At 43.9% G+C, this 69,732-nt stretch overlaps 2 protein-coding genes across 36 annotated transcripts in view; both read right to left on the bottom strand.

Moving 5' to 3' along the window:
• Positions 1-26,192: 26,192 nt before the first annotated feature.
• On the bottom strand, positions 26,193-59,384 carry TFCP2L1 (transcription factor CP2 like 1). Its single transcript, XM_015868828.2, has 15 exons — positions 59,187-59,384; positions 56,462-56,613; positions 44,318-44,394; positions 42,643-42,748; positions 42,266-42,372; positions 41,518-41,670; positions 40,282-40,392; positions 38,468-38,559; positions 36,799-36,847; positions 36,609-36,702; positions 35,449-35,539; positions 34,661-34,761; positions 34,022-34,164; positions 32,095-32,146; positions 26,193-31,651 (listed from the first exon to the last, which is right to left on the bottom strand). Exons 1-15 carry the CDS (start codon positions 59,246-59,248, stop codon positions 31,614-31,616), a joined length of 1,428 nt encoding a protein of 475 aa, XP_015724314.1. The 5' UTR covers positions 59,249-59,384; the 3' UTR covers positions 26,193-31,613.
• A 9,823-nt stretch (positions 59,385-69,207) lies between these two features.
• The window catches only part of CLASP1 (cytoplasmic linker associated protein 1), a 132,460-nt gene continuing 131,935 nt past the window's right edge, over positions 69,208-69,732 (bottom strand). For all 35 annotated transcript variants that reach the window (XM_015868740.2, XM_015868742.2, XM_015868751.2 and 32 more), the window contains one exon: positions 69,208-69,732. This exon is cut by the window's right edge and continues 2,808 nt beyond it. The gene's annotated coding sequence lies outside the window, so the exon portion shown is untranslated.

The following is a 69,732-nucleotide window of genomic DNA, read 5'->3' as shown; positions in this document are numbered from 1 at the left end:
TACAAAAAAAAAAAAAAAAAAAAAAAAAGCATGTTTAGGTTAAATATAATGGTGTTTAAAAAAACACGTGGTAATTAACATTGAGCAGAGCTCCACCCAGCAGGTGTGTGCACAGGATTAGTTCTGCACAGCACTGGAGAAAAGAGGTACTGCAATGTGCACAGATGGCAGCAATTGCAGCCTCTGTCAGCCATCCCTCCAGATCCAGCCACTGGCTGGGACAGTGGTACTGGCCATATGAAAATCCTAGCTACCGTGAGGCTTTGTGGATTTACCCCTAAAAAGGAAGGAGAAATGGAACCTGCAAATGGGTTCACTCAGCCTGCCCTCCATTCCCCCTACCATCACATATTAAATATTGTGTTGACCGTAGAGCTTCTGAGAACAATCCTAATACAAAACAGATGTGAAGAAAATCTTTTCTGGTTCAGGTTTCAAGACTTCACCAGAAGGGAGCAGGAGAGACTTGCAGAAGAGCTCCATTTAACATATGCACTGTGGACAGTGCTGTCCTGCATGGAGCCTGATCACAGTCAGGCTCCCAAGAGTTACAACTGCAAGAATAAGAAATCTCATCCACAAGACCTGGGAAATTGTACCTTTGCGTGTGTCACAGGATGTATTATACTGATGACAGTATTGATGTATTATACTGATCATGGCAGAAGAGTTCAATCCTATGAAAAAGGAAGAAAAATTAAGTCCAGTTTCACATACTTCTATAAAAATATAATTTTATCTATGCTAACTGCTAGGACAGATCAGGACCAATCTCACCTTTCCTACTGGCATGGTTATATTGCTCCTCATGTCCACAGACTAAGAAATCAAGTCTTAATTTATCACTGTGAAAAGAACAGTAAGAAGGAATCTAGTTTTAATCACACCTAGATAGGAAAAACATTTCAGGACTTATTCAACAAAGAAAACAAAACACAAAACTGTCAGTGCTGTACATGTGGCCTTGAGAAGAGATGACGGGCAGAAAGGTCTGTGATTTCACATCTGGACAAAACTGAGGGTCAAAGGCTTTGGGAAGGCTTAGGACTAGGCCCCTGTCCCAGAATTTTCATATTGCCTATGCTTACAACTAGTGGATATAATAGCTGAGAAACATTGGACACCTATCCTGATGCATTCGGTTGTACATGGTCTACCTGCACCTGAAAACAGCCTGACATAATGGATGTGAAGGGCATGTTGAGCCTATCTTCCTCCTGCGTGAAGATTTAGATTTACAAGCTATCCTGAATGGCATGACTCAAGGACATTTGCAGGACATTTGCTCATTTGCAAGCTGATTAGAGTTAAGCAGAAGAAATGCATGCAAGTTCCTTCTCAAGTCCAAGAACAACTGTTCTTGCTGGGTCTAGCAGTGATGGCCTTGGACATTTACTGCCTGCCTTTCACTCCCTGCCTCAGTATTGGTGCTGCCAGAATTCATCTGACAGACGTTGCCTTCAGAGGGGAGCAGCTGGCACTTTCAGGCACACACTGCTGTCCATCTGCCAGAGCTTGCTGTGAGCACTAACTTGGATTAAATAGTTTGAGCGTTGGGTCTGAGTCCTCCCAGCTAATTTTGCTCTGTGTGAAGGAGGGAAGAATCACACCTGCTGCTAAGAAGGTGGAAGACAACAAGGACTCTACAGACAGTGGTAGGCGGGTGGTACCCAGACTGATGTTCATCCTCAGTCACGAGAGCTGACTTTGCCCCACAGTGGCTGAGGAATGCCCAGAAGGTCCAGGTTCTGTGTAGCAATGGAGCTCCCCAGCAAAGCTGCAGGAGAACACAGACATTGCCCAAAACTTATCCAAATATCTAGAAGAACATGGATTGGTGGGCTGAGGAACTGACACTGTTTGTCCCCTAAACAAAAAGCAGAATCAAAACTCATGAAGCTTTCCCAGCAGCTGGTTTATATACACAAAACATTGGGTGTTCATGTTTACAAGGCACAGAGCTCTTTTCTGTTCTTTTCTATGAGGAAAGAACAAATCATTTAGGTACTTGCTATCTAAAATAACATTGCTCTTGTCCTTTTGCCTCAGCCATCCAAGAATGAGGCTGTGTGTGACTGGAGAAGGGAAATGCTTAGAAATCCTTCTCTTTCGACTGCGGCTGTTCCTTGCTGACATTTAGCCCAGACAATGTGAGCACCACCCTCAGCTACACCCAGCTGGGCTCACTAACTTCACATGATGCAGCATAGCTATAACCAACAGCACAAACAGCCCAAATATTTCCGTGCAGAGCATGACACTGTTTGCTAGACTTAATTATTCTTTGCTCAGTATGGTTTGGGTGCTATGTAAGTTGTTTTAACCTTGCTGCACCGATTCTGCTCCTAGAGGTAACAGGACTGGATATAAGAAAGAAATGTTTTACAGTAACAGTAGCAAGGCACTGGCACAGCTTGCCTCAAAAAGTGGTGGATGCCTGGAGACATTCAAGGTCAGGCTGGATGCCTGATAGATAACACCTGATAGAGCTGTAGATATTCCTGATCATTGCAGGGGGTTGGACCAGGTGGCCTTTAAATATCCATTCCAACACAGGCAATTCTATGTCAGGACCGAAGAGTCAGGGACCTGGATTCCCCTCCTGGCCTTGCCCTGAGGACAGCTGTCACCTCTGCTCCTACCTTCTCCTTGGGGAGGAGACCGCACTGGTAAGCAGGGCTCTGTAGGTTGGAGATCAAAGTGTAAGCTGAAAAGCTGGCAGCTGTTGTAGTTGCTTTCACATGCAACTTTCATAATACCCACTGCAAAGGTCACTGAGGGGTGTTTATGGGGACATGTGAGGTCTGATGGAAGGAGCAAGGATTTGAATTGCTGCTCTGCTGATGAATCCAAACCTCAACCATTGCAGTGTGACAGATCTTGTCTCTGAAATTAATCAAGGTGGCTGAAATACTGAACCAAACCTAGAGTCATTAAGGTTGGAAAAGATCTCTAGTATCACCCAGTCCAACCATCAACCTATCTCCACCTTGCCTACTTGCCATGTCCCTTGGTGCCACATCTCCACAGTTCTTGAACACCTCCAGGGATGGTGACTCCACCAGTCAATAGAGCCAGAGCTCTATCAGAGGAACAGCCCGTTGCACTCGTTTGGTCACTGAATCCATGTTTTCTGTTCTGGGCAGACCTTGGCTTTGTGGATACAAGAAGATACGTGCTGCAAACAGAAGGCAAGGATCAGCCTGCAGTGCATGTCTGAGCACCAGATCTCTGCGTGCATCCCAACTGCCCCATCCACACCTCCCCTCCCATAACACAGAAATGAGTTTTTAAAACATCAGCAGCCAGAATGTCCCAGTTAATGATTAAGTGGTGACAGTTGCACAACTTCCCCAGGAACGTCTGTTCTGATGGCTGCGGTACATTGGTGGGCAGAAATGGTGAAAACAGGCAGATGGTGAAGAGAGAATGGGACTGGGTGTCACAGTGGCCACAGCAAAGCTTGCAGGACAGGCCAGTCCTTGCATGGCAGGGGAACAGTCACCACTAGCGTGGCTCAGCTCCCGGCTTTGGAAGAATGCTGGAGTCCCATTGGCTTGGTGAGCTCCATGCAGCTGGGTCACTTGCAGGCACAGATCAGTGCAAAGCCGATGCCTCAACATCCTTCTATATGTGTATAAAAACACGCAGTGAGCTCCTAAAAAGGCCAAGTCTTCAGGGCTAACTTACAAGTGCCAGACAAAAATCCATCAAGATTGATGAGTCCATTTTTATTTTTTTTTTTTTTTTATGGTGTTCGGCACATCCGACATTTTAGTGGGCTTTAAAAAGCACGGCAGGAACTGGGACCATTAAACATCTAAGATGAATACAGTCACACAGAAATTCAGGCGCCCAGCTGTTCATTTGCCTGGGCATGTCCTCTGCTTGCAAATATGGTAAGCTTTCAAGTGAAATTCCAGGACAGATCAGCCTAATGCACAGCACCCAGATCCCACAGATCATTAGAAGAGACTCTAACGCAATACCTTCTGAGCAGCCCACGCGAGCACCAGCAGGGCAGCTTCCTGCAGCAGCTGTTGGAGGCAAAATCTGTTCTGAGTATGATCCACTGGCACCCTTTTAAGCCTTCACATCAATTAGTCTCACAGCAACACTTATTCAGCTCTCCAGACATCCAGTAAAGGGCTTCAGACATCAGAGAAGCAACATTTTGGAAAACCCCATACTTGCAGATGCACCCGTTTTGCACGCAGTGCTTGCCTTCCTAACCCAGGAAAGAGCCACTTCTAATAGCAGCACTGATGTCCATGCTGCAACTTGCCCCTCATTGGGGGCAGAGTCGCTCTGACATCACAAGGGATGATAGGAGTTGGTGTCCACCACGAGATAGTAGTACGCTCTATGTATCCTAATGATAGCCTCAAGCACTTCCCATTTCCTCTTCATCTCCAGAATACCTGAGAACTACCAAAACTAGGATTTTGTTTCCATTCTTGGGAGTTCAGGGTTTACAGTGCATTAAAACAATGCAGTCTGACTCATCCAAGTGTTTAAAGAGTTCTTTTCACATCTGTGTTTCTTTCCCATGTTTTGAGTACCAAGCAAAAGGGTTTTCCCTGTCATTTTTTCCTACCAGCGCATTTGTGGATTTTCTTTTTTTCTTCCCTTTTTCTTTATTTTTAACCAAAAGGAGGAACACTTAGTATGTTTGCTAAGAGGCAATGTACAAAAGCTCTGCGTATCTGCAGCATTAATGCCCAAAGATTTCATTTTTGGGAAATATTCAGCCTAATATATGCAGCGGGCTGATGTCTCATAGAAAGCTCAGGAGGCAGATCTCCATCACACACCCCATCCTCACTGCAAGGCACACACCTCTCCAAAAGAGGGGAGAAAAAAGCAGAACACACCCATGCAGATCTCCCCGGAAAGGACCCAGGGACCACCCTCTGACAGAACAAAAAAGAACGGTCCACAATGAGCAAAGTGAAGTATAGCACAATATAACATAATACAATCTAATTACTAGAATTGCAGAGATTAATATCCCCACGTTTAGAAGAAGTGCCCTTTTTAATCTTTGAGAGCCATCGCTCAGCCCTTTAACAAGCACTTAACTTTATGGTAGTGCCACTATGTCTGTGCTACTGCATGTGCTTTAGTCTCTCATACAAGAGATTACGTTTTGGTTACATTTTAACTGAAGTAAGAATACCAGTCATGCAGCTGTTTCATATTCAATAGAGTCTCATTTGTGCAGTGTAATCAAAGTGCCCCCTGAGAGCTCACACATGTCTTAAAGATGTCTTTGGTGAGTTCTGTAGAAGTGGACCACTGGTAACAAAGCAGCTAATAAAACCATTGCAGAGGTCCATAACTGCATTAGATCACAGAATGCCAAGAACAATCATTTGTAGGTGATGGATAAATACATTTGGGATGACTGTTGGTTCTACCCTCAGAAATCTCTGTGAATTCCTGAAGTATCTCATCAAGTCTGTATTTCTGACTATTCTGGAAGAGATTCCACATCTAAACTTCATATAAGGAATATATAACTTCATATACCCTAAGGAGTACATAAAGGCATACTTCCAAATGGAATTAGGTTCAGCCACACAGTGTACAATCCCAAATGCGTTTCATTTTTTTCACGAGTGTGGCATAGGAACCAAATCAAGGCAAGTAGCAGATGGTCTGACTATATTATAAGGAAGGTTTCTCTGAAAGAACCTGCGGGAACATGCGTTATTCCAGAAACTCACTGCAGAAACTCCAGCTTTTGACCAGGTGTATCATCCCTAAGTGTAAAAACTGCTCCATGCATGCATCGTATTGATTCCAGAGTTGCTATCCATGGCTTCTCTGGACAATCTGTAGTCTCTTTAGCCACAACATGCGAAATTCTGTTCATGGATGCTTTAGAAGCTTAAAACTGGGACTGAGGAAATCTGTTCCAAAGAGGAAGTCCATGTTCTGATAGTGATTTCATATTGCTGAATACACTGATTTTCAAACGTAGGTGCTCTGAAATCTTTCAAGAACGAGTGCCAGCCCTTTGCACACTGCATAAAGTCACTGAAAGAATCCCAGGATTCTTTCTCAGTGAAAGGATCCCAGCAGTAAACCTCAGATGCCATATCTACATCAGAATAATTTCCAACTTGCCCCTGAAAGATCAAAAACTGATGCAACACCAATCAAACATTCAAAACATTAAAATGCAAAATCTCTATAGATAATCTTTTTGCTCTTGTCAAAGTGAATTAATATTATTAGTTATTAATATTATGCAGAGATCTGTGTAAATGAAAGCAATGTATGTGTGTATCTGCTTGATGTTCGTTATGCAGAGTTAGAATGTCTCCAGCCAAGCTGGTTTGAATGTACGCCCTTCCCATCTCACCACCTTTTCTAAAGAGCATTCTTTGGTTTCAAAACTGCAATATGTTTTATGGATAACTAGCTCCAACCAGTTCAAACTGGTAGAAAATTATGTTCTTTCTATCAGCAATCAGTCTCTTGCAAGGAAAGCTAAAGGGAAATGATCCTTGAAACATCACTGTGAGTGGCTATGGAAATCCTTTTAATTGCACACAACTGCCAGCAGTGACAATAAGTAGATATGACTTGCCACTGACATCGACTGCCATCAGTTTCAGCTGCTATACTTTCACACATATGAACTGCATCTCAGAAAGCCCATATACGAAAGTATGAGCGATAGTAAACATGTCCTCAGTTAACCTCAGCCACAAACACCTCCCACAGAGCTGGAAGCAGAGGCGGGCACTCATCGAAGTGGGATGGGCTGGAGAAATCATACTAGTGCTACCCGGACCAAAGGAGAATACCATTTGGCTGCATGCTTACAAGAACACTAATTAAAGTAAGAAATGAGAGACCCACTAGGTCAGCCAGTCCCACACCCACTATTCCCAGCAACTGCATGAGACAAAACTGAGGGGGCAGTCAGTCACATCCACTCCTGTCCTTTGCTAATTTAGTTGGCTTGCTTGTATATGATTGCTGTATTGAGCAAAGTTCTTTCACCTCTCCCATCAAAAACTGCCCTTTCTTATTTTGGTTCTCTGCGTCTCTGACTCTGTGCTGGTTTCAGTCTGTTTTCCCCGACTGGAAGTCACCACAGTTGCAAACCACAACTACAGAGAATGCCTCTGGAAGCTTTTCTATACACTGATCATAAATGAGATTAGAAATATCTGTTCTGTAACATCAAGCTTTTGTGAAGTCTTTTCCTATTCTTTCACTGCACCGAGGAACTGTCTCCTCTTTCATTATTAGTGCATTCATACCTACAATATTTCCAGATGCAATGTTGTATCCCCACTTATTTCAGCATGTAAGTGAAGCAAAACACATTGAGCAAGGTAGTGTCTTTTACTAAGCCAGAAAATGAAGTCCATATTCACTTCCCAAGAATTTCATTGCTCTTCTCTTGTGCGGCCAAAGTAGCTCCCACTATTTATCTTGCTTTTGCTTGCAAAATCCAACTTGGCTTGACTTTTGACAGTTCCCCCGTTATCCATTGGCCTTCTGACCTCTGCCATATGTCTTTCCCAATCCATCCTTCCAGTCCTTGCAGGCCTTCTATTTACTGACATGTAACTTGATTAGAATAACCAAGGTGACAAACAATAAACCCATATGTTTACTTTGACTTGTAGCTTGTATATCATTACATATTTTTTTCCTAGCATGGGTGCAAGAGCCAGCTCTTCTGAAGGAAAGATCAAGAGGTCAAGGCAAAGCAAAAAAAGAGGAAACAAATGACTAACAGATTCATGCTGAAAATCCAGTAAGTTCTGGTTCTCTAAGTGTCAGGTTTCACTAGACTGACAGAAAAGGTTGGATAGAGTCTAGAGGAAGCATTGCAGAGAATAACTAATTTTAACAGCTGACTACAGAAAAGAACCCAAAGCATTTTGTTCACAGAGCAGTATCTGAAAACATCCCTTTTAGGAATACCTTGACACTCCAACTCTACACACACAGTTCAGACCAGGTAACACTAGTCATATTTTCACTTCCCTCTTCACTGTTATTTATTTAAACCTCTCAACACACTGATGCCAAATGACAGGCACTATCAGAAGGGCTTCACTCCAGTGGAAGAACTTGATTCTATGTTTCAAATCAAAGATTCCTGCAATATATCTTTGATTTATAGCCTGTCAGATTAATTGAAGAGCAGAGAAAAATGTGATATATGTATATATTTTTCCCCCATGAAGCATGAAATGTCCTGCTCCCCTCTTCTTTCAAGCAGAGAGATTGCATCAAGGTATGACCATCACAAGCCACAGTACAGCTGTCAGCCCTAGTGTTCTATTGATTTAGAAACACAGAACTGTCTGAGTTGGAAAGGACTTTTAAAGCCAGTCTAGTCCAACCTCCCTGCAGTGATGAGGGACACATGCAGCTTGATCAGGTGCTCAGAGCTCAGTCCAGCCTGTCTTTGAATGTCTCCAGGGATGGGACATCTGCCCCCTTCCTGGGTTACCTGTCTTCCCATACCCTTCTCTTCTCCAGGCTGAACAGCCCTCAGCCTCTCCTCATAGGTGAGGTGTTCCATCCCTGGGATCATTTCTGTGGGCCCCCTCTGGATACATTCCAACAGGTCCATGCCCCTCCTGTACTGAGCACTCCACATCTAGAATGCAGTGCTCCAGAGTGAGCCCTCATAGCATAGAGCAGAGGGGCAGGATCCCCTCCCTCACTCACCCTGCTGGCCACCCTGCTTTGGATGCAGGGCAGGATACAGCTGGCTTTCTAGACTATGAGGGCACACTGCTGGCTCACATCCTGCTGCCGTCCAGCTGTACCCCCAAGTGTTTACTTATAAGATTCACAGAGGATGAAGCTTCAGAATACAGTAAGGATATAAGTAGGAATTAACAAAGACCTGTCCCTACAGTGGTGGCTGGTGACAGGGCTGTCATGCTGGGACAGCTCTGCTGAGCAAGAGACACCACAGCACAGGGGCACACTCTGTACCCATGTGTTAATCCTTGCCATAAACCATCTCTTCTCATCAGAGGTTTTACTGGAGAATGCTTCTGTTTATGAGGCAATAACCATCTTCAGGCCCAAGTAAATTTGATAGCCATAGGTGGAGGAGATTAATGGATAATGCTATTACTGAGCAAACAGAGAGAATGCCAGTCATTGTGGCTGGCACTAGATACTAAAAATATAATTTGTTCTGGCCTCAAAACACACATACATACAGGTCAAAGAAAAAAATCTACCCAAGAAACAAAAGAGGCAGTGACACCTTCAGGTACCTTGACGTGTTTTCTCTTCCCAAGCCCCAAGACATGCAGCACAAAGGCTTCTTCTGTTCGGAGCAGGCACTGCTCCAAGATCTGCCCCAACATTCTGCAGCCATCTCAGGTGTTTGCCAGCCTTTGCTCCCCAGCTGGTGCTGAGCATGGGCACAGCCCACTGATGTGTACCCATACATGCTGCAGGCGGCTGCTTGGCTTTTGATGGGTTTCACCAGAAGAGGGATATGGACAGCCATGGAAATAATAAATGATATAAGGAAATTGTATGTCCAGAGCAGGAGACTGAAATCTTCTTTGTAAGCATCAGGCAAAATGGAAAGGCAAATCTGGAAAAGCCAGAGAGCTGACCAAGCACCAGCCTTGCTATGTCATAGTATGCAAGGGCATGCAACCAAGACACACTGAAATGAAACAATAGTTCGGTCCTCTTGGAGCAGCAGCAAGAACAGAGGCAAGTGGTTTGTGTGCCCACACTAATAGAAACAGTGCCAATGCACTGAAATAAAGAAAGCAGCTTTGGTTTAAGGGTAGAAACTACTACATTCTCATGTAAGATATAATTTGCTATGAGGTATCTTGCCAAATATTGCCCCTCCTTCTGAACTGTGTGCTCTACAAATGTGGGAAAAGAGTGAGGGACAGAAGAATTTTTCTTAACTGCATTTATGCATTTAACAAAAATGTTGAGCAACAGAGGCCATAGTGATGGTTATGTCAACAAAAGACCTGTCTGATCTCAGAATAAATGGTGACTGCTATTGTCAGAGCTACTGCTGAGAATTAGACAGTAATTAAAACACAGTTGGGTCAGGACACCACATTCCCAACAGTTCAAGGTGGAGATCATAATTATATGCAGGATTTTGTTGAAAAGCACCAACAGTGCTCAATGGCACTTTACAGTAAAATAGTGGCTGACTAAGATAATTCAGTTTCCATCATTTGAAATTCTGACTACCTCCAAAATATCTTAAATTCTCCCTTAAGGAAGGATTCATTCTCAATGCTGATAGTCTCTGTCCGATAAATGTGTCATAGAATACAGTGAATAGTCTCATAAATATAACAGTTATGAACGTTTAACAAGTTTGGACCTTCAGAAGAACACCAATTTAAGTCAGCATGCTTAGTAACATTACTCTGTTACATCCAGGTAAATACTGGGATCCACAAAAAGCAACATCTATACCCCTGAGTCAAAGGACTGACAATTATTGCTTTCTGAAGGCTACTGTTTCACCCTTCCCAGCAGCCACAAATTGCTTCCCTTTTGTTAGAAGGCACCTTATTCCCTTTGCACATCAGGCTCTCTCTCCTACTTCCTCCTCTGGAAGGTTTAACTCCTTCTGCCCATTCCCTTCCTTAATTTCCATTGACAATAGCAGCACATAACTAGTTAATTTCATACTAGTTACTCAGAACCTGCTCATTGTTTTTGCCTACAGCATTGCTACAACATTGTCGGTCAGTCCTCAGGTCCTGCAATCAGTTTTGCTGTTGATAGATTTTCCTTCTCTTATTCTCTATGCCTTTGACCTCTTCTACTTCATCAGTCTCAGGAAGAAGAGAGGTTTCTGGCTTACAAATTTTCCACCCTTGGAACATCTCCAACTAATATTTTGCTAGTTCTTGTTGTGTCCTTGTGACTACGTTGAGCTGCCATTCCTAAAGCAATTTTACTGTATTTATTTCTTCCTCTCCCAGGATGAGAACACATAGTTCTTATTCACATTGTCTTGAATTCAGTCTTCACAGCACTACACACATTTTCAGCAGTTTCCTTCATTGTAGCTCACTTGAATTGTTTTGAGGATATATCCCAGAACACTACACATTTTCTCTTCCTTTGTTAGTGGCTGCAGTAAACCCATGAGACCAGAACTGGCATCCTAACTGTTGCTTGCCATACTCCATGCAAAAAGACAATTTATTACACTAATGGATTTAACATTCTGCGGCTGAAGATTTACATTCTCAGCCATGCCTGGCACGCAGGGTTGGCAGCTCTGATTACATACCAGATTAGCAGACCTAAATGGCACAGCACATTCTCAGATCTAAACAAAGACCTCTCTAAGCCCCCCAAAAGGAAGCTGTCAGAGGGAGTAAATTATCGTGGCTCGTGGAAGACAGTGGTACAGTTTCACCAGCCAGAGTTCAAGCTAACTTCATCAGTTCCTGAGGCAACCAATCCATGCAGTCATCTCTTTTTGAAGTATTTCTATCACTTGTTTTCTTATTTCTGTCTGCACTTCTGCTCCTAATGCTGATCTTCAAGCTGTCAGGTGAATGGTTCTCACTTCTTTCAATATCATTGACAATGATATGTCAGTATTTTTGGTAACAGTAATGATTTTTGTCTGCTGGTCTAGGTACTTGGCTTGTACCCTTTCACTATTACCAAATTTAGCTTTGCTGTTATGTTGCAATTGTTGTTTAATGCCATATGTTACCATTCCTTTCCAATTAGCTTCTCTTCTAAACACATGTGATGGAGAAACTTTTTATTTTCTAAGCACACACTGCCAGACAAAATTAACATACAGCAAGGCCTTTGTCTCTTAAGTGAGAGCAGCGTGTTTATGGCCAAAACACCAATAAAGTTATGACAACACAGCCCAGGAGAATACAACTCAAAGGCTGCCTGCTGATGCCACAGGTTGTATTTTCTTTAGCACAGAATTCCTCTTGCCCCTGACACCAGGAAAAACAAAAGGATAGAGGAAAACAAAGAGAAAGGCAAAGGCAATTGAAAAACAGATGAAGTAAGGGCACATGTTCTACAATCCAATACAGGTAGAGTCTCCGACTCTGCACATTCTCCTTCTTTGTTTAGTTAAAATGAGACTGAAGGTCAAGGAGCTCCTTCCCAACAATCAGACAACAAATGAGCCAGCATCAAATGCCTGTGCGAATCATAGAGAGGAGAACTCATATATTTTACTAAAACCCAGGTTACACCCAGCTCCTTGGCCTCATCTGACCCCAACACAGAGAAAGATAAGAAAAGTCACAGCATCATAAAGAAAACTTCCTTCTCCACCTGCTTTTCAGCTCTGGAGTCCTGTAAACTGACACTGTCCCTTTAAAATTAAGTCTTTTCTTAGAAATCTCAGGGTTTTCATATAACTAGAAAATGTTTGTTTTTGCAGAAATAATTTGTGCATCTTTGAACTGGAACCTCCTGTCCCAGAGTATAAGTTATGGCTGATCATAACTCTCTTCACAGGTAAAGTTTTGTAAAGGAGGAAACTGTTCAGAGGCCTTCGAGTAAACAAGTTTCAGTGCATCCATATACTTTGCACACGTATGTTTCCCCTGCAGAACTGCATATACAAGAGCAGGGCACCACTGTTACTATCTTTAATTAAATGTACTGTCAAAGTGCATTAGACTCAGTCTCAGCACATGCAGCAACCAGTGCACCTGTGAGGTACACTGCCCTTTTCTCCACCCAAACAGCATGAGGATGGAGAAAGACCCTGGAGCAATTGAGTACCCAGGTCAAAGAAGTCCTTCAAAGGGTGAGCATTTCTGGTGTCCTGAAAAAAGATTTCCACTGGAGCTTAGAGTATGAATAAACAATTACTAAAATAATACAAGGTTTTATGATTCTCGACCATGATAAACCTGACTTGCTAAGTCCCACCCAAACTACAATTGAGGCACTTTTTTGATTGCTTCTCTATGTCTCCTGCCCAATAACACAGTAACACTTTACAGAGATGAGAGCTGAGCCTTCAAATTGCAGAACTGGCTTCTAAGAGGAGCCATACATGCGACTCACAGGGCATCAGGTCAGTGCCCCTCCAGCTATTTTTTTTGTTTACTTAATGAAAGGTCATAACTAATTTAAGTCATCCAAGCCATCGTTTAGAGTAGCTGTTCATGACAATGAGAGTTTAAAATTCAACTTCGTAAAAAATTAGAGGAAAAGGATTTAGAGAATGAATAAAGTCCCCCTGCACTGCAGCTGAAGTGAATGAGACATCCTGATGCTTTGTTTACAGTCACCAAATGTCAGACAGCACTCAGTATGCACAAGCTGTAGTACACACAACAAGATCATGGTTTGCTGCAAGACCCTGTAGCTGTCAGTGAGGAGGAGGCTGCTGTCTTTCTCTCTGACTTTCAGAGCTCAGTTTCACACCAGTGATGAGTTCTGTTAGCTAAGGACTCCCAGAAAGCACGGAGGACTCAGCCTGGGTGGAGATGGACTTCAGCCATGAAATCTGGATGCAATCCCATGTTGTCAATGTCTCTCATGGATGTATGTCTTTTATTAGGAATCACATAAGGTGGCTAGACAAGAGTCTGATTCCCACCTTTTCCACGTCCCACAATAACTTCTTCAAGGCTATGTCACTGCTGCCTCTTGCACAACACATACTCCTCATGCTCCTCTCCAGTTGTATAGGGCCAGGCCATCCTTATGCAATGCTATTGGCATGGCCCCACTATCTGCTGCTGTCCCCTGTTCACAGACAATGTCTTATATATTTCAGTCCAAACTCTGACCCATAGCCAAGGAAGCCATGAACACTACTCTCTACCTATACCATAGCCAACAGAGCAGTCCAGGTCCACCTGTTGGCCCCAGCCCCCAGGCTGCTAATAAAGGGTGAAGCAGAGGCACAGAGGTTAAATAGCTATGGAGCAGAGCCTAGTTAGGCATCTTAGAGCTGGGATACAGTTAGACCAGAAAATTTCAAATAATCATTCCCACAAACTTCTTCTGTGGTGATATTTCTAAACAATACCAGGGAACATTCCTTCATAAATTGTGCTGTGTTCCAGTTTCCACATTATAGCTATGATGTAACTCAGTAACACTTTGTCCCATCAAGCCCAGCAACAATAGATTTTAATCAGGGCATTTGTCTCAGAGAGACAATGGGGAGTTTTGATTAATCTGGCAACATTGGCAGTTGCCTATGAGGGATTTTTAAAAATTAATTATTTATTTGTGTGCCCTTGACAGCTCTTCATTATGCCATACGCCAAAGCTGAGGGCTGCCAGGAGAGCTGCAAAATCATCCTATGCCATTTGACATGCAAAGAATATATTTCATTTCAAAAATACACGATTTCTGCAGAAGCACAAGGAAGAAGATGCTCTTCCCCAGATCTCCCATCAGCCAATCAAATGATCATCAAGGACATCACAGTCAACCATGAAGGCTGGTCAATCCTCTGAGACCTCACTGGTGAAAACCCCACTGCAGTGATTGAGCAACTGAGAGAGGGGAGTGGACAAGGGTAGCACTGCATCACTGCTCTTCAGTGGTCTGGTTGGTCCTTTTTGCACTTCCACAACTTTTCAAGCAACTTAGACCATGAAAATCATATAAGTTTCTGCAGAGAGTAGAGCCCCCTGCATACTGAGTAGGTGTGGTTGAGATTTCAGCTCAGAAGCCATAGCTTTTCCTGGGTATGGTGACTGACAACCATTAAAGACACAAGAGCACAAGCTACAGGCTGGTATGACTGCAAACAAAGAGAAGACCCAATTCTGTTTCCCCACGTATTTCTGTGAGGCTCAATGTTGTGACAGGAAAGAATAGCCAAGATGGTGAGTGGCCTTAATAACCTGCAATACTCTTGATATCTCTGTCAGCAAGAAGTGCCTAGAACTTCTGCCAGGCTTGCAGGGTGGGATGACGTATTTTTCTACTAAGACATATGGATAACTTGCATTGTACCCTCTCACAGTCCTCTCTGGTCACTGCTGAGCAGTCCTGCTCCCCAGCTTGCATGCCAACAGCCTCCCCATGTCACCTGTCCATCCATCGCATGCACTGTGTTCATCACCAGTCCTTCTTGCTACCCACGGCCAGGCTGGTTCCCTGCAGCCACCTACAGCCCTTGCAATGTAGTCTCAAAAAGCTTTTCTGTGACAGGCCAGGATACATAAAAACTAAGGCTCGGGCTTGTTCTTAAAGTGGGTTATTGCCAGACAGTAATGCTTAAACATTAATGCTCAAGAGCATCAACACTTGAGAGCTGAAAATTTAATGGGAGTTTCTTTTCAAATCAGCCTTTGGCATTTGCAGTCTAAGAATAATTGGCACAAGGTGGGGAGATGATGATAAAACAAACAAACACAAGCCCCAGTGAATAAAACAGAAGAAATATAGTAACCAAAGCACACAATCAAGTCCCAATGCAACTATTAGCCTCAACTCTCACTCCATCCACAAGACCCTTCCATCTTCTGCTGTCACTACTTTCATTGCAGGAGTTCAAACAAAAATGACTACTTCTGGTGTAGGGTTCAGAGAAAGATAGGGAGCTTCTCCAGTGGAGAGAAATGACAAGTAGCAGGAAATGCCATACTAATGTGTACAAATCATCCTTCTTAGGCCAAAGATTAACAGTTGTTTGTTTTGTTTTGTGTTTGTTTTTTTTTTTTTATAATAAAAAAGCAGCTTTCCCAATATTTTGATACCCATTAAAATTCCAGGTGTCCATGCTTTCCATCAACACTTTCTTCTGCTCTTATCCTTTCACTGTGCTTACAGTGTACAGTACACAAAGTACTTCTGCTCTTGCAAAAGATTTTCTACATGTTGATGCTGGAGATGGAGAAAATTCTCTGGATCAATGTAGTCAGCAGAGAAGGAGCTTGAAAGTTATTATCAGCATATTACTCATCTTGGTCAATCTCCACCTCCCATTCATTTCAATAAAGTTATGTTCATTTCATTATAAATCTTGGTTTGATTTGCCAGGAAGTGAAATGCCCACCCAAGCCAAGATAATATGGTACATTGTACATGTCACCACTACATCTTCAACTCCTTTAGAGTTAGAAGTTGTGAAAGAGAAAGGTCTTCTTATATTAACACTAGATTTTTATCAGATCAAGTCTTGCAGTAGAAAAAAAATCATGTATGAAAAAACATATTAAAAATGACTGAAAGTTAAAAAAAAGTCACTGCTTAGAGCATATAAGCCACCCCCTCGTTTATTATGTAATTTATCCAAAAACCCCTAGCCTTCTCATGACACCTTCTGCTCTATTTGTTTTGGTTTTTTAGGGCTTTAAGATAACAAGTAAAAACCTGCCTGGTTTCTTGAAAGCCTGGTTCATCTCCTACCTTGGAGATGTAGATATGCTTCTCTAAGCAGATACTGCTCCCAGAAGTGATTATATGGGCAACTGTACCCACAGTTACTCAGTGCTCATCTGATCAGAAACCAGATACAGAAAACAAGGGTCCACAGCCAGTGATCCCCAGGTGAGTTCATCATCAGAAAAAGTTATACATTCACCCTTCACTTTCTTTAATATAAGGCATTTGACACATATATCTGGATTTCTCCTTTGGATTTCACATTTCTTTTGGAGTCTAGTAGGTTTAATTACTTCCAGATTTTACAGTAAAAATTAGAATGCTGAAAGAAACTTAATGTATGATTTGAGGTTTTTGTTGTTTCTTTTTTCCTTAAAACATGATGAATAATCCATTACTATTATTTATGTCTTTGGACTGAGTCAAAGTAAGAAAACAACTGTGACATAAATGACATCTTGATATATTTTGGTATACCACTGACTTGCGTCAATGAAATGACTTTTAGCTGTTCAGCTTAGATTCCTGAGAAATCTTATCATGATTGTTGTGGAGCACAAGCCAAAGTTGATGTTGTTTGCTTTTTTAATTCTAAGTGGCAAATTAAGGGAAATGCAATGTGTTCAAGGTGACTCTGAAGGATAACTCAAACAATGGTTGACTTTGGGAAAGCAGCAATGGCTGTGATTATGTAGAGACACGGGCAATAAGGTAATCATCAGAGTAATCACCAGATATATAGGTGACTTGAGATATGTGACATTGAAGAGAATCATACAGCATGTATCTTTCATTCTTTCTTAGTAAGAAAGCAGTGAATTGACTTATCTTCATTTCAGCTTTGAGTTTGCCATCCTCTTACAGCAAAACCCACTTTTTTTTTTTTTCTTCTGCTGAAAAGCTTGATGATAGAGCACACTGCTAGTGAAAGCTGGTTCCTAATCAGTTCCCATAGAATCACAGAATTGCTCAGGTTGGAAAAAACCTTAAAGATCATCAAGTCCAAATGCAACCTAACCATACTACCCTAACTCTAACAACCCTCTACTAAATCATGTCCCTGAGCACCACATCCAAACAGTTTTTAAAGACATCCAAGGATGGTGACTCAACCACCTTGCTGGGGAGCCTGTTCCAGTGTTTAACTACCCTTTCTGTAAGGAAGTTTTTCCTGATACCCAACTTAAACCTCTTCATGCATAACTCCTCCAATAAACCATTTGTTACATTCTGTATACCATGCTTTTATGCTAGCAAGAAGATCAGGGTAAACTTTTCAGCTCTGAGAGGTAATTTCTCAGATCTAATCTGATTAGCAGTTTTCTCCTCTGAAAAATCCATGGTTTCTCCATCACTACCCTTATTTTGTTTCCCATTTAAGTGGATGAGCTTCCAGCTGCAATCAGCATTTGGGCTTTCAATGGCCTGTGAGTAGACTAGAGGAAGCTGGTTCATTCACTCATCAGAAATGGTCAGCACAGAAAGGACTACATCTACAAAGGAGATCTCGCACCGCACTGAGTTCAAAGCAGGTCTATCTTCTTACACATAATCTCTCTCTCAAGGAAAATGGGGACATTCCATTTTGCTGAACAAAAGAGGCATACAGGAATGCAGAAATAGTGTTCAAATAAAATTGACTATCCACACTGCCTTATAGAATGATAGGCACTCTGCATTGATTTGTTGTTTTTCTCCAGTTAAGGCCTCCCAAAGAAATACTACAGTGCAAGGATTTAGCACTAATTCTTTCATTTCTGCCAGGTCACGTCTCCCAGACCATGTCTATGTGCTGCCAGTGCCATGTGGGAGCAGTTTTGCCACAGCAGGGCTACCTGTGATGATTAACAAGCATGTGCACTGAGTCCCTTCTGTGGTCATGCTGCTTTGCTAGAACTTCACACTGTCATAAGTCATCCTGAAAGAGCAGCTCTGATTTGGACTTTGTGCAAGAAGTGCCACAAAAGAAATGAAGCAAAATTAGCAGTGCTGGTATCTGTGTATCACTGCAGGTAAACGATTTTACAACCAATCTACGCATTCCATGAACTTGACTAAAATGACTCATCTTGATTTCTTTGATGCAAAGTTGTGGTTGAAAGAAAAAGCCACATCAAGCTGTTTTCCATCTTTAATCTTAAAAACTAATGACACAATGTCTGTTGTTGCAGATAAAATAAATGAGAGCAGTGTGTGTGACGTTTCCTGGCTTGAGCAATCCTAACCCTCTACATGGTATGATAATTCCAAGGCTCTCACAAAGTAATTGAAAGATACCCAGGGCTTATTTTATTCCTGTGCACCCCCTGCAACCCCCATTTTCTCTTGAGGGAAAACAAGAGAAAAAGGAAAGCATAATTTTTGTTTTAAAGTAAGTGCAAGAGGTGTAGAGCTATAGAAAAATAGAAGAGTTAGGTTTAAGAAGGGAGCAGCAGCCAGCAAAAGTACTGGTGGCTTCATGCTCCTCAGACATAAAAACTGCGATAGCCCAATAGCATAGGAGAAGGACAAGAGGACTACCTCCACCCAACAGCTCTTCTGCTCAAGAAGTACCTCTGTCCTGTGATCCTCTAGACAGTCACCCTCAACACAGTTGGCCCCCATACTCAGCACCTATCCACCATGCTGGTGGCAGTGTATTATGGTACCTCAGATAGCTTACTTCTGGGACAAGCCCTTTTAGTATACTGCGTCCTGCAGTAGCAGGTATGTCACTTGATAAGCCAGGAACTTCCTATTTTTCAAACATCAGTTAGAGCAGATCCACTATTTTTCAGTTAGTGATCTCAATACACTTCATAAAGTAGCAAGAAACAGGTTTTCTCAGCTTTTCTTAGCAAGAACAGGGAAGTGGAAGGGTTTACTCAGATCTGTTAAGAGCACAGAGGAGGCCCATCATGATGTCTATGTGAAGATCTTGCCTCTTGTCAGCTCATAAATTTGCGGAGCCTCTGAAGACAGGGGAAGCCCAAGCTGGAAATGTTACCAACAGGTGCTCCAGTTGTCCACAGCTCCTGCCATACCCATGCTGTGGGATGAAAGGCTGCCCAGGGCAAGGAGTCCCAGCTCCAAGCCCTAAATCTCTGGTGACAGTGGGAACTGGTGTAGCCACAGCTCCCATCCCTTTGTCCCAGAGCTCTCTCTGGCTCCATTTTCCCATGTGGAGGGCCCACTCTGTATGGCACGATACACTACAGCTGCTTGGTGCACATCCAGAATTTGTACAGTTCTCTTGCAGGGCACTAACCTCTAGGCATGACCGCCATCCAGATACACTCTCTCTCCACCACACTTTTTATCTTTCCAGACAGTAATTGCACCTAAGGAGGCTCTCAGATAGAGATCAGTAGTAACACTTTCTCCCTCAATGCCATTGTTCTTCCACTGCTCAAACGGCTTCAAGTGACAGATTTGAAAAACAGCCAGGGCTTGTAAAAGTGTGGGAATGGAAAGTTTCTGAATGCTGGCAAGCGCTTATCAACCCCTGCATTGTAATATCGGCAACCAAGTGGCACTAGAGCTGCGCCAAATTAGGTGGAAAAGGAGTGCACACAAAGAAAGATTGATAGATTTCAAGGCAGAATTGCTACGAACGCAAATGCTCCTGGATAATTTCACCCACTATTTGCTGCAGCAGGAGCTCCTCCTCAGTAGCATCCCTAACAATTGCTCCCTTATGGAGGGAGACAGAAACATCGAAGCTTTCCTGCCACAGGGCAGTATCTGCTCTACCTAATTTTGCAGCTTTTAATCCTATACTCTCAATCATAGTTACCTGGGAGAAGTATTTCACTCATTTATGACCTGTGTATCAACTTAAGAACTGAGTGCTCAGGCTGACCTTCAAAGGGAAACATTACTAGGTATCAGTTGCTTCACAGTGCCACAGAAGATGTCCTTGCTCAAGAATATGCACTGAGGGTGTTGGTGCATGTGCACTCTGGTCAGTTCTGGCACAGATGGTGTAATCTCACTGATTTGCATTTGGTGCCCAGCTTACAGCACATGGGAACATCAAATACTTTGCAGTCATACAATGCACAGCTTTTCCCTGTGGTAAAGAGCATCCGGGCACAATTCACAATGAAGCTACTTTGATGTGACAGAATTTCCATAAGAAATTTTCCATGGAGAAAAACCAAAAACAAAAACCAAGAAACAACAACTCATTCAAAACATCGCAGAATGGCTTAGTTCAGAAGGGACCTTAAAAATCATCCAGTTTCAACCCCCTGCCACGTGCTGATTGCCACCCACCAGCTCAGGCTGCCCAGGGACCCATCCAGCCTGGCCTTGAACACCTCCAGGGATGGGGCACCCACAGCCTCTCTGGGCAGCCTGTGCCACGGCCTCACTATTCACTCACTTAAAAAATTTTCCCATGACAACCAATCTCCTCCCCTCCTATCAGCTTAAAACCATTTCCCCCTTGTCCTATCACTATCTACCTACACAAAAAGTTGGTTTCCCACCTGTTTATACAATAAATAAATAAATAAATAAATAAATAAAATTTAAAAAAAAAAAATCAAAGTTAAAGTTACTAATAGCCCTGCAAAGCTCACAAGCAATCTCAACTAAGATGTTCCCAAGGATGCTGGATGTCCCCACAGCCAGGGGACATTTAAACATATCTTCCTTGAGAAACAGGGAGTAATCACACTGTGGTCTGTTGGTAGAGCAGCTGAGGAGCTATTTCACCATGAAGGACATACGAAGAGCCAAGGGGCAGGAAAACCCAAAAAGAAAGCTTGCCCAAAGTTTATTTAGTACAGTGAGTGATGCTTGTTCTGCAGCCTTCCTTTGCTGAAGGCACAAGAGACGTAACATCCACTCACCCCATCTGAAAATACATCCTGCCCAGGCCAAGCCTTGTGGCACACACAGCTGCAACATGCCAAGAGATGCTTCAGCCAAGTCACCAGGTCAGGTGCCTTTTAAAAGACAGCCTGCATACTCCAGGCAGTGAGAACAAAGCATAGAGGCTAAATGACTTAATAAGAAAAAAGGTACCTTCAGCAACTGTGGTTCTACCCACCTCTGCTGCACTTCATTTGCTGAGGTGAACAATGAATTAAATTACACTTAGCCAAGGAGGTGGGGGTGGGGGAAGCCTGAGGAGTTATGTGAGAAAATCCAGTTTTGGAATTGAGGAGGGAGAGTTTCAAATAGCAACGCCTAAATTTACTGTTGATTGAGTCATAGTTTGGAAGTGGTGCTTTCACCCTAAGTGTAGATTACTCAAAGGGGTGGGAAGGATTTCACCACAGCTTAAAGAAGTTGCCAAAACACCTGCTAGAATTTGCAGGGGTCAGGGTAGTGCCAGCACCATGTTATATGCCCACGAGGTAAAACTGAGGTTCTCAGACTTCCATGACTTCATGACAGTAAGTCCTGCCTATTGTAGCCTCTCTCTTCAAATTAACATGCACTCAAGGGAAGATTTGCATCTTGAGAAAGCAGTTGCCAAGCTGTATATATATTTATTTGCTGTGAAAAGTTATTAAGTAAATAAATACTCCCCAGTTCACTTTTTACATTGCCATTTTTATGCATGAACTGAAAGATGATTACAGCTTGGTGTGCCCCTGTTATTTTATTCTCCTCCCACCCAACGCTGGAAAGACAAAACCTTTACTCAGTGGGTGTATTAATAGATAACTGAGGTAAGGACAAGGCATTAAGATCTCTGGTGGGATCTCCTGGCAAGCATTGGGATGCTGAGCAGCCTCTGGGCTGGCCCTGCTTCCAGCAACCCTGCACATAGCAGGGCTGTTGAAACTAGATGATCATGATGGTCCTTTTCAACCCAAGCCATTCTATGAACCTATGAAGTCAGGGCCAGGTGTCTTTCAGAAATTCCTACAACACTAAATTATTTTACAAGTCTATAATTTTATAGCCTTCATCACAAACACAGGTTGACGTCAGTCATGCAGTCTGGCAAGGGAACAAAACATGAAAGAAATTTCATCCATATTGCCAGTTTTCAGAAGCGATTAAGTACAAAATCACCAGCCTGTAATTAGCTCAATCTCATCATTACGCCTCTCCCATCACCACCAAGAGCCACACAACCAGCACAGGGCTGGTGATAGATCAGAGACCCACAGGTGAACCAGATCAGAAGGGGCAGCTCAGCACAGGGCAGCAGCAGCACTCTTGGGCACCCCAAGGCTTTGGCTTTATGACTTGAGTTCTGAAACCTAGTGGCCAGCATGACTATTTTCCAGCCCTGAAAAACAATCTAGAGAAGATGCATTTTACTCTGACTTGCTCAGGAGTTATCTCATTTATGTAACTGGATGGACAAAACCCCTGTTCACACAGACCCTGAAGAACAAGCAGATGGCATATCACTCAGAGACCATCAGGATTACTAGATGTTCCCATCACAAAATTTCTCCAAACTAAGCTTTTAGTTTCATTTCTAAGGAGATAACACAAGTTACTATAGACACAAATCCCCATTGCAGAGTCAGCACTGACCAGGCACTGCCAATCTCCAGGGCAATGAGGGAAAACAGAATAGAGAGGTGAGAAAATAGAAATGAAGAGAAAAGGAGAAGAAACAAAGATTTCTATATAGTGAGACTCTAGTATAAGCGAAAGCTTAATAAAAACCATCGTGAAATGCAGTACATGCCAGTGGTTAAACACATACAAATCCAGCCACTCACCTGGGACAGTCCCAGCACAGCCTCCCCCACAGCCATCAGAAAGGGAGGGTGGGAGGGCAGCTGGTTTATAAAGCCCTGACCTGGTGCAGGGAGGGTTCCTGCTCTGTGGCAGCACGGCTGACCACATCACAGACCAATCTGTGAATCAAGAACTCCTGGGGATGATTGGCAGCTCGTTTGCATCTCTGAGCATTTATTCTCCCAGCTGGAAAAAGGGTTTCCAGCCCTGGCTTCCTTACAAGACCTCAGAATTCAAATGTACAGGGAAAGAAATGTCATTCTTAACTAAGGGCCAGCATTTTTCTTCTCCAGTACTTACTAATAAAAGGTTTCTTGCCCCCAGCCCACCTGACACCCTGCTGATGTTGTCAGGGACAGATGTGATTCTGAGCCTTGGGGTTCTGAGTAGTGCAGGGATGGGGCTTAGTGTCCTTGCGCTCCTGACTACTAAAATGCCCTGTTAATTTTTTACTTAATGGCCTTTCATGGCTTTAGCTATAAATCTCCACAAAAAGAACCAAGTTAAAAATTGCCTAATGCACAGGGACACACCCTAAATAGACACAGCAGACAACACATGTACAATCACAATGGATCTGTATATTCAGGTCAATTATTAACTTAGTGATGCACATGAAGTTTAAGGCCTTGCCATTCAGAGCTTAATGAGTTCCAAATAAGATTTCATTTCTTATTTCAACATATGCTTTTTATAATCTTTTATTCCACACCTGAACTCACCCCCATATACATATCCATATATTCATTCAACTGGGATGGGTGGCAACTCATCAGGACTTCATCATGAATTGGCCACTTTGGGGCTGAGTTCTACCATGTCAAGATTTTATTTTAAATGCAAGTCCAGAAAGGCCCCTGACAGCCCCCCTCCCTCCCATTGAGGGACCTTTCTCACAGGGCCTGGTGGACACACACAGTTGGGCCACTAAGCCCCAATGAACACATACATCCCTTCTGGCCATATCCTTGGTTTCGGCTCCTGATCTTCATCTTTACACCACTGGAGCTCAGAGGCATTACATTTAACTATTGCCTTTAAGAACTTCCTCACTGAGAGAGAGCAAGAGGAACATCACCTGCGGGTGTGAGAGCCTAGATGGTCATGGATTAACATTGCTTGGTGGTGCTCATCACATCTGCAAATTGGCACCATGCTGCCTTAGAGGCAACACAGGAGGGGTGGTACCTATTTTCCTTGCAGGTTGCTTAGCAAGTCGTGTGCTACCAGCCAGATGACTCTGCAGTGAGTCAACAGCATATTGCCACTTTGTCCCCATGGCACTAAAAGTGATTAATGTTGGGTTATGAGTGAAAGCTAAGTTGCTTCACTGCCTTAGTCACTGTCAACTAATAGCGGTGGGTTTGCTTGAATTTGCCATGATGGATAGGCAGGGGATCATTTATTTACTCGGGCTTCAGCTCCAGTCCATCCAGTGATATACACCCAGGGAGGTGGGAGGTCCCTGTCCATAGAGGTGATCAAGAACCATGGAGATGTGGCACTGAGGGACGCAATTAGTGAGCATGGTGGGGATGGGTCTGTGGTTGGACTAGGTGATCCTAGAGGTCTTTCCCCACCTTAATGATTCTATGGTTCTATGATACATGAAATAGGAACAAAACACCCCAGCCCTGGCCATTCTGCTGCAATGAAGTGTCTGTCCACCACGTGAATTCTCCATTGCAGTCTGTCTTCAGAGTCAAGTCAGACAGTGATCTACGAGGAATGCAACTCCCCAGTTATTTTGGGAAATGCTTGCTATCATTGTAAAGCAGAACATCATCTCTGTCACAGCTTCCCATGAGTAAAGACATCCTTGCTCATGGGAAGCCTAACCCACTCCCCAAACAATCCTGGAGTACCTCACACCATTGTGTTATTCTGGGGAGGATAGGAAAGAAGCAGCACCCAAAGCAGCTTGCTGACTGACCATTTCTGATGTCAGCTACATGGCAGTGAGATCGAATTTCTGCATGACAACCAAGAAACCATGGACCTCTGATGGGTTATAACCACAGCCTCTTTTTTCCCCTATTAGTTAATTCAGTAATCACCAAATTTACACCCATATTCTCACATGAATTTCACTGCTCTAAGGCCACACCTATGAGAGTAAGCAACCGTGGCTGCCTCGAGAAACAACAGCTGTGGCTATACAAACCCCACCACAACGTGAGGTAGAACTGTAGGAAACTGGGAGTGGTGCTGGAATAATTCTTGACTGGGACAACGTTCTTAGTCCTAAAACAGCTGTGCCAAACCGCTGTCCTTAATGTTTGCAGCCTCCATGCTTTCATGCTGAGCTTCCCTTCCCTGTGCTGCCACTGTCTCACAGCCTCTCATTCTTTACTCAACTTTTCCCTGATTTTACTACTGGGTGATGTCATGGAGATCTTAATTCCCAAAGCAGTGCCAATTATCCAGAATTTTTTCCTTAGGGAAGATGATTGGCTTTGATAACTCTTCATAAAGAAACTCCTCCTAGCTTTGCATGTGCTTAAGGCTATCCAACGTAAGGTTTCTAGAACCTCTCCTTACAGTCCTTGCTGTAATATACTAAAAATAGATGCAGAAATAATTGCAGAATCGAGTATTTCCTACCCAGGTAAGCCTGGAAGTATTCAGCTCCTTTCAAACAATGAGAATGAGGAATGTTATTCCTCTGCCTGCTCCACAGCTGGGACTAACACTTTTAACTGAAAGACTGCATTGTTTTATACACTGGAAAATTAATTTTGAAATGCTTGCTGTTGAGGATTTGTGTGAGATTAAGCCACAGCTTTGGCTTAGGAGCTCTACTCTTGGACCCTGGCTCTCCTCACCCAATACCAGCTCTTTTCAGCTCCTGTCCAGTCATAACCACAGCTTCTAGGTGTGTTCCCAAGGAGGTCTTTTTCTTATAAGCTCCCCTCTCGGTGTCTGCATTTGGCAGGGCTCACAGACTATTCACGGTCTTGCTTCTGTATTGTATCGCTGAGAAATGGAGCCAGTCCCAACAAGAAGAAACGGCTGCAGGACATTTTGCTATGGTCAACCTTCTCTCCTGTCAATTTTGAGAGGGCACTCAGCACCATGCGGCCGCAACGCATGGCTCTCCTGCACACATCCAAGCCAGGCAGAGCAGAGACGAAACACAGGCTTCTTACAAACAGGTTTATTTGCATTTTGACTGGAGCACAGATTCTAGATACAGATTTCTTCTGCACAACAGTACAATAGCCAGTGCAAAATACGCTTTTTCTTTTTTCTTTTCTTTTTTTTTTTTTTTTTAAATTCATGTACAAAAAAAAAAACCAAACAAACTAAAAGACAAAAAGTGTGGCAGTATTTACTCACAACTGGTACGCCTCAGCCTCCAACCCACCCTCCTCTATTCGCCCTCACCCATAATGCCAACTTTGGGGTCAGCATTGCCCTTCTCCAATGGCTGCATTGTCAGTGAAAAGAAGTAACTTCCATAGCCCTTTGAAAGACAAACACTTGCCCCAAGCAAAATGCAAGAACAGCAGGCTACTAAGGGAAAAACATAGGCACACCGACTGCTTACCTGCTCTCCCCACAAAGAGCAGAAGTATTTCAAAGGATGGCAAGGAAAAAAAAAAAAAAAAAAGAGAGAGAGAGAGAGAAAATAAACAGCACAAATCAGAAATGCACAAAAAAATTAGGTACCAGTTTAACCTATTTTGAAACAGAGGCAAAGATACTGAAATGCACCTCCACTCTGCCTTCTGATATTCACCCACGGGAGCAATGACTGACACCAAATGCACATTCCCACTTGGAGCAGTACCCTGTGCTGTCAAGCAGATTATAATCTTAAGAAAATATGTGCACTACTAGCATAGGGTAAAACCATTTTGTAAAAGAAGGAGAAAGGCAAGACACAGCCTGAATACAACCATTTTTTCTGAGAACAGTCGAAAAATGAGAACAGAGACAAAAAGAACTGTCCCAGTCATCCACCTGGCAGTTGCTAGAATTACAGCCAATGCTTAAACAATATGACATCAAGGTAGGAAAGTCACAGTACAGCTGTTCTGCTTAGGGAGTAACTCTTACTAACTTAAAAGCATTGGGCCGCCAAATTATCCTTAACTAATTTTCAGAAGCTGTAATGTAAAGCTGCAGTGTTAGCTCAAGAACGTACTCATCTTCACCAAGGCTTGGGATTTATATTGCAGAAATTCATCAAATTTACATCACTCCAAGTGTACCATGCCCAAATCACCCACAGCTCCAGCTGTAGACTTTTTCTACCCAAAGACTGACTGGACTTTGAAGCTTGACCGACAAGAGCTCTTTACATTGAACTGCAGTTAAACAAAGTAGAGTACCACTTAAAGGACACAAGTACTCAGTACATATATGCGTTGAAACAATACGGCATGTATGTGTATATGTCTATATGCATAAATATGTATATGTTACATTGTAAGGAGAGTGCCTTTCAGAACTTGTCAACTGCAAGAAACATTTTACCACCTGCAAATCCTGAAAGTTCAGTTCATTTCACACCAAGATGATGGGAACTTCAGTATCTTCTAAATTGAGTTATTTTTTATATTGTATTCAATTCAACCTATTCTTCTATCCTTTCATCCCCAGCAGGCCCACTTTAACTCATAGGCTTATGTTCAATGAGAGCCCACTGAGAAGTGGACAGGCTGGGGCATCACACTACTTGTTAATACTTGTACCACCCAGAGCTGATAAGGGTCTGCAGAGCTAAAAAACAAAGAGTCTTATTTAAATTACTTTGAGCAGGAGGTTTCAATCCCTACTATTGAAAAAAGAATTAGGGACTGAAAAAAAGATATAAAATGTAACAGGCACTTAAGGACAGAGCAAATGCAAAACCCCTCTAGGATGTTTACATGGGGAAAGCTACTTATATCCCATGCCTTTAGCCTATGTATGTTGAATTTAGACATCTAGCCCAGATTAATTATTTGTGCTTCTTTTATTCTTGAATAGAAGGTTTTCCCAACACCCAGAGATGGAACAAGCAGAAATAACTTGTCATTCTTCTAAACTCCGAGCTAGCTGGTATCTAGATCTTTATAGGTGTGTATGCTGCTGGAACACAAGCCTCCAAGTTTCTGCTGGGACAAAGGTTCAGTAAGGACTAGGTTCAACTCTGTCAAGAAAGCATAAGCCTTACGTACACATTAGTTACACAGCTTAACAAACAAGCTAGAATAGATAAAAACAGTAGAGCCCACCTAGTAAGACAGTATCCCTACTCTATATAATTGTTTACTCCGGAATACCTTCTTACAGCATGGAAAGGAGAACAAGATATATTGTCAAATTCGTCCTTATATCAATATAAAATTATTTGATTTAAAGAATCTAAACATAACAAAGCCTTAACAGAGTTATTCATGTTCAGAATTAATCACGCAATGCTACTGAAATAGCATCAGGACTTCCACATATATTCCTTCCTTATAGCAAGATTTGCCTCTAAAATAACTAAGAACAAGTTATATTCTTCAAAAATAAGCGAACAGGCCTTAGTTCATAACCTTGAGGCTGCCTCTGTCCTTCCTTTGCGCTGCTGTGTTTCAGTATTGCTGTGTGCCCAGAATTTCACAGAATCACAGGCTTCAAGGACATTTTAATACACAGAATCACAGAATGACCCGGGTTGGAAGGGACCTCAAGGATCATGTAGTTCCAACCCCCCTGCCTAGCAGGGCCACCAAACATACGCCTTTACTAGATCGTGTGTAGGTGAATCAGCTACACTCTTCCTACCAACCCCAATGAGCCTTTTAAATTGCCTTCATCAGGTCAGATTCACCTCTCTTGAGTTGTATACACAAGCAGCTAGGCCAGATATACAGTACTGGACCAATACTGCATGAGAGCATGAAAAAACACAGCCAATCTTCTGAAGCATCTTCCATAAGAGAAACGAGGTAACAGCCCTGATACACAGTGGTATGTACATAGTGGCATGCAGAGCAGGCTGCAGCACCAGGTGTAACATATGCCTTGCAGACAGAAAAAGGAACATCTACATCATCATTCAGTCCAGGGCAGCTGCAGGTATGGGGTTTGCCTTCCACTGAAGCTCACCTTAGGACAAAGCTCCTACATGCTCACATGACACAAAGACCAGAAAGAACTGCCCAGCCTGGGCAAGAAGACAGAAAGTAATAGAATAGTTCACTTGGAAAGGACCTTGTAATATCACCTAGTCCAACTGCCTGCCCACTGCGGGCTAGTCAAAAGCTAAAGTGTGTTATTGAGGGCATTGTCCAAATGTCCACTCGTAGACACAGGGAAACAACCACCTCTCTAAGAAGCTTGTTCCAGTGTTTTACCAGAACTAAAAGTTTTGGTCACACATGGGCTTCCCCTTCAGCTGCAGTTTCACTTCAGTGCAAGGGTTACATTTCACGCGGCCACAGCTTTCTCTCAGAAAGATGATGTTTTCCAGCTTCCAAAAGGGAATTTCTTCCCCCGAAGACTCCCCCAGCCACTGTTTGGCCACCATGAGGTCACTTGCAACTCTCTCACCTACACCACCTGGTCCTTAACAAAGCAGCTTCATGTTCCTTCAGTTACTTCAAGAGGTGGAATTGCCATGTCGCAGAGCCTGAGAGTCACTTTAGATAAATGCTACAATTCACGGAGCACCAGGACAGCCAGTTGTGCAAGATTGTGCCTAAGTATGCAATTAGAGAAGTTGGCTGAAGCTTTTCCCATTGTAACATAGTTTTCTATTCTAGTATTATTTTTGGTGTAAAGAAACTGGTGGGGATGGGTGGTTGTTTTTGCACAAAGCTTGATGTTTTTAATGAAAAAAACTGTTGCTTTTCTCAGTATTTTGCTCTTTATTTCTGTAGGGAAAATTTGAAACGCATCATTTCTGTCAGAAAAAAAAATAACCGTCCGTGTCTGTCCGAATTCTTCCAGTGTCAGCTGGGAGCTGTAATTCACAGGCTGCACGTCCCCTTCTTTCCCAGAAGGCTGAGCTCCCGGGCACCCCTCCAGCCTTCGTGACGCATTCTCCCTTTGATGAACCCGCAGTAAGCACATCATGGGATCTGACATCCAGCCAAAGAGCTCAGCCCCAAGGGAGACATGGCGCTCAAGGCACTCGAATGGCAATTTCTGAGGTCTGCAACAGTAGCTGAAACTGATGCTGCATTAAGGGTCAAACGGATTTAATTAAATATTTCCATTTCAAAACGCTAGAACATTTTATTTGGCGTTTTCCAACTGATTATTTCTCATTAAAAAAAAAAATATATATATATTCCATTCCAGGAAAAATTTTGGTATTTCAGCTTTCAACCCAGGTGAAATGAAAGACTCCAGAAGAATGGATGGCCATTTGGCTTGGGAGACCCAAAAAACCAGAAGCCTCCCCCCATGCTAGAAGGGTGTGATCCAGTTTGCCTTTGGACATCAGTGGAAGCCACTCTTAGTTAGCTACATGGAGTCTGGATGGCTTCCCGAAAGACCAAGAGAGGGTGGGGTTGACCATAGTTGTCAATATCTGAAACAGGAGTCAAGAGTGAAAAAACAAGAATACAAGAAGCAGCAACTAAGATGATCCATTACCCAGGTTCAATCTAAACATGGTTTTACATACTGTACTAATTTTCATCTCCTAACTACTCACTATGATAAAAAAATCTAATTCCCAGTTACTGTTAAAGACAGCAGACAATTAACGCTTTGTAGTGTGGAATAAACCCACGGTATTAATTCGTCAACAGCTCTGTAGCTTTCAATAAGCAAAACATTTCCTTGGAAAATCCTCATACACTCAATTCAAGGAGACTATTTTAAAGCTCAAGATATAATACAGTACTGAACTGCTTGCCTCAGGTTGTACGTTCCCCCTTGAACCCTGCAGAACCGTACTGTTGGATGGATGTTACAGAAGCTGTCAGGTCAGACCAAGGTCTATGGACTTTAAACGTATCTACAGGTGGAAAGCAGCTAATTGCAAGCTTCCAGGACTGATGCTCTGAGCAGGGACTGGGCATCAGTTCTATTCTCTGTATTGCTGTCTGATGCAGGTTAAGCCCCAAGCCTTCCACCTCAAAGAGTAAAAGAGGATCCCCAGGGAGCCCGTGTCCATCAGCAATGGGGTGTGTGGTGAAAGCCAAAATAATAATAACAAGCCACATTCAGAACTGTAAATAAATCAATTCACCCAACCATGAGGGGTCTAGAGAATTGTCTTGGGTTTTTTTTGTTTTTTTGTTTTTTTGTTTTTTTATCTTTCCCTTTAGTACACGGCAGATGTTTCTAAGCAATATGCAGAAACCTCAGTTTTTAAGACTGTAGAGGAATGGAGGGGGGAAGAAACATGGACAAGCATTGAGAGTGTTCTCAACTTCAGATTCAAAACAAAGAAAAAGAAAAAAAGAAAAAAGAATATCTGCAAAAGCAAGTTTTTCCTTAAGCTGTTTGGTAATTCTTAAGTTCATAGGAGCATTTTATCCAGAAGGTTCTTCATGTTTCCAGTCTAGGTTGTAGCAATCTCAGTGAGGCACTAAATTTTAGGCTGTCAAAGTCTTTCTGTGCAGCAGGGTCATTTTAAAATGATGTGGTAGCCATCATTGCTTTCAGCTGTAACAAAGAAATGCAAAGCATTTTTTCACTGATTTTAGAAAACAACACAGATGAATAACTCCAGATTTTCTTAGTTTTCACTAGTTTGCATTCTTGTTCCACAACCCATTCATGACAATCAGTGTTGAACATCTAGGTCAAAGCATTTACATTAAAAAAGAAACAACAAAAAAAGCCCAACATATCAGCATTCCTCTTTGCTTTAAGACTTTCTGCTCATTTATGTCAGAGGTGTTGGTGGAATTATGGAAATCTTATAGCAGTGTAACAAAGGAAAACACATAGCAGTCTATCAGTAAACAGATGTAACTTCTTGACTACCTTTAAAAATAACATTAGTTTCCTCTTCAGGACACCAGCACCAAGTTTGTGAAAAAGTTTAGTTGCACTGAACAGAGAAAATACCTTTAGAAACACATAATAAGAGCACCAATAGTTACCTTTTAATGTGCTGATAACAAAACAAGATTCATCCTGGAAGTTTTGCACCATCTGAAGGGAAGAAGAAAAAAAAAAAAACAACACAATATTTTTAGCCATTTAACTCAAGTTTCTTTTGGTGTCAATACTAACTTTAAAGAAGTTACCAAACAAAACCTAGTGTCTATATATTTCTCAGTAATCCCATCCATATATTATTAGATGTACATGAGTGATTACATGAAGTCCTTGCAGCTGTTAATGCGCTTAAGAGAAAGTTACATTGAAGTGCTTTGCCTGGAACTGATCTGGCTGGTTCAGCATTTTACTCATCCTGCTCCTGCAATTTCTTTCAACACTCCAGCTAGCCTATTAATTCCGTTAAGAGACTTAATCTTTAAATGATGCTACACCATTTTAGTCTGAAGATAGGCCCTCTCTCAGCAAGCATAATACACACATACACACAGGTGTGTGTATACATGCATAGATTCAGCAGAACCATAAAGCTCAGTTGTGTTTACATTAGGCTCTAGGAAAATACCTAGAGGTGTTCAGCCCTGAGAAATAAGCTCCTTGCTGAGTAAAGGCATACTGTTAACATAAAGTTATTTCAGAAGTGTCCAACCAGTAGTTTTGACCAGACAATACCTAGAAATGCCGTGACTCCATGGTTAAGAGACTCAGCTCGCTTCAGGTCTGATCTGAACTACTCACTTAAGTTTCATCCATTGTAAATGTTTAATCCCATCCCAGAGCAGCTGTGTGGAAGTGAGGAAATAAATCACCTCCTGGAGGTGACTCCTGCAGCTGAAGCAGACCCCAAAACACCTAACTTCAGAATGGAGGTGATCAGATCTCTCTATGATAACCCAGAAAATCCAGCTTTATTCAAAACCTTTCTCCTAACTACTGAACACTATTCAGTACACAGAGTAGAGCGCTTTCCAGCTGTAAGTTCTCACAATAAACACCCTCTTCACCTGCTTTGGCAAATCAAACTTCATTGGCCAGTCTGTGTGCCTGCACCTAATGATGCATGAAGTACATTCATACAGTGCTTCACTCTTCCCACTATACTACCAGAACAAGGAAAAAAAAACCAAAAAAACAAAAAACTCACAAAAATAAAGCAATAGGCATTGTTAATAATTGACTTCAGTAAATAGTTAGAGCCTTATACCCAAGCTAGTTCAGGTAATTCCCCTACCAAGAGTTGCCTTCAAGCACTTCATGTCCATAAAAGCATTAAGGTTTCAGATTTAATCAGGCTGAAATAGCAAGGAGACTTCAGGAATAAGCATTACGCCCTTCATTTTAGACTCCTGTTGAGACCTATGCTCTGCTTCATTTGTTTTAAAAATGTTTCTTACATATGAAGCTCCCTAAGTGATTCTGGTGCATTAATGAGTAAGTCATTTAAGGGGGATAGGGAAGAGGAAGAAGGGCAATTCGCTATTAACCTACAAGTTAATGGAATGGACTAAATTAAGCCATCATATAATGGGACACAAGCAGTAAGCAGAGGTTCACGAAATCATAGTGTGCATTTACACAGTGCTAACTCTGACCCGGTAGTCAGTCAGTCATTACTTGGCTCTAATGACTGGCCAAGATGTAAGATTAATTGCCCTGAAGATCGGCAAACTTGTCTTCTCCAGAAAACTTTCCTATTCATTTCTAAAGGATCTCCCTTCAGATCTTCATTTGGGAATTTGTTTAAGCAGCCAAAATGAAATGGAAATATATGTTCTATAACACAAAAACTTTAAAATCACACCAAAGTCAATGTTATGCATGAATGATATCAGTTATTTGCTTTAACTTTTTGGGGTTAATGATCTTGCAAAGTTTCCTTAAAAATTCACTCCATAATTTAAAAGGTCATTCATACTTCAAGAAGTCAGACAGCTGTTACAGCTCTGATAGTTTGCTTTAAACCCTTACCTCGTTGCTCACTAATACATGGATCCCTGTGGGTCCCTGACGATAGATTCGATTTATCTGCTGTGGAGAAATGCTGTACAAATTTGCAATCTTCTCCATTAATTCCAAGGTGGTCAACTCTTCCAGGAAGATTGCATGATATACTGCAACAAGTTGAAAGTAATTACAGAGTAATTATAGAGTAGTAATTACAGATAACACCAAGATATTCAATATCAACAACCAAATGGGTTTAAGATCAAGGTTCAGATCCTGACAGTAAGTAAGCAAGCTTAGTACATTCAAAGATGACCCAGATAAGGCTCTTGATACTTAATATTTGGGTTCAGCAGGCAAATAAGACTAATGCCAAATTTGCCCAGAGGAAATCATAGGGACTAATGACAACATGTCTCACAGGGCACAAAAAATAATAATCTTATGGGGATGTTAGTATTGTTGGATAATCTACTTCTAAATTTTGATATTTTAAGCTTCTGCTAAGTAGAAAAATACATGTTTCATAGAAGTATTATTTTATTAGATGTTACAGCCTAACAGTATCAAAACTGGGATAAATGGGGCCTCTTTAAACCATTCAACAGAGCTCAGGCAGAAAGTAGTATTTTCAGAAAACAAAATCCATACGTAAAAGCTTACCACACAGACTGCCATCTCCATTCTCTCGTTTTTGGTGGAGATGGGATCTGTTTTGCTCTGGTTCTTGACAGACATAAATTGTCATCTTGGGTCTTACATTTCTATGGATTATTAAAAGATAATAATGAGTTACTAAGATCTAAAATTGTTCCACTCAGCGCCAAACACTGAAAGATGGAATCATTCAAACTGTTCATAAATAATCAGCTAAGTAGAACAGCTTTGATTCTGGTGGCTAAACAACTTCGGAAGTCTGACAAAGTCCACTTGGGAAGTGGTGGCAGACTGCAGAGCACCTTAACTTCCTTCAGGGTTGGATAAGAACAAACAGCATTCAGCATTTGCAAAGCAGTCCATCAAACCCTTCTTTACTGATTTAAATTCTGATCAGATGAGGAACTTAAGATGTTGCCACTTAAATTAAATTTTAGAGTCATTTGAGGCTCTAGATTTATTTTGTTTGTTTGTTACATATGACAGAGATGCAAGACAGAGTACTGTAGGCTGTGTTGCATATGAAGTAGATGCAAACTATCAGCTGATAACAAATAAACCACTGGAGATCCACATTATACTGCTTAATTTTTAACTCACACGAGAGTTTGGGAGCATTTCTGATCTGTGCTTGGATTTGAATACCACTGTCATCTCCAGCCTTTAAAACTACCTTTTGAGGTGTTAAAGGGAGTTCTAAATGCTACAGCTCTAGGATTAACTTAGAATTAACACTAGAAGTGTATCAATTGGTGCTGCAATAACAAGGAAAGTAGGAAGGAAGAAGTACAAACCTTCCTTTGATTGCATTGAACAGCCGAATTCCATCTGCAGGCCCACAGATCTGAACAAAATCTTCTTTGGACATCTTCAGTAAGTCAGCACCTACATATTTCAAATTGATTTTTTTTTTTTTTTTTCCAGAAGTTAAGCAAATCTTAGCTTCCAAATTGCATGCATGGGCAACAAAAGAGGGAAGGGAAAGGGAATCCACAAAGTTAAATTAGATAGATGGGACAGACTGCAAATTTTAGACAGGTGTATGCTACAAATTCATCATTGAGAAATGGAGTGCTAGAATCCATCAGAAGAACAGGTCCACAGGAAGATATTCAAGCCAACACAGAAACAAGCTTCACTAAATGTCTCAGTTTTCTTTGACTGCCACACTCATCACATTGTCACAAAAGCCCCTCAAGGCTTCAGTGTCTTTAATACTACCCCATTCCACCATCTTACTGCTCTGTACAACAGCAGTAAGGAAGGGTACAGCAAAGACAGAGCCAGACACTTCTCAAAGGTGCACAGTGACAAGGCCAGAGACAGCAAATGGAAGTTGAAAGATGAGAAATGCAGATTAGGTAAAAGTGAAATTTTTTCACTGTGAGAGGAATCAAGTATTTGATTAGATTATACAGATCATAGAATCATGGAATGTTTAGGTTGGAAGGAACTTTAAAGATCACCTAGTTCCAACCTCCTGTTATAGGCAGGGACACCTTCCCCTAGACCAGGTTGCTCACAGCCCCATCCAATCTGGCCTTGAATGCTTCCAGGGAGGGGGCATTCACAGCCTCACTGAACAATCTGTTCCAGTGTCTCACCAACCCTCACAGTACACAATTTCTTCCAGATATCTAGTCTGAATCATGGATTGTTCAGCCTTGGAGACACTAGGAATGCATCTGCACATGGCCCTAAGCAATTTGATCTAACTGAACTTCCTTCAAGAAATGTGTTGGAGCTAAGGAACTCAAGAAGTCCCTTTCCAACTTCACGTCCATTATTTCCACAGTGTATGTTTTAGCAAATGCTAAACAATCTAAGAACAAAAGAACAAGGGCACTGGATCAGATCAGTGAACCCACCAAAACTGGCCAGCAGTTTGAAAGGGAGCATGAGCTGGACTTACAAGAGAGAATAAAGACAAAATAATTAGATTACTTAAACTCACCCGAAAAACTTGAGAAGAGTCTACAGAATGGAGAGAACCTATTACGATGAAGCCACTGCTGGGCATCTTGAATAGAAGCAGAAGGAAGGAGATGCTACATTGCAAAAAGAATAAGAAGGTCTTGAAATGAACTGTTCACCAGTGTCCTAAAAAAGAAAAGCACCACATTAACATGATCTCAAATACTTACATCATTGCTGGGAGGCAGGAGCTCCACTTGGTGGGTTGGAGAACTGTTGCTAAAAAAAATTGTATGAAGTTGGAAGAGAAAAAAAAAAAAACAGACAAAAAACATTATTTTATATTTTGCATTGCAGTGTCCAACCTCCTCCCCCTCCTCTATTTGGTTCAACTGTTACAAGTTACATACCAACATGGCTTTCACCTCTATCAGATCTTTAAAAAGGTGTCCAAAATCTGGACCAAGAACAAAAAAGAACTGATTGAATATCTGCTTGAGCTTTTTGTTGCTCAGTTGAGCTCTTCCTCAACACTGAGAGAAAAATCTCAGTTCAGTGATCTCATTCAAGGTATTCCATACAAGTGACTTAATAACGTGAACCCATCTAATTATACAAGTTGTGACCCACCAACATGGCTGAACTCAACCATTCTATGAGCAAGAAATCCTCTAACACTGTCTAATAGCAATTCTTACTAAATTTGAATAACAAAGGACCTTCTAATTCAGCCCTGGTGTTATTTTAAACATAGTAAGCTGCAAGTTAACTATATTAGATGAAAGTGCATTTCTAATAGACTCTCTCAAAATATCAATAGGATTTTCATAGAATCATAAAGGTTAAAAAAGACCACTAAGATCATCTAGTCCAGCCACCAACCCATCACCCATGCCCACTAAACCCTCAATACCACATCTACCCTTTTCTTTTCATCTTCAGGTACAACAACTCCACCACTGGGCAGCCTGTTACAATACCTCACCACTGTTTCAGAGAACAAATTTTTCCTAATATCCAATCCAAGTATTTTCCCATAGGATTAATAATCTATCACTGGCTAAAAAATGCTCAGGAGATCTCCCTGCTAACACTGCTTTCTGCCATTTCAGTGCATGTCTATCCACGGGTTGAAGTTGCTCATTGAAAATCTGTGGTACAACATCAATTAATTAATGGCTTATATGGGAATCTATCAAGGTTGAAGAGTCCTGGAAGAAGAATGATAAGGGCTACACCAAAGTACTAAGGGAAAAAGTGTTGCAGAGATGACTTAGAGGTACTGAGGGTCCCTGCTGTGTATTTCACCCATCAACTACCATCTTGAATATTTTAGAACCATTAAAATTATTTCTTTATGATGGCAATATTAATGAATTAAACATGTCTCCTTTTTATCCTTCATCCTTGAATAGTTTCTTAGAATTCAGGCTGTCTTACTCCATACAGCTTCTTGAAATCTCATTCAATTGGGAATGCAGCACACCATCTTAAGATAAAAAGGGAGCAATACCAGCTCTGAAGAGATGCTGAATGAACCTCACATTATTGTTGGAAGATAGTAAGAATTGCTGGAACAGTGCATAGTGTGTTTCCTGACCTCCACAGAAAGGTAAGAGAGGAAATTCATGGCATGAATTGCCCTGGTAATTCTCAGATGATCACCTCCCAGCAATCACACAAGCAGTGGGCATACAAACAGGCCTCTGCATTACAGGGAATTTTTGCCTGCAAGGATTTAAAATCTTTGTGAAAAAATCTCTCTCCCTTTCAAGGAAGGGTGCTCAGAGGCTAAACTGCTCCTTGTACTCTTCCAGGCTATGAAATGCCTGGATATGTGAAACATACCCAAAGGTTACCATATCAACAAAAAATATAAAGCATTTATTTGTTACATACCCATCTCCAAGGTTGAAACTGTTTGGAGAACTGTTGTAGCTTGGAGATGGAGCGCTGTTCATTTGATAAGGCAGATCTGGCCAGGGAGAGCACTGTTGGAAGAAAGGCAGCGGGGATACTTTCATGAGGTTGGAAATAAAGGATTCGATTCTCCTCTCATACCACATTCATGCTGTTGCCACGCCACTAACTTCAGCTCATCACTCCTGCTGGGAGGAGGAGACGGGCCGTGGATCCTACGCTGCACTCCAAGCAGGCTGTCAGGGGGCCAGATTGATTCCAGTTGTGCATTCCACATTTCTCCCATTTCACAAAGCCTGTCCCCAAATAACACTGGGCCAAAGTGTGCACAGCTGTAAGTCAGAGCAACGCCAGTAAGTCAACTCAGACTGAAAGCAGCAATGATACAGAAATACCCCTGGTCTCAATTATACATCCCTAATTAAATCCAGGCAAGAGTGACAAATACGCTCCAGTGGCATTGCTTCAGGTTTATACCAGTGAAAAAGCAGAATATGAACCAGCCTGTTAAGACCTCTGGCTATTAGTGGAAGAGCTCGAGATACAAATGTATTATTATGTAGGAAAAAGTTTAAGATAAAACAGACACAAAGCTTCTAAAAGCCTTCACGAACACAGCACAAATTCTATACTCCACCATAAAGCCAGAGCAACCAGCTAGAGCTGGTGACTCTGCTCTGTATTTATGCCACAGTAATCAGTAGGAGAAATCTAGCCCTGTAGAAGCCTCTGACATCAAGAGCTCAAGAAAACGCTCTGCAGGATCCTTGTTTCAACGATAAAAAGAAAACAAGCTGGAGTTTTGGAGTTTTATTATCTCCACATACAGCAGTAGCAAATATTTAACTCTTTAGCAACTCACATTTCCCTGTGCAATATGTCAAAGTGTATCAGAGCTAATAGCAAGTTTAGGATCTGCCAACTCAGTAGAATTAGGTCTGTGTACACAAGAGCCTCAATAACAATCACCATGGTGAGTTAGAGAACACTCTGGTTGCTTCTGGCAACTTGAAGAAAACTGAGTGGGAAGGGCTGAATCTCACAGGAAGTTTACTTAAATTAAGACAAAAAATCTCAATTTCAGAAGTCCAGCAAGCCACTTCAAAATCAAAATAATAATAATTAAAAAAAAAGAATTAAATCAAACTACAAAACATTCCCACAGAGAGATCGAACAGTGCTTTTCAACTCTTGTTTTGAGCCCCTTTGCTTAGTAATTCCACAGCCTGGGATGAGCTTATACATACATCGCTGCAATGAGGGGACAGGCGTTAACACATTAATCTCTATACTGGATGACAGTCACATCCATAGAACATAAGACATTCAGATATTCCTAGAGAGCCAGCCAAAACCTTCTAAGAGCTGGTATGTGACAGTAGCCTCCAAGGAACAATCGCAGAAAAGCAGATTGATAATTTAATCAGTCAGGCTATTCATGTGTTCAATGGACCCATGTCCAACATGAGCCTGTGCCAGACAGTTCTGAGGAAAATACCTCATACAGCTGGCATCTAAGTGCCATAACAAGTGCCCAGGAGCATGGCAGAAGATAGAGAAAATGTTTCTTTTAAACATGGGCTGTAAAGGGCTAGTTTATACCCTGAAACATAGGAAAGTTTGACATCTTGTATAAACTTCAGCAGTGAGAGACATTATAATTTCACTAAGCTCTCTGGTTCCGTCAGATCTTGGCATAATAGAATCTCCCATGCTCAGTTAGAACTGCGTTTGCTCTGAAATCTGTTTCCCAATATGCTGAAGTAGTACGACATATGCTTAAAACATTTTACCTCTGTGAGAATGGTGGTCTCATAGGAAGGCTGATACTTCTCCTTCTCTTGGGTGGTCTTCTTCTCCATTTTTTCCCTGTCAGTCTTCTGTTTTCTGTCTGCTCCTTTAGGCTATAAGCACAAGCACAAGCTTTCCCTTATGCCAAGTATTACAAGTTTGGGAACAGAAGCCAACAGATTTTTTCTGATCTGTTCACAGAAGACTCCTTAAGATTTATGGGGGTTCTACATACGGAGCAAGACCAGATCTGCATTTTCCAGACAGAAAAATTAATCTAACATCTCAACTGTTTCTATACCACCATCCCCTCCCAATTACCTCCTACTGCAATTCCAAAATAAACTGACCACAATCTTGACATTTGATAATTATCTCAGATCACGAACCCCCTAAGTCGTGCATTTCAACTGCATTTGCACCATCTCTTCAGGAACACGAAAGACATTGCGCATAGGAGCAGGAGTGGAGCAGCAGACCCTTTGAGCAAACAGGGCTAATAAAATTTTGTTGTTAAGTGGCTCCATGTTCACCATGTCCATTTAGGAGCTTTAGTGATGTACACAATCATCTTTATCTCCTCCAAGTAGCAATGAGAGGAATTGTGTGGCAAAAAGCAAAGTGTATTTAAGATCTCCAAGTTATGCCCTCACTGTTCATAGAAGATTAAATCAAAGAAACCAGCAACACCCATGCTTTCTTGATCGCCTACAGACATTCAATCACAGTGGATATACCCTGAAAATTGTTGGTATGATAGATTGACTCAAAATGACTTAAAACAGTATCCTCTATATTCCTTAGAATCTGGACTATGTTTCATATCAATTACAATACATAGAATCACAAAATGGTTTGGCTTGGAAGGGACCTTCAAGATTATCTAGTCCCAACTTCCCTGCTACAGCAGAGACACCTACCTATAAATCACCTTCAGGACACAAACTAAAAAAAGGCAATGGCTTTTAGACACTACTCAACTGTATTACACAGAGATTTATTTTGTGCACCAACACACATCTGATGGGTTTTCATTCCAACCAGCTAAAGTTTGAGTTGTTGGTTTTCAATCAGTATTAAGATTGAAAACCAGCCCAGATCTCCATGTGCATACTGTTCATTCAAGGCACAGTGGACTGGCAGCAGTGTCAGCATGACACTCAGGTTACTCAATTTTAACTAGAATTGCTGTGTAGTTCTCTAATCTAGCTGATGACAGAGCCAGAATCACTTCATACCTTGAACACCTTGATCTGGCAGCTGGCAGAATGCAAGTGTTCTGTATATTCACCATTTTCATTCTGCTTAAAGGTGTCGATTTGCACCCGGAAAGGCACCCCTTTCTCGCCTCCATGTTTCCGTGGAGTAAATTCTGTGCTGATGCAATGCACCTGGGAAAACAAAAGCTGTGCTCATCTCTGGAGACTGTTTGAAGCTGTAAAAAACTGAGTTTTAGACTCCTTGAACTTGCAGGGTTGCCTGAACGTGAGGTTTTGACTCCTCAGAAACTGAAAGAGACAGAAGGGTTCAAAATATTTACATTTCTGTTCTTCTAGTCAAAAAAAATAAGAATTAGAATCCTACAGGGAAATATCACCAGGAAAAGCATTCTTTGATTTAAGCAAATCCCACATACAGATTAAAAACAGACAGTTTGCATTTGAGATAAGAAATACTCATGAACAAGAACAAGAAAAACTAGCAGGCTGTGAACAGCTTCCTCCAGACAGAATTCATGCTTTGAAAGCATCATCAATGTGGATTTTTTCCCCTTTCTTCTAAATAGCCCAGCTAGAGCAAACATTACTTCAAAACTAGCAAGTAACCCAGTAAAGTATCCTATAAACTAGTTCTAGTTACACTTAAGATTGAGTGTTATCATTAGCACCTTTCTCTCTTCTTCATGTGCTGGCTACCTTAACCCTCCAGGTCTTCGTAAGCTACCTCCCCGCAGTATTTACAACAGGAATATCACTTCTCTTTTACCTGAATGAATGCTGAGGCTCTTTTTGATGGGTCCCACAGAAATTCAACCGTGTTCAACTGCGTGGGGCTGGCCCTGGGATCCAAGATTCCAACTGACAGTGGAATATCTGTAGAAGAAAACCCCTAAAATTTTAAAAATATTACATTGAAGAAGAGAAAGCATTTCTATATGATTACGAGATGCATGTGAAAAGCCAAGCCATCCACGATATATCTATTTGTGACCTACAGTCCTATTTCCCACCCAAATGCCCATAGGTTTCCTAAGAGAGGAGTATGTTTAAAAACAACAACAAAACCATCCATGAAAACACACAGAACAGCATTCAGCACCTCACTTCCCAGCTCTTCAAAAGAACCAAATGAAATAGCCTCACCTATATCAAGGATGCGGTCCCCAGGCCGACTCCACCTCCAGCCCTCCAGTTGCTGATGCTCTGTATATTGCAGGCGTCGGTCATGGAAAACTACACGGATTATACTCTGTTAAGAAAAGATGTCAAGGTGAACAATATGATCTAGAGGCCCTTCTTTTGAGATGACTTTGGTTTTCCATTGTAGGAGTAGAAGCTGATCTGTTACTTCTACATGTTTTTAACCCCCATTCATGATGAGAGCAGAGGTTTCCCCTAAGAGACCCATTTTCGTGTTTCTCAAATTCCTAAGAGACCCCTGGAGCAAGAGAGCAATATGCTTTCCCCTTCACAGGGCACATGTGCACTGAATAACACAACCCTACACAGCTCCCTGGGCTTTGGTCTGGAAGCACTATAGCAGTGTCTACCTAATGTTAGGTGCCATGCCATGTAAACATCACTATATTGCCTCCACACCCAAAGTGGCTCACTTGTGGGGTGCATTTAAGGTGTCTGTAACACGCTGCATCCCCTGTATATCTCACTCTGATCAGAACACCTGGAAGCCAGTCCACCTGTCCCTGCACAAGTGGAGTTGACATGCCTATACATCCTGTCAGTGGGAATTAAACTTGATTCCAGCCATTAACCACCAGTCTTTGACAATGAATTTGCCCAATGTAGTTAAAGGAGTACAGGATAGGAACTCTACTGTAACGGGAAGTTTCATCTCTGGCCTGCAATGGTGCAACCATGTCAACAACTGGAGACAACAGGCTGGAACAAAGGCATTCCCCAGGGCAGACAAGTCCAAGGTATCCCGAGATAATAAATCCTTACTCAGAGTGCTACACTAGCGTGAGATAATTGCCCTTTATTTCCCAGTTTCTCAATTCCCTGCTCCTACTGAGGCCTTGCACATCAAATGAGTGAGCAAATTTTGCCAGTGAACCTGAGAAAGGCCCAAATCAAACCCAAGCTACAAAACAAGCAAGCCACTGCGGGAATGCCTGCAAAATTGGAATCCAAATCCATATGCTTCCTGAAATGGGCCAAAAGCCAAGTGTGGACCTGCCTAAACTTGGACAATTGAAGTCCAGATTGGAATCCAAATTTTGCAATCAGTCCCAACTTCTCGAAAGAAATCCTGTTGCTGAACAGCCAAGAATTTGGGAGAGGAAGGCTTGAAGGTTGGATCCAGAAACAAGATCTGGAGCCAAGTTTTTGAATTTGAACAGAAACAATCAAGTTCTCTATGTTCAAAATCATGCTCGTTACTGAAGTAAACTGGAGCTATGCAGAACCTGTGTGGCAGAAGAGTGTGAAGGCCAAGGTCTTCTGCATGACATGGAATGGAACAACACAGGTGTGCTGCTCGGGGTAAGAAGGGGAGAAAGGCCTGTCTCTGCAGTTTTGACCATGTTCACCTCTGAACTTTCGGATTCCCCTGAACCCAATATTCACAGCGAAACTCTGGGGTCATGATCACAAACAGAACAAAGGTTCCCTTGAAGCCTTGTAAAGTCAAGCAGCATAGACCCATGAAACTCCAGCACTCAGAATAACTCCATCAGCCCTGCTCCCATTAATAACAACGGCAAAGTATCTTCCACTGTCTCAGTGTGAGCAAGGTCAGGCCCTTCATTAGAGGCTGTATGTAGTAGCAGGAAGAAAAGAAATCTATGTTTCTCCTTACCTTTACATATTTTGTGTTTAAATCTTGAAACTCTCCCAATTTCCTATTCTCAAGTAGACGGATTTCATAAGACTGACCTAGAGTTTAAGGAAACATTTCCAAGGTGTTTAATATGTTGTAGCAATGAGAGTCATGCTGGCATTTATGTGGCTAATAAAGCATACGTTTGATCAGGGAAAGCTCATTTTTGGTAACATAATGCATTTGCCCCAGTAATAAGAGTAGGAACTAAAGCATAGCAGAAATCTGAGGGGAAGGTTTGTCTGATGGCTGCTCAAAGCACTCAGGCACCAATTGCACTCTGTCTCCCAAGCCTGCTACAGCCTTCTGGTCACCCTCCACAAATCCACCACAGTGCTTGACACTGGGTTTCCCTCTACAGCAGTGCTGCCTTTATCTGCCTGTCCTACTGAAGCAAAGTTGTGTGAAGAGCTGCTGCACAACAGGTCTAGTCACTGTTCCACTAAAGACAGCAAGGTCAGGGCTGCAATACGTCTCAGTGAACCAGAAAGACAAGATTTGTTCCATACAATCTCAGATGTGGCTGCCCAGTGCACAAATCCTCCTTCAGATGCAGGTGAAAGCAGCACTGCGTATTACAGTAGGTGCAAGGACTTTGGAATCCCCACTGAAAGGGAGTTGGACCCCACCACCACCACTCCTCAGCATAACGGAATCAGCCAACTCAGTAGAGTTCCTCTAGCTGGTTCATGAAATACCATCACTCTCCAAGGCTGACAGTAGGCCAAGGAGACTGGCGTCCCAAAACCTTATGCACAAATGGTAAAGGCATTACAAAAGCTTACAGTATCAGAACAACTGCACAACAAACCTACAGCTGGTAAAGAGGCAGGGCAGGAACATATAACGTATGCATGTCCTCCGTACCCAGTTTTTCTTGTTCAACACGATATCCTCCCTTTTTACTGAAAAAATGCACAGTTACAACAAGGCAGGCACCAAGAGGGAGAGCAGTTTGGTTCTTCTGGTTCAACCAGCTTCTCCTCTGAACCAGCCCTGCAGAAAACTGCAAAGCAGATAGATCTCCCTCTGAGCAGTTGCTACCAGCGGGGAGAAGAATGCTACACTTCTGGCCTTAGAAATAGAAGGGTTACGTGTCAAAAGGGCAATGAATTTCAATCAGGTTCCTTTTTGGGAATCTTGGCTCTCCCACTTGTCCTTGTGAGCACAGACCCTATTACCGGAGCACAGATAGCTGTGCCTATTCAGCTGGCTGGGATGGGGGGTGGAGGACAGCAAGGGCTGCATTGGATCCTCAAATGTTTGCACATCACTTATACTGATGTCAATAGGGGTTCTGCAAACAGGAAGCGACCCTTGAATCCAGCATGTGGCTTAAAGGATGCAGAAGGGGAAGAATAAACCATGTGAAGCACCAAATTAAGCACTGGAAACATACACACATCTTAACCCATCTCTCTGCACATAAGTAAACTGGAATAGGAAGAGTGACCTCCTTTTAGAGATCACTGGACAACAAAAGTGGATACTGCAAATGACAGTGCTGAAATTGAGGTCTTCTTCACTAACACAACAGACTCTCTAGTGTTCCCACTGGTACAGGTTATTATTATTCACATGGCAGTTTTATGACATGTACAGTATCTCTCCACATAATCAATACTGTATTAATGTAAAAAATTCAGGCTCAGGTCCACAAAATCACAGTGATGCAGTTCATCATCCGAAATGAATTTACACAGCCAATTATCTCTTGCATTTGCAATTCACTACCAAGCAAATATCAGTCTAATCATTGTAGAAAATTAGTTTAGAATTTGAGACCATAAGCTTCTGTGCAACAGTAGAATACATTTATGACTGTACTCAGATGTGGTTACAGGGAGATAGAAGTGACATGAGCTGTGCTACAGAGGAAGGCAATGGCTGAGCCACAAGTACTTCCATTCAGCAAGTACTGCAGGCCTTAGTTTGTCGTGACACCTTTACATTCTGATATATACCCCCACTCTTTGGGCAGCCTGGTTTGCATTTCCTGTGAGATGAAAGAAATTAATCAGCATAAAAACACTGGCCATGTTCCTTTCAAACTGATATCAAGCACTTAAAAACTGTGCAGCATGCATCTTCCATGCAGCTATGTGGGACAGGAATCATCCTGCAACACAGCATATAACTTGCACCAGGCACCTCATCCTGAGGGGAGGGATTCTGCTTGGATTGAGTCAGAAACAGATTCTGCCCGCTCGTAAGACAGAAAACTTGTTGTGGAGACAGAGTTAATGATAAATGGAAAGTCAAATAAGAAGTAAAATGCACTGATGAAAGATATATGGGTCATCTGATGTAAGCCACGGTACTCAGTTCATGCCATGAAATGCCTCATTCAGAATAGTATTTCATGCTAACTACTTTCCCCTTAACCTCTGAGTGTTCGACTCCAGTTACTACACAGAGCAGTTATCAAAACAAGACGGCTTCCAGCCAAAATTCAAGCAATTTATTTCCCTCTGTGGAACTTTCAGTGAGAATTTGGTCCCAACTCCTCATATTCCCACTGGCACTAAAAAGCCAAAGGCTAAGAAGCTGCTCAAGGCTCTGGCACACAGAATCCCACACCAGTGACAACTGAAATACAGTGAGTTCCCCAGTACTGTTTTTCAGTTTCTTCACTAATATAGGCTATGCTAGATAGCTACAAGTCAATGCTTGGTAATAAAGCCAAAGAGAGTTGCTGAACGTACTGATGCTGAGAATTTGCGATGATATCATCAGTCTGACCCTGACCAGGACAGAAGCTGCTCCTCAGCTGACAAAGGTTTGACATATGCTAGGCTTAGAGGGAAGAGAAAACCCTATGGAAACATCTGTGGCAATGGAGAGCAATGGTAGCATGTTCAACCTGCTGAAACCTTCTCCTTTCCATGTTCTCAACACTGCCCGTAGCTGCACCACCAAGGCAACAAGGGCTCACAACAGCCTCAGAACTGTTGATCTGCCTGGTCTCAGGTTACGCTGCAGTATGGGACACACACAAACTAGGGCACCTGAAGCCTGCTATCAATGCCTTTACCACTATCCGACATGAAGAAAGCATTTCAAATGCCAGATCCCCAGAAGAGCTGATGCCAATGCAATGTGCAGTGCTCCTTGCACAGAGCTTGCCACAAGCCGTCTTCCCTACCTCAGGCAGGGAACAGAATGGCAATAAATATTTGAATAACCACATTAAATTCCTGAGATGCAATTTGTCTCCCAGCTTCACTGGAAGCTTTGGGGGCACCAATAAAAACCTGGGCGGGTGATGATACAGTGCAATTTGTATTTTGAGCAGACAGTCCCTGAGCAACAGCAAATTTATGCAATCACCTCCTAGGCTAGGGTTTGAGCAACTCTGTTTTACAAACAAGAGTAATATCCAGCGAAGTAGTAACCACCCAAGTCCACAGAGTTCCTGCTTGGTGATTCATAAAGCCACTGCATCTACCCTAAAGAGGATTTATAGACTGTTTACTCTCTTCATTTTTACTGCCCTTGGTTATTAATGCATATTAAATGCAGGTATGGTCACTTAGTTTGGGGACAAAAAAACTGAAAGTCAACAATTTGATACAGCTGATGAACAATTTGGTTCAAGAAAGGAACACTTTCACATGCTCCGAAGGCTCAAGCCAGCTCAGTTCCAGCCACCATAACACTTGAAGGCTTCTGATTTCAAAAGATTATCCTAAGCTCAAAATCTACAGTTTGTTCCACGTTTATTTGCTACACAACCACAATATCCCACTTTCATTTTTGAGTGTTTTGGTGTTACGTTTCAAGGGCCACTTCCACTATGCATCCTGTGGTTTTCTGCACAATGCATCGATACGATACACTAACTTTCTATTAGGCTGCTGACATTCCAGACCAAATTGACTCAAGTCTTACTTAATCTAGCCAAGTTGTCCGCTTGCCCTTCCAGCAATTAATTAAAACCTAACCTTATACTGGGCAATATCTGTGATGGAAGTCAGTAGACAAGAACAAAATAATAATAATTGCAAGTCCTCTTTCACAGAATGGATCCACACAGCACTAGACAGAACCAGCCTGGAAACTGTTTGATTATTAAGCCAAGCTGGCCAATAAAAATTCCATTTAGCAACTTTATATGGACATCCTAAATAGCACACAGATAAAGGCAAAGGAATGCTGACAGATGACAGCTTTTACCCCCCGGCCCCAGGCACATCCAGCAAGCAGAAGGATCACCTTTGAAGCAACCAAATGCAACTATTCAGGCCATCAGGCACACACACACACACATTTATCTGACAAGATTAATGAGTCCACAGAGTAAAAAGGCAAGAGTGACAGAGCTGGCATCTCAACTTGCATGCTTGATTGCCCACACCTTTTTAGACAGACAAAAGCAAAAGTATAGCTTAGCATAACACCTGCCAAAGTGTCCCACGTGCAGACACTCTCAAGACAAGGAACAAGAGCAGAATCCTCCCCTTCCAGGCCACAAATGGCGCTGGATATTCTGCAGTTGCTTATTGCATCCTCCTTTGACAAGATGCTCTAGGAGATGTTTATCCAGAGGATATTGTGAATTCAGCTGCTACACAATAGGCCACCCTGAAAGCTCCCGCTATGCTAGGAGCATGGAAATCCTGCAGAGGAGGACCAACTGTGGGCCAGGCAAAGCAAAAGGAACATAAGAGTCATCCTGACACACCAAATCCATCATGTCCCACATCTCATCTTCAAGAGCAGCCAGTTATAAGCGGCCGGGGATGGGGCAGAATGAAGACAGTCAACCCTTTCCTGGCCACAGCTTCCCAGCAGCTAGTATTCAGTGTGCAGGCTGTGTCCACATCAAGCTGTCCAGTCAGACCAACGGTCACAAACTCCTCTATTGCAGAATCTCTCTTGGAACATGGCTATACCAACCATGCTGCACACACACCTTACTTTAGTACCTGCAGTCTCACCCATCCCTCCACCCATTTCCTGCCTGTTTCTATTCCAAGCAAAGCTACTGGGGTCCCACTGTTTGGAGCCACTCTGATGGGGTTCACTACCCATCTGAGTGCAATAGCAATGATACCTACCCTACTTGCCGTTACCACCAGAGGAGCCTAATGGTCCAGTTCCATGACCAGTTCTTCCACCACGCCATAGAGCTGCACTGTCATCATGCCTCTTCCTGGGCTTCTCCTCCTTTTACAATCTCCTCCCAGCTCTGGGGGGGTTTCTTTGTCCCCTTCTTTCTCTTTTTCTGCCTCTTTCTTGTGGAAAGCCAAGCACATGCCTCAGAGCCAAGTTTGTTGGAAGAAAACTCCAGTGCTCTCATTTACTATATGAACATTTGGTTAAACCCTCATCTTCCCAGACTTCTGAAGATAGTTCATTTTACAGTGGTGACACTTCATAGCTAACAGGCATAAAAGAAACGCTCTTCATTTACAGTGGTTTCCACTCAGAAGAGCGAGATGTATATGTAACTCCTACAAGACTACAGCCTAACTTTCAGTCAAGGACACAAAAGCAGTTAACAGACTCAAACACTCTCAGTTGCTACCATCACTGTGTGCACCTGTTCTTCTTTTGCACACACCTTGCCTACTTCACTGAACTCCACCAAGTAATCTGCAGGAAACCTGCTTTAATAGGGGGGCTGGACTTGATGCTCCCAGAGGTCTCTTCCAACCCCTTCAATTCCATGATTCTGTAATCACGCTTAATTGAAGCCATGGTATAAATTTTGGTTCTTATAACAAATTAATCACTGAAGAAATGATGGACTTCTAATGGCAAACAGGAAAAAAAAAAAAAAGAAAAATCTGACTTGAGAAAATAATTTCTTCCTGTATTTCCACCTCTCTAGCACCCAGGACTATCTGGGTCACATCTGCCTAGCTCAGAAAAGCTTAGCCCCCTCTGTGTAATTAAATCAGGCAGGCTTTTTCTGGTTTCAACCTGTACTGAGTCAATTTGGACAACAGGTTTTATAGCTCTGCAAGACTAGCTTGGTGTGTAATATTTACTTGAGCTTCAGATAACTAAGAAGAATGGTCCCTGCCGAGGGTGCTGAAGAGGGATGCAGAAGGGCCAAATATGACTGCTAGCCCCAGTCAGCCCTCAGGGAAATCACCCCCTTCACCACAGTTCTGCAGTAATGTGGAGAAATGCACTAGAGAAAGGAAGCCCCACTCGTGTACCTGGCTGCTCCAACTGACAAATGCCCCATCACTGCAAGCACAACTCAGAAATACAACAGCAAGCCAGGACAAAAGAAATCTCACTGCTCAAGTATGTGCTGTATGATTTCAGAAACATAAAATACATGCTTGGTTAGAGGCAAAAAGGTTTTTTTTCAGCCTCTTTAGAGATAAGATATCACACATAATACCCATTGAAACAATTAACTTTGTCAAAAGGATGGTGCTCTCTTAAGTTTCTTACTGCTAATGTATATCTTAATAGGAAGGATACTGCAAGTTATGGAAAGGTGACTGGAAGATTTAAATATCACCAGACCAACAAGTTCATTGATACAGTCCAAGTGTAGAAACTTAGGCAAAAGTTTCTTTCAGAACTGCAGAAATCTCAAAAGAAAAGTGGAAATAAAAACGACAGGGAAAGAAAAAAAAAATCTTGTAGATATTCGGACTTTTCACTATACTTGTAGCTACTTCTGAGCACTTCCTTCCTTCAAAGATATCGAAGATTTATGGAAGTGGGAGAACAAAACGCAGTCTAGGGGCTTCCAGTAGGAGTTGTGCACAGGCTACGATCCAGCAAGTTCACAATCCCATTTGAATTTCATCCAGATGTTAACAGCAGCATTACCCAATGAATAGAAAACAGGCTCTTGGTTAATAGACAACTGAGATTCTAGCTTCCTAAGGGCAACAGAAGTCAGATGCTCTACTTATGCAGAGGTGCCCTGTCATCTGAAGCAAGATTCATAGTGAGTTTAGGGATGGTGTGGTTTGGAGACAGGGTTGTTTATCCTGGGCTGCCAAGCAAAGACAGAGCTGCCAAGCATATGGGGAAATCACTGCTAGCACGAATAACGGCTTCAGCTGAGACATCAGGGCTGTCTTCACAGTAAGGTAGGAGACAAATGCCTTCTCCAAAAACAAAGGAGTGCAGCACAAGGTCCAAAATAAAGAAAAAAAATAATAATAATACCATCAGAAACAGACTTTGACAGGCACTTCTTGAAGCTACTTGAAGCTACCTGAAGCCAGGGATGGAGGCAAGGACCAAAATGGCGTGCTGTGCTGTGTGCCATAGGGATGAAGGATGCACAGGTGGGCAGCCACCAGGAAGCACCTGATATGCACAGCCTCAGTGACTCAAAGTCATTTTTGTGCCCAAGAGTTCAGACAAACAGCAGATGTTCACATGGGACAGACCACCAGCAGCTTCAAACACTCGGGACCTGGCCAGTGGCAGCAGCAATTTATACGGAGAGTTGGTTCTTCAGATGGGACAAAGCAGAATCTCCCCACAAGCAGAGCTATAATTAAACCAGAAGCACACCCAGTCAGAGCTGGTCACTCAGCCTTCTCTACACTTCATTTAGGCAAATAAAGAACTGTTCCAGGAAAACTACAAACATTCCGACAGTTGTGACCCCATAAAAACCCAATTACGTATGAGTTAACGTCAACAGAAAACAGCTTTTTTCATTTACTGTAAATCTCAGTATTTAAAACCGAGTTCCTTGCCTGTAGAAGATTAGCCAACTGCGTGAACTTTAAATGCTTTAAGGGAGGCAAAGGTTCTGTTGTAAGCAATGACATCTACCCAAGCAACCACCTTCCATTTGTCCTCTGTGCTTTCCGCGCCTCTCCTTGGAAGGGAAACCACAGCATGTCTGCAGTGAGCCGAGGCAGGACAACAGCCAAAAAATTTCAAGTGTACAAGTTTACATACACGCACCTTGGACCCAGATCCACTCCGAAGGACCCAATATCTGGAGCTTTTGCTTGGGCGCGACAGGACCCAACTCAGTCCATCTTTAGCTTTGTGAGGCATCTGTTGCTTATGCACCACAACGGCTATGCTCCCAATAACATCACAGGTCTTCTCGGATGTTCGTGGTTTTCTCTCATGGTTTGGGTTTTTGGCTTGTTTGTTTTCCGAACTGTCTAGGACTGGCAATAAAACTAACTCTTGGAAGACCTTACGAAGCAGAGGTGGCCAGCCTTCCTAACCCCAACCGGCTGGATGCTAAAATCCTTGCATGGCTGAGGACCACAAGTCACAAACCACAGACCTGGAGAACAGGAAAACCTCACAAGCAGGTGACACCCGGCTGCTCTCAAGCACTGCTAAGGGACAGGGCTGTGTCTGGCACATGGCTGGGTCTCAGTGACTCCTGCCATCAGTCCGACCCACCCTCTATTCGGAGCAATTTAGATCTCGGCTCTGAGCCAACCCAACGCTGGTCATGAAACAAAATCATGACTGGAACAGCTCACGCTCCACATGTGGTTCTGGCACTACAAGCCAAGTCCCCTGGGCAATGATTTTTGCTTTGTTTTGTTTCTCGGGCTTTTCTGTGTGTGTGTGTGTGTGTGTGTGTGTGTGTGTGTGAGCCCTTTTTTAGTTTTAATTTTTTTTTAATGGTTTTATTTCCTCATATTTATTAGCATTCAGATCTGCCGTAGAGTGCTTGTTTCCTCTGCATTCCTCCTGGTGCAGTTTCTGGAACCACCTTCATTGCTCCCATTTCTGTCCATGTCTGAAACTAGTTTCAACCAGCCCTGCTCAAACCACACCCCATATGACTGCAGACCATGGAACATGCAACTGCACCAAGACCTCTTGCTAAAGCAGTGGTTTGTAATATGGTTGCTGGTTGATTGTTTGTCTGAAAAATCCCTATCCACAAGAGACACTGCAATAGTACTAAAAGGCAGGCTAGTTCCAAAAGCGTTAGGCGACGTTGTGCTGCAGACTTCTAGACAGTGTAGCTCTGCTGACAGCAGTAAGCCCTGACCAAGGGAGCAATGCCAGCAGCAGCTCCTGGTGTGAGGACACAACATGGTTACCAGCTTCATGGACCTGAGGGGAAGTTGGTTTAAGACACCATGGAAACATGTCCATATTACTGTCAGATGAGTAATCCTAATGCAGTCCAGTAAAGATCTCTGACCATACAGGCTGCCTTAAGAATTAGCAAACTAAGATCACATTGAATTGGGACTAACAGGGCTCTGGCTCCAATTTCTCAAGGAATGTGGGACACAGAAGGGAAGAGATCGGGAAAGACAAGTGTAATGAGTCAGTCTTTGGAAAGCGAGCTGAGGATTTGACTCTAGATGCTTGATTTACTGGCTAGTTCTAGAGCTGTGCCCAGTGAGCATTTGTGGTTTCAGACTGGAACAGACAAGCTTGGGAGCCTGCCACTGGTGAACGTCCCCAAGTCAACTTCACACAGCCTTCCCTTCTGCTTCCTCACCTTGCTGAGAACAGCCTCTCCAGATCAGGACTCCACCTGGATTTTTCCCTCACCTCTGTGGGGAGCCAGGTCTAAAGTCCTCTTACTCCAAGGTGCCACTGACCAACTCCCCATGGCTGCCCAAGGCTCAGCAGAAGCCATCATGCTCTGTAAGACCAGTCCTTTCTTCTACCTATTTCTGTACAGAGCTGGTCTCTCACCTGCCAGCACTGAACTGGTCCTGAGTGAACATCCCAAGGCAGGGAGCATAGCTGCTGCACAGTGACAGAAGGTCTGCTGCTGAGTAGTGAAGAGCTCCAGCCAGGGAAGCGTGTTTGGATAAAACTCTGCAACAATCACACAGCCAAATAGTGAAGAGGCCTAAAAAACCCCAAACCAGTCTTCACAGCCTGGATAAGTCACTGCACTGGAGGTGAATGGCTTTGTTGGAACTGGGACAGCCACTCTTTCTTTGTACCACTGTTACTAGGAGCCAGCTGTGACTGAAGCGCTCAGCACAGAGTAGAAGGACATGTTAATGAAGTTAGCCATTTGTTAAGGTCATCTGACCCAAAACTGAAGCATACACGCAAGAAGGGAAGTTTTGTGTAACAGTGTTTAGCCAGACCACGATAAGCACAGAAAGAGGGTAAGGTGCAAGAGAGTCCCTTCACTTATGGTCAGCGTAAGGCAATAAGGTGTAGGGAATGGTATCAGCTGCTTTATGGAATGGCACCACAGCATGGTCACAGCATGCTGAGGTCAGTCAGCTCTTCTGTTATGCTGCAGCTACCAAGACCTGAGCTGCCCTGAGGTTCCCTCCACGTCCCACCTCAGGCTCACACAGCATAGCTCTTCTAGTACCATAATGAACTTTCTGTTAGTCTTACTAACTAAAATATGCAAGGGATTTTGGTCTAACAGACAGAGCAAAGAGGAAGACTACAAGTCAGAGAAGCTTAGGGCCAAGGCCTGCCCCTCCTACCAGAAGGAGTCAGTGCTGGGAACAGGAGTGCAGCTACTGGTGTTGATTCTGAAGCAACTTGCCAAGTATGGCAGAATAGCTTCTAAAGGCAGGCATACTGCATAGCCTTGAATTTCAGCTGAATGTCAAGAGGATCTCAAAGAAACTAAGCGGAGCACAGCATAACGTGAAAGACAGATTGCTTAGGAACTTAAAGAAGATGGGTGAGAACACTGCTAAGAAGGTGGCAGGAAGATGTGGAATTTCTGTCAAGAAGAATAGGCGGTAATCAGCTTAGAAGCAAGGAGACATAGCAGCTTGTACAACTAATTACCTTGAAGATCCCATAAGAAAAGATGCTGTTTCCATCCTTCCTAGCAAAGCAACAGCATTACAGTCCTGCCCCAAACCCCTTCCCAGATCTTGCCTACTGCGTGGCTTCTGCCAGTCTCACCCCTGCTTTCTTCCTCCAACCTGTCCAGCCTCACTCCCCAGGGCACATCCCCAACTCCCCCCTTGGGAGATGGAGGACAGGTGCAGAAGATACCTGAGAACTGTCAGCTTGTCAAGGAATTAAGTCAGTACTGTGTCAAGATGGAGCAGGAGACAGCTATTCACGACAGTAAGCAGAACAAAGTCTGTGCTCATCTCACCCTTGATATGCCCCACACCACCTGCTGGGATTTTGCTGTATTTGAATGGGCAAACTGGGAATACATTCACAAATCTCAAGCATCCTCCAATCCACATGGCATTTAACCTTCTTGGTAGAGCCTGCAGCACTTGGCTGGTCATTCCAGCAGTGCTGTCTGAGCCTACCAGCAAAACAGATCCAACAGCCAGACACACCTGAGGTCAGAGCCCAGGGGAGGTCAGGGCTCCGTTCTGTGCAAGCACTGAGAGAAATCCAGCCAGAGAGACACTAAAGTGAGCTTCACACTCAACGCATAGAGCTTGAGGAGCTGGGGCCAAGAGCCAGTGTGAAATACCACTAAGACAGGGCAGTAAGCCCTCAGGCTGATGGTACTGTAATGCCCTTGTTATCAACCTGGCAGAAATTAAGCATAGTATCTTGCATAATCTGTGCCTGGAGATTTCTGATCCCTTTGGGACCCACATGCAGGAGGTACTCCAGAGTGAAAGCCAACCTCCAAGCACAGATGTGTATGCACAAGTTCTGACAAAGGAATAAAAAACACCCAGGGAAACACAGGGCCTTGCATAAAAATTATGCTACGAGGTTCATTATGGAGGACGTTGCTATTGTGAACCCCATAAACTTGTCAAGTCAGGGACTCAGCAGATTAGAGCCGCACCACCCAGCCAGTCTATCTCATCCATTGCAGCACTGCCCTCCAGTAGCTCTTGGGGGCCTGCAATGTAAAGGTCCCTCCCTGAGTCCAAAGCTTGCCCACTTACTGAATTCACCTGGCCTTTCAAGATGAAGGTAGGAGGCTGTATTTCAGACTGCTGGAGATCAAGCCAGTACCTGGCTACACAGAACTGTGCATGCTATAGTGATGTTTTAAGTCAACAGTTAATCAAAGGTACTTGATCATTTTGTATCAGTTGAGGAATCTTTCATTTTTCATGCCTACATGCCACGTTATCCTTTCCTCCATCCCCTCCCCAACTCTTTCCCTCTTTTCCCCTTCCCACTGCCCTCCCAGCGAGGCACCAGTATGGAATTCAATCTCTTTCTCATGAATCACTCCCAGGAAATGCACCCTCCTCCACGCAATACAAACCCTACCTTGGTTGAGGTAAGTCAGGGTTTCTTCATGCAGCTTCACAGCAGGGGATGTGGCTGTGCAGAGGACGTACTGAAACGGAGGCAGCTTGGCTTCATTCTCGGGAGACAGCTGTGGTTCCTCCTGCTTGAAGATCGGCAGCGCAAGGACATCTCTGAAATGCACAATTCACACACATATGTACTTACAAAGACTCTATGGAGTATTCTGCTCTCAATCTGGATTTGACCCGTATGCTCTGAAATAATGGAGATGAGCTCCAGAGGAACACTGAGTTATGACTGCTAAGAATGTATGTAGCCTCCACAGCGTGACAAGACAACTTCTGCCTTCAGGAAGCACACAGGCGCAGAGCAGCAGCAGCTTCACAAGGAGCTGGGCACAGTCCCAGACCCTGCTCCTTTACAAGACGTTTGCACTGACCTGCATGCTGACTCGCAGCCAGACTGCTCCCGGCCCACGCTAACCCCGAGCAGAACAGATGTCAGCAATGCTGAGAGCACAACAGAGCCATTAGCACAAAGAGATGTCACGAACCAGCATCCTAATCTTCACACATCTAATGCTGGAGAGCCACATTAGACTTTGCTGCACCTCTAACTTCTCTGGTTGTTGTGTTCACCTACTTAAGACACCATATCCTCCCCAAATAGAAAGGTTATGCTGAACACAGAGACAATTCAGTGTAAGTAATCAGATTCTTTCCCTCCACCCTCCCCATTCCCTCTGTATGGTGAAGACCAAAGAACCCATCTGGAGGCTGCATGCAGTTCCGTTCCCCTTGGAATTCCCACACACAAGAAGCTCTAATAAGAACTGTTCAGGAGCATGCCCATGCATACGGGCACGCTCCCTATGGAAAGACCATTATGAATTTTCCCTGCCTGTTCCGTTAATGATCCACCTTGCACTCAATCCTAACACCCACAACCTTGAAGGCTGCCCAGGTCACCAGTGAAACAGCGCAGCAGTTTGCAGCAGAGCTGAAGCACCCAGCTCACAGATGGGGCTCCTCTTCCTGGAGAAACAAAGCCAGAGAGCAAACCGTGCCACTCTGCTTAGCAGCAGGGACAAAGGAACACCCCTCTGCTTCCATTCTCCCTCCTAACTGCACCCCGCTGCAATACCACCAACTCCAAGGCAACCAGCCCCATTTACTTGCTGGAATCGCTGACATAACCACCGCTCTTACCCAACTGTGGCCATAGAGAGGGTTTTTTCCTCTCAGCAATGATGATTTACCATGGTAATGAAGTGAAAGAAATGCCTCCAGAAGGTGTCTGAAAAGGATACCACAGCTTTGGATCATGTGAAACATTTCACCTCACCTAAAGCATTCGCAACACAGAAAGAAGATGTGAATGGTGTCTGAGGGACTGAAGGAAGCTCTAAGGTGTAAGTACAAAAGGTTTGTATTGTATTTGCTCTACTCTTCGCTCAAGGCTGCAAACCAAGTCTTGAGAAAAGCAGGTGGGTGAGATCCTCAAATTCTCCTGACATTCGCCTCTATGCTGAAGCACTGGGGTTCTGTCATCAACCAAGGATTGACAATGTACAGGGGAAGGGAGAAAGGTGTCTGAGGAGGGGCTCAGGAGGATGGAGGTACAGAGAGAGACACACACAGCATTCCTGTGACACTGAATCCATCAGAACTTACACAGATACCACGAAGGCTTTGACTGTACAGAAGTGTGATCCATAGGAAGGGGACTGCACAACTCCAGCTTGCTCAGTGCAGTCTCAACCTGTCTGTGGGTACAGACAGCCCTGGGAAGCACAGCTCAGAGCAAAGGCTCTCTCTAGAAGTGTGTGTCTCAACAGGCTCCCAGGAACTGGTCAGAATTTCAGCTCTCCACAAGAACTGGGTGCTTAACCCAGAAAGCATCTGAAAGCCACCCAAAGCATCTGAAGCTATCACTTAACAATCCAATAAATGTGAGTTGAAGGCTTTGAGCCCCAGCTCAAGAACCCTCACAGCCACAGCAATAAACATTCAGTACACCAAACAGTGTGGTCAAGCCTGACCCAGACAGGATGATCCTGCAACACTCTGATGCTGCAAACCCACAGAGCACCCTGCAACAGAAGGGACCCTTCAGGACCATCAAATCCAACTCCTGACTCCACATAGGGCCAACCAATAACCAAACTTCATGTCTGAGAGCTGTGTTCCAGCACTCCCTGAGCTCCAGCAGCTCAGGGCTGCACCCACCAACCTGGGCAGCCCATCCCATGCCCGCTGCCCTCTGAGGCACAACATCCCCCTGCCGTCCAACCTGGCGCAGCCTTTGGGGTGCACACAGGGTGCCGCAACCCAGCACAACCGCAGCCGTCAGAGCCCTCTGAGATTCCAGCCTTAGATACTCATAAAAAGATAATTCATAAGCACCCAGCAGAAAGGGAACTCCCAAAGTTGCCTGCTTTGTTGTCTTCTGGGGGGAGGAAACACGGGTTTGCGCTACACATGTTGCGGACTATTGTTTCGCAGCCCTTTAGAGCTTAAATTAGGAACAGTTAATTAAACGCGACTGTGCAGAGGCAGGAAAAAGCTGGTTTAGGCGAGTCGAGAAAGTGAAATTGTGAGCTGCTCGCCCATCGTCCCAAAAGGAGGCGGCAGCTCCGCAGCCGAGCCCCGCTAATAGAGAAGGACGGGAGAAAGAAACCCGCAGCTCCCAGCTAGAAGGGCTTCCCCTGGCCATCCCGCCGCGTTGCCCCGCGGGGACTCACCGCAGGTAGCTGCCTGTCGAGTGCTGGTTGTAGTGCTCCGGCTGCGTGTGCCAAAACAGCATCTTGGCACGGCGGGGATGGGACGGGGGGAGCCCGGCGCGGTCGCTGGGAGGGGTGACGAGAAGGGTCCCAGCCGGGCTGCCCACCCCGAGGCGCACAGGGCACCGCTGCCTCCGCCTCCCAACAGCTCCAGTCGCGGCCCCGACGGCTCCCGGAGCTTTTATGGCCCAGCCCCGGCGGGCGCGGGTTGGCTGCGCCGCGGAGCACCGGGACCTCCCCCGCCCCGCCCCGCACAGCAGCCGCGGGGCGCAGGTGGCTCCGTGCGGGTGAGGCGGTGCGATATGGGGCTGAGTGCCCCGGGACGGAGTTTGTGGCACTGGATGAGAAACGTCCTTCCGCAGTTTGGAGTCCAGCATAAGGATGAATGGTTATACGGTACCAAACCTGAAAGGTTGTGGCCTCAGGTTGTGGTATAGGGTCAAGTTGGGTATTAGGAAACGCTCTCAGAAAGCGCGGGGATGCTCTGGCACAGACTGCCCGGGGAGGTGGTGGAGGCACCATCTTCACCGGTGTTAAGAACCGTGGAGACGTGGCACTGAGGGACGTGGACAGTGGGCACGGCGGGGATGGGTTGGGCTGTACGATCTTAGAGGTGTTTTCCAGCCTTCCTGACCCCGTGGATCAGGTCCCCCCTCTGAATCTACCACGTTGTGCTGCGCGCATCTCTGTGCTCCCCTATGGAGCACCCAGCACTGCTCTTCCACTGCCACAGCCCTAACCCAGGGAAATCTCACAGCATGCTGGTTAGATCAAGGCGACATAAAGAGGAGCTGGGTCTCTAAGCACACAGCCTTCGGATTAAACAAAAATCAAGCAAAACACACCCTTCAAACATTAATATATGTACTTTCATTTTAGGATGCTAAGTTGTTCCTGAGCCCAAAAGTTTGTTCTGCTGCTTCTGCTGGTTATTACAGTCCCTACAGCTGAGAACTGAGCAGAAAGCACACATGCCCTCTATCTGCTTCATTAAGTCAGTTTCTCAGCACTTTGAGTCCAGACTTTGCACTGAAACAACTGAGGTAAAGACACATATTCTGCTCTTTTTTTCCCCTTCTGGAAAGCCAAGAAGGGATGTGAGCACAAGAGTGTTGTAACCCTGCAGGGCTCAGAAGGCAAAAGCAATCAGGCACTTCATTCTCACCAAATTAAAAGGAAACAAAGCATCCAATTATCTTTGTGGATTCTACCACAAGTATTTAAATTGCTTCTGAAAATCTAACATGAGCTCCTACGTCAGGTGAGCAATTTTGTGTTCATGAAGCTGAAAATAAACTGAGTTCAAGGATCAAGGTTGAACATTACCCTGTGCTGAAGAGCTTCCAAAAGCTGCAATTAGCTCATTACGGCATTAGTCAAGGTTATTTATTCGGGGATTACTCCAACTCTCTCCTGTTGCATGGGCCAAAGCATCTGCTTCTGCACCAGCCCGTATGTTCTAATATAATATCATATTTAAAGAGGGAGAGCATTCCCTCTGCCCTTGTTGTCCTGGGGATCTCTGTATGACCAAATCTTTGTGTGCATCCTGAATAGCTCTGTCGCTGGCGAAGAGCCTGGAAGGCAAAACTACAGAGTTGTAGCGCAGGGCAAAGAGTTAATCCAAGCCAATGTCTGCCAAGGGAAAGTAAAAAGGGAAATCTGGCCCTGTTCTTGCCCACATCTGATCCACCAGGCCCAGGTTTTAGCATTACAGACTGATGGGATGAATTGCTGGGAGCTGAAGTGATCAGCAGAGACCAGGGGAGCTTTGCTAAAGTCTGTGACTAAAGGCTCCTTTCCCGTGCCCATTTTCTAGACCTAAGCCAAAACTAGGCTTTTCTCCTTAAAAAACTATGTTCTGGCTCAAAGAGGAAGGAACATGTGAAGTCCTATGGCATGTGTGACAGGGGAGAGCAAAATGCTCAGCAGGATCCTTTCTATCTTTATGACAGTCTCACAAGGCTCCTTGCTGTGACAAGCCACCTCCATGTTCCACCTCACGTGTCCCAGGTGATGCCGAGCACCCAGAGGTGCTCACGTGCCCTGATGCTTTGTCAACACAAACGTCACGACACAATGAAAACGGCCCTAAGTGAACTTAATAGCAAAACAAATATCAGAAATAATACCGCACGGGGTGGCTTATTTATTTTCTCATTCAAGTCATTCATTTAAACCCTCGCCATTTTCTCACTTATCAGAGGTCACCATCAAATTTCCAGCTGACACTGAATTTCCAGGCACAACCAAACGCTGATGAACCCATGAGGTGGTGGTTGGGTTTTTCTTTGCCACAGAAATTAAGCCTTGTTTGCAGGCTTTCATCAATGTCACATCCATCATTTTGACTGTCCTGATTTTATCAGCGGCATCAAAAATGTGTTCTTCCTGGTGAACATTTCTCTTCAAGTCATTTTGTTGTGGAAACAGAAATATTTACACAATGAGGATGATAGATGATTGGCTGACAAAATAAGTGCTTTTTAAACGCTCATTATATATCTTATTGGCATTGGCTTTCTCATTGTGAGCTGCAGGCTGCTGTTACCAGCCCTGGCACACTTTCCATCCTAGCAGATGCAGGAGCTGTGCTGGCAAGGCGAGGGGATGTCACTGCCCGATGCCATGCAGGGATGTGACTCGCCTTCACCTAGGTCAGACAGCGGCCTGGCTGTGTTTACAGCTTTACTGTCAGAGGCATTCTGCTTCACAGCAAAAAAACAACCCAATATCTGCAGCCGGGACAAAAATATCTGCGTGTATCCCACATCCGCCCACCAATCTGGTTTGCCAGCCTGCCCCCAAACAGCTGTGTCAGCACAAGTGGGGAGGGAAAGGGAGAGAAGCCTGCAGCAGGGACTGCTTAAAACAGCTTTGCCAGAGAGATGAGTGTGTGAAAGAGCAGGAAATGGTGCCAGAAGATGTCTAGTGGTGGATCCCACAAGAGGCAGAAGAACCCTCTGCAAATGTGCAGACAACAGCAGATGAGGTGGCTGGTGGGGTGAGCACCAGCACTTCCATTGAGCAGGACTTGGACCATGTCAGGCAGACTGAAACATCCTGGAGTTGAGCAGAGATGTGGTTTGGAGTGGCCCCATGTGCCAGTTCAGGCTGGGAAGCAGCTGGCTGAGGAGCAGCCCTGTGGAGAAGGACCCATGGATTACCTTGAAAACAGTAAGATTACCTCAAGCAGCTGAGAGCAGCTCCACTGATAAGAGCAACACTGGGACAGGTGGCCAGATAGGTGGTAGCATCTCCATTCATGGAGATATTCAAGATTCAACTAGACAGAGACATGATGGACTCTTAGTGCAGACCCCAGCCTTGTTTCGAGGTGCAGGTTGGGTTAGAGACACGCAGAGGTCCCTTCACACCAACACTGTAACAGGTGTGTGAAATCCATCCATGAGGAATACTGTGCTCCAGGTAAGTTTTACTGCATGTGTCCCACTGCTCCCTCCCACTGAAGGCAATATCCAGGATCAGCACACCACTAATGGCCACGCACATGGGCTCTCAACAGCTTCCGAGCTTTTGAGGAGACTCAGTGAAGGTCTACATGCTGCTCTACTGCATGTGCTTCCCTGCCCCATTGAGACTCCTAAGCAAAAACCATCTGAAAAGTGGTTATTTTTAACTCTGGAGGAGAGGCATTATTATAATTTCAACCTGGCAAAGCAACAGCAACAAGCAGACACATCCTCTCCAAAGTAAACTCCTCAAACGTGAAATGGTTCCAGGACAATAATTAGACACAGTTGAGCATGTAGAAGGATCCGAAATGCTCCACCCCAGGGCATGTGTCTGTTGTAGGACAGCACTAAGCCTGGAAAAGTACATTACGGAGCCTTGCATCTCCCCCAAAACACTTCACAGACAGCTTTGTTTCCTTGAAAGGAAAAGCATTAAGACCCTCCATGTCCTTAAACCCTTCTCTGTGGGGCTACTGGGAGACACTTTGTGCCATAGCAGAACCATAACTTACAGTTCACATGGCCACCGGCCCTTCACAAATACTATAACCTGTAAAAACTGAAACTATGAGTAAATAATGAGCATCGTCATTATTATATTTGATCTTCACTTCAAAGCGCTCGTCCATTAAATGAGGTTTTCTATACAGAAATACCCTAATTAGATGATTCATGAAAGAAATTTATAACCGAGAAGATAAACTGGAAAAGGAAGTGTGGTTTTCATGTCTTACCTACATGTAGAATGACTGTGATTATTCCCAGCTGGCGTACCCACCCATAAGAGCAGTTTTGCGATGACAGTAATTGGTACAGTTATTCTAATAACATGTTATTCCCTTATTCCTTGTAAACTCATTTTAAGACTCTTACTTTGTTTGCACAGAGATTTTGAAGTCCAAGCGATGGCACCTCCTGAGTCCCTGCACATCTGCTTGCTTGGTTCCTTTCTCATTCCAGCATCCCGGACTGCCCAAGGTGTCAGCTCTCACCTCTGCAAACGCTGTGGGGAAGGACAACACATTTGTATGAGGTTCACGTGATGTTGCACAGTGTGGATCTTGGCCATGCAGTCACCCTGATGAGATCAACAGAAATTAACTTGACTAAGACACAACCGATTCAACTTGTTCCCACAGAACCTGGGGCGGGCATTCTGGTGGGTTAAGGCGCTGTTAATTCCCAAATCAGATAAGATAAATCAGCATCAATTCCAGATCACTTTAACATACACATCACCTGATCGCTGGGGTTCCCTTCTGGTGTTCGTGAGGAGTGGGATGGGATGGCAGTTTGAGGGCACGAACCACAGCGAGTACCCTCAGATAAGATGATGCAAGAATCCAAGCTCAGAACTGCCTCAAACCAAGGCTTACTGTTTGTTTTCACAGTGAAAAACCCAGCCTTGCTGCTGAACTCTCCCAGGGGCAGCAGCGGTTCAGCTGCGCAGTGTTCAGTATTGGTAACTCCATCATGGCATGCTGAGGGTGGTAACCAAGGCAGGGGGTGCCAAGCAGGAACCACTGACTCTGAGCTCAAGTGTGCCCTTATTTCATAGTAAACTCAAGCCTAGAATTTCAGAGGATGTTTTCCCTGCATTCTGCATTAATCAGTGAGTGTCAAATAACCAACATTTAAGTTGAGCTCAAGGAAGGAAAGGCAAAAATGACTGTAAACTGAGACGGACATCCTGTCAACTTCTCCTGACCTATAAACCACTTCAGATGAATTGGCGATCAATTAACTGCAATTAAAGAGACATCTAGGGCACAAACCATCTGCTTTACTCCCATCCTCCAGAACAGGTGACTACCCAACCTCCTCTGTATATTTGGCATAAAACAGTTTTGGTGGTTCACTGCAGGACTCCTCTGACACTGAAACACAGCATGGACTATCAGACTACTGGTGTGAAATGGGAGGATAAGCTTGTCTCACCTGGCTTTAGAGAAAGGCAGACCTGCGCCTTGTAAGCATCTATTTAGAGCAGGGTGCTGTGTCCTGGACTCCCTGCACTGTGCTACTGAGATCCCACTGTCTATAAACACTAGAGAAAATCATATCAATCCTTCCAAACATCTGCTTTCATTTATCAAAACAAGGTTAAGACACTCGATGTCAGTTTATAAACATCTCTCAGGGAAGAGACTCACCATAACACAAACAGAAGAGGCGGTGACAGTGAGCTGGGAGCTGCATTTTGGTTGTGTCTGTATCATCCAGGGGCTTTTCTTTCTTGAAACACTCAAATGGTTTTTAAGTCTGGGCTTCGAGTATCTTCTCTGGACTCTTCTACCCTTAGGAAGGAGTGAGGTTGCACCTTTTTTGACCTTACAGATTTAAGCACTGGTGTGCACTCTGCGTTACTGGTGATTGCGTTCTGGGTGACACGGAACCTGTGGGGAAATCCAGAAGAAAATACATTGTGATAATATTTACAGAAGAGGAAAAGGAGGAAGCTAGATGGGAATAGCTGATATAGGACTTAAACGATGCGACCACAGCCACAGAACAGTCAGCTTCGAATCACAGGACAACAATCAGATTTAACCAAAAGCATTTTTAAAATGGGATTGTAATTCCAAGTGCCTAAAGTCATAGCACCATTGTAATGTACTTTTATGAGAGATTTAACTTCTGGTCTAAACACGAGGGAAAGTACTGGAGTATAGGAGCAATGCTGCATGTAACTCACAGATTGAGACTGCAGAGCTGAGAGGCAATCATTGCCAGTGGCACTTAGAACAGCTGCGCTTAGAAAAGGTCATTAGGTTTACAGAAGATCCAAAGATGGAGTAAGTGGAAGACACGAGTGATACCAGATCTCCTAGTTTGGAGTTGAAGTTGTTCAGATACAGCCAGGCAGGAAAGCAGGAGATGTACAGGGGCAGGGAGCATCAGCCACACACCCAGGGCAATCTGCAGAGAAGGGCATAGGAAACACTCTGTTGGGTAACGATGATAGAAGTTTATCGCAAGATAAGACTTTGGAGGAGGAGAGGGGTTTTATTCTAAAAACAAACCTGCTTTTGCTCACAGTCTTGTACCCACGTACTCACAATCAGTACAGGTGTCTGTCAACCAGGAGCTGCTCAGGATCCCTCACAGTGACACAGCACAAGGGATGCAGCTATTCAGCCCTCACCCTGACTGCTGTGCCTGATGGTCGCTTTGGGACATGCTCTGGGAAGGCTGACACCATCTGTCCTCTTTCATCTCCCAATCCTGCCCTAAGCTGTAGGCCATTGGATCCAGCTCACTGCCCTTTCTCTCCTCCCTGAATGCCCCAAGGCTCCATTCCAGCCCTTATCTATCACCCTCCATGATCTCAGGCTTGTCTCAGCCCAGCAGCAGGTTGTCCTTTGCTGCAGGCCATCCTTATCCACCCTGAAAAGCTGCATGCAGATGCACTATGATCTCAACAGTTAGCTGATGAGCGTGCCACCAAGCCATGCTTGTCTTGTGTAGCCTTTCTCCTGTTCCTGGTGCTTCCCAGCCAGCCACTCCCATCCAAGCCCGCGTTTTTACACCTGTTTCAGATCACTACCAGTTGAAGTTACCAGAAACGCCCCTCCAACATGCACGGCCAGGACTGCCGTGAGCTTCCCCCTCCATCCTCCTACCCAGTCACAGGTGTGCTATTGGCAGCACCCTGGGGGTGCTGCTGTACCATCTGTAGTGATTTAGAGCAGCAATCACAGCTCTGATACCTCGCCATCAAACTACAGTGAGCTTCACTCAGTGACAGGCTTCCATTTCCCCACCTGCCCGACCCAGGAGCTGGGCCATCCCCACAGGAGAGCTGGGAAGATGGATTGGTTAATATTTACTCCATGCTCTGGAGATAGCACTGTTTACATCTAATTACATTTTGTGCCCTCGTGTGATAATGTCATCTTGGATTAGAGGGGATTAGTTGTTAATGACATTCCTGTACATACCAGTCTCCTCCAGGGCTTTGATTTCTGCTGAGGTCTTTCACTCTGTGTTCCAATCAGCAAACTCCCCCTGGTTGCATTAAGCAATGAAACCAAGGCTGTTGGGTGGCTTGAACCAACACTGGATGGTACCTGGGTACGTCCCAGCCAAGAGCAGGTGGGATGTGGCAGGAGGAGATGGCCATCCCCGACACTACAGCTGGGAGCAGAAGTTTGTGGCCTTACCTTGGCGCAGCAGCAGCATCCATCCGAGGGGGAAGAAGCTCACAGATCAAGGTGGGCCACATCACATCAGAAAGTGAAAATATCAGACAGGATTATTTTTGAGAATGCTTTGCATCAGTGAGCTGAGGGTGTATACAGCAGCTCTGGAGAGCAAGTGGCAGCAGAGTGAACTTGCACTGAGAAAAGGAAACCCCAGAACAAGATGATAAAGAGGTTTGGATCAGCACCAGAAACTGGAAGCATTTTCTAGAAGCTCATCTGTGGCACAACAAGCACCAGGAGGACACAAAGCAGGATTCTGAAGCTGTAGAAGCCACCAGTAGCTCCCTCCTCTGGTTTTGGCTATTTATTTTAAATAAGGATGGCAGTGAGCACCATGAAAGGGCCTTTAGGGCTGCATTTAGGGCACAGCAGGGCCAACAGCTGCCCAGGGCTGCAGGTACCTCCCTGCAGGAAAAAGCAGGAACAAACTGGTGGGGAGTGGATAGCAGTGGGAGCAGATTAAGAAAGCAGCTCCTATTTATAGAGTGGCTGCAAGAAATGGCTCCTACAGCAGGGCTGCTGCTGTAACCCTTCCAGTCCCGAGCACAGATGCAGCAGGCCCAGCTTGTGCTGTAGCTGGGCACGGACAAAGCAGGGGAGATGCTGCACTGGGATGGCCCACAGGACAGGGGCAGGAGACTGGGCCTTACTGGGGCCCCTACCCAGCAAGAACAACGATGACCAAGGGCTGTGCTAATCCAGGAACAGAGGAGGGCTCAGGGTGTAACTGTGTCACTGGGACACAGGACTGCTCCTGGAAGAGACCATCCCAATGGTGGCTGGGTCAAGGCACAAGGCAGGGAGCACACAGCTCTCACCACAGGGAACCTCCCCCCAAGAACCCCACAGGTACAGTTCTCAGCCAGCCGCTGCCTCTTCCCAGCAAGACGTTCCAGCTATTCTCCCACTAGCTTGTGGCAATGGCTGTTTTTACAAGATTATTATTATTATTTTACCACTTAATTGATCTAAATCCTTTCCCTCGGCTTTCTTGTTAAAGGTGGATTTAAAGAGGAGTTCGTTATCTCAGCCATTTTTTAGCTGTTATTAATTTCATCCCTCTCCTCATTAATTACTCGTTACCCCTCTCTCCACCCCATAATCCCCCCGGTCCCATGTCAGCTCATTCTGGTTCTCACTGCCCTCACGCTCCCTTGGCTGCTCCCAGGTGATGTTTTTTCTTCTCCCCTGTTCCTGAGCGGTTCCTTCCTGCTGCCCCTTGTCCTGCTCACATGTGGCACTGAGCTCCCAGCTGGAGGAGATGGGCTCACTCCTGTTATGCTTTCCCAGCAGCTTCAGGCCCAAACATCTTGTCCTTTAACTGGAGGAAATGAAGATGAGGCCCTTAGTCTGGACGTGCTTAGCATCTCCTCAGTGTAGTTAGCACAGGAGGTCCATCTGCATGAGGCGGGAGCAGCCCTTCGCTGAAAGATTCCACGCATTTTCAACACAGAGAGCGAATCTTTGAGAAGCAAAAGGTTCACAGAGAGCAAATCCCTTACCAAGCAAAGGCTGTTGGAGATGTGCTGGATAACACGCTTCCATTAATGCTCCTCCCCTGAAAACAAACCCACGTTCCACTTGCTCTAGGGCAAACTCAAAAGGTTTTATTATTATTTATTATTATTTTTTTTTAGCAAATTCTATCACGTAAATGTTAACAAAAAAAAAAAACAAAAAACCATCTGTACAATTGCCATGATACACTCAAAAGTGAAACAAACAAGATATAAATACAGATATGGATGTAACATGACAAAAGCGGGGAAAAAATAGGAAAAAAAAAATACATGAGCATGAACACGGTGCCAACAAAGTCAATTCTCGCGGCTGGCGTTTCTTTTCAGAGAGGTTTTCATTCCCATTTCAAACATTGTTAGCAACATTGTCCTGCTGTATTCTACAAAGGTCTATTTTCCTGTCCCTTAACATGTAATATTATGGGGCGGGGAGAAAAGGTTCGGGTGGCAAAGATGTGAGTTAGGTTATTGATAGAGGTTATTGGTAAGCTAGTAGTAAGCGATAAAAAAGACAGTCTCGTATTGTAATCCAGGCAAGCACACATAGTGTACCTTAAGAAAGCCACATGCCTCGATAATTCTGCACTACATGAGAACTACGGTACGCAGACCGGGGGGCAGATGGATCCAGATTCGCCCAATGGCAGAAAACACACACCCGCATCTGAGCTTTCTGCAACCCTGCAGCCAGGAGCCGCTGTCTGCTGAGAGTTCTCTCCCATTCAGCCTTCAAGCATGGCGGGCAAGAAAAAACAATACACTTCTTTTGTCTTCTTTTTTCTTTTTTCTTTTTTTTTTTTAATAAAGTATGAAAAGTTGAAGCCCTGCATAATGGGCAGCGAGGAAATAAAAGGCAGCTGCAGTAGGTGGCTACTGCTGGGAGAAGGTGAACACAAGCTTCACCGGTGCGGTGAGGCACTGCCTGCATGCAGATCGTTCTCTGCAAACATGCGTGGACGCTGCGGTCTGTAGCCAGAGAGACCTTTATGCTTTGCTGAAGAGAGAAGAAAATGATTGTACGGCTGTTGGAAGTCAGAATGCTGGAGATCAGAGAGGTGACATTCAGAGCTAGCCCTTTGAGTACTTCAAAGGAAAAAAATGATCATGTTCAACATACTAAACAACCCTACTATGTACATTATACGCAGTGTTTTATAAATACCTAAGCAGAATGCCCCCTACTGTATACAGGTATAACATACTTCTAGAGTACTCAAAGGATGAACAGTCCTCGACCGACTCACGTAATGAAAGGAAGGAACACAACGAGCGTCTGTTGACAAACAGAACGGAATCTGATTACGAA

The sequence above is a fragment of the Coturnix japonica genome, chromosome 7 (genome assembly GCF_001577835.2).
Source record: "Coturnix japonica isolate 7356 chromosome 7, Coturnix japonica 2.1, whole genome shotgun sequence".
In the NCBI taxonomy this organism is placed as follows: Eukaryota; Metazoa; Chordata; class Aves; order Galliformes; family Phasianidae; genus Coturnix; species Coturnix japonica.
The sequence above is the reverse complement of the archived record's forward strand: the minus strand, read 5'-3'. Positions and strand labels throughout refer to the sequence as shown.

Bases quoted from the DNA above. Each gene is read 5' to 3' on its own strand.
- TFCP2L1 (XM_015868828.2), bottom strand. From the start codon at position 59,248: ATGCTGTTTTGGCACACGCAGCCGGAGCACTACAACCAGCACTCGACA. The intron at 41,671-42,265 runs GTAAAAGAGAAG...TTGTTTTCCCAG, and splicing joins GAGCCTCAGCATTCATTCAG to GTGCATTGCATCAGCACAGA. The intron at 32,147-34,021 runs GTAAGGGTTTAA...TCTTCCCTTCAG, and splicing joins ATGTATTAGTGAGCAACGAG to ATGGTGCAAAACTTCCAGGA.